The sequence below is a fragment of the Genypterus blacodes genome, unplaced genomic scaffold (assembly GCF_046128005.1).
Source record: "Genypterus blacodes isolate CSIRO-AG114 ecotype Tasmania unplaced genomic scaffold, CSIRO-AGI_Gbla_v1 ptg000042l_1, whole genome shotgun sequence".
NCBI classification, from domain to species: domain Eukaryota; kingdom Metazoa; phylum Chordata; class Actinopteri; order Ophidiiformes; family Ophidiidae; genus Genypterus; species Genypterus blacodes.
Genome location: NW_027466855.1, coordinates 179009 through 242500, shown reverse-complemented (window position 1 = coordinate 242500; position 63492 = coordinate 179009). Strand labels below are relative to the sequence as shown.

The following is a 63492-nucleotide window of genomic DNA, read 5'->3' as shown; positions in this document are numbered from 1 at the left end:
CAGAAGGCCACATTGACTCTGACACAACGGAGAAATGGAACTTACCTCCAGATCTGTAACTGATGGATCCTATTCACGTCTGTGTCGCTAAGAAATAAAACATAAATAAAGAGATTTGATAGGAAAAACACAAATGAGATGTTTTGATTGACGCGTGATGAAAGCGAACCAGCAGAGTTTGGCTGAGGGAGTGTGTTTGTTTGTCGTAGCGGCTCCTCAGCCTCAGTGTGTGACAGTGATCAGCTGTTCCGGCCGTGAGGAGGAGCAGCGGGATTATGCTTTGTGCCTTAACCATTGTGTCCGGTGAGAGTGACCAAGAATTCAATCAGCCACAAAAGACATCTGATATTGCGAACACCCCAGATATAGATCCCATCCGCCGAGGCCTTGGCCGCATAGTTGCCATTAGTGGAAATGTTGCATTTGTGATACACGCTGGCTCGTCGCCATGGGAAATATCGAACAACTGTTGAATTTAGACAACATCCTGTGGAGAAGAGAAAAACGGGAGCTACAAAGATGAGATGGGTTCTATTTGTGGATGACCAGTGCCTCGAAAATAGCGAGAGCGTTAGGTTTCAATATAAGCCCCCCACTCTGAGCTGGAGCTTTCTGTGAATGAGGCCCGGGTTCCGATCACACCCAACCCCAGGGCTGATTTTAGAACACAGGTGTTGACCTTAGTGGAGCGCCTTGTGCTTGCGGCAGAGGAAAATGAACCCTCTGAGCTTGGCCCGTTTGCCTCTACAGCTGGAGGTGAGGGTCTGTACGGGCGAGCGAGCGAGGCGAGCGCCCTGCGGCCCACACAGATGCTCCCCAACAGTCATATATGGATCTGACAGTATGCATCGGGAAAGAATGTGATCGCTGCTTTCAGACTGATACAGATTCAGATTCCTGTTCTCTTCCCTCTGCTGCTGCTGTGTGATGAAGTGTCATGGTGGTCACCTTGAAGAATTTATTGCTTGTTTTTATTGAGCCATAAGAACACTAGTGGTTCATTCACTCTGCTCATATATCAGCCACCGCCGCCGCCGCACTTTATCCAGAGAGGTTTACAATCAAAAGACTCCACAATAGATTAACAAGCGGACACACTGAGTCATTTCCTCCCATAATGCAGCATCGGGTCATCGTGTCGTCGCATGAAGTCGACTTGAAAATGCCTTTAGACTGCCTGGTGAAAGTCAAACTAAATGCTTTAAGACACAATGCATCAGGCTCAGAGTCCTACATGAGCTGAAACTCAACCTTGTCTTCAGCTGTGACTCCCGAATCCGTCGCTGTGCCCCAAACCAATAAAACAAACCTGCTGCAGTTGCTTCCTCGTGCCCATCTTGCCCTCTCCTTCTCTCTCTTTTTTTTTTCCAAAAGGGAGCCATTGAGGTTTGGTGTAAAACAGAGGGGTTGGGGGGGCCGGGGTTGGGGGGTTGGGGGGGCGAACAGAGGAACGGCAGGGGTGTAGGGTGTCTCGAGCCCAGTGTGAACAGCTGAGAGGTGTGATTTCACAGGCTGGCTCCCCCCTGTCAGGGCCCTGATTGGGCCGGACAGGAGGCGCAGGAGAGGCCCGGGGCTTCTAAAGGACACCAACAGGTGGGAGGCCGCTTTGGAGGGGGGCGCTCCCGGCGGGATAGAAAAGGCCGATCTGCAAGGCCTGTAGTGGGCACAATCCACCGGCGACATGCGGAGGAGGAAGGTTGGATGGCAGCAGAGGGGAAGAGCAGGGGAGAAGCTGAGGAATGGCTCTCAGGAAGTGGAGGGATAGTGTGAGGAGTTTGGCTGCAAGGGGTGAGAAGAAGGCGAAGGTGACCAGGAGGAAGGTCAATGTGTGACTTTAGTCTGTGATGGCAGAGCAGAAAGGGATTTGGTTGAGTTTTCTCTAAATCTAAATTTTTAGAACTTCTTCTTCTGTAGAAAGATTATTTTATTTGGTCAAACTGACACATGTGACCTAGAAACTCTCTCAGTCTTGTAGTTTCTCTCCTCTTAGATCAGCTTGTGTGATTGGCAGCAGTGTGTGAGTGTAATCAGGTGTCAGACCAGTTGTTAGATGTTTACTCTGAGACTAAATGACCTGCGACGCCTCCGCCAGGTTAGAGGAAGCTGAGGCTTCGGTGAAGGAGCCGAGGGTGAGATGTAGTCAGAGTGTAGAGGGAGTAGAGAGGAAGAGTCACAGAGCTGCAGAGGACGTCTGAACCCTGAAGTGTGTGTGAGCGACGAGAGGATACCAGGATCAGGCTTCATGAAAGGTGGGTACGGAATATTTGCAAAATTCGGTTTCTAATGTTGCTTTTCCACACTGTGTTTGGGATCAGAATGACTTTAATGTTTAGGGAACAACAGGGACGGCAGCAAAATGGCAGCAATCACACGACCACATTGGAACGATCCATCCAAGGCCTCTGGTCTCTGGTCTCTGGTCTCTGGTCTCTGGTCTCTGGTCTCTTGTCTCTGGTCTCTGGTCTCTGGTCTCTGGTCTCTGGTCACAGTTAACCATTGTTAAGCCGGCTGGTTCCCGCCGCTCTGCATGTGCGTCTATGAAAGGACGCTTTGTGCCGCAGCAGCAGCAGCAGCAGTGGATCCAGTTGTTGCCCCTTGTGAAGACATGCTTCCTTATATCCCCATATTATACACCACTTATGGAATGTAAGGAAGTGTGTGGTTTCAAGGGGACTTGAACGCCACATTGGGAAAGAAGAAGAAGAAGAAGAGGAAGAAGAAGAAGCTTTTTATTCATTATGTCGCCACAGATTGATTGTGACATTTGGCTTGTCTGTGTTATGTGTGTATGGAGAAGGAAGAAGGGGGGAGGGGGGGTTGCTCGGGATCACAGGGTTCATAGGTTTATGTGTGTGTGTGTGTGTGTGTTGGGGGGGCCATAAGACAACAGGTGAAGGCCCTGTTGCTCTTACACTCTCCTTCAGCACAGCCACATGTACTCTTAGTGTTCCTCTCGGGGCCACTGATCGGGTCTCAGGGACTTCTTGAACAAATTCCTGCCCTTCCCCAACCCGCTGACAGTCCAGAGGGATTGACAGACCACAGCTGTCACCCATTATAGCAACCGCAGAGGGGAGGGAGGGCAGGAGGGAGGGGAGGAGGGAGATGTGGATCCGTCACTCAGACTGAAAGGTTTTAGAAGGAAATGGGGCGAAGTCGGCGGCTGTCACTGTTTCCAAATCTCCTAATAGGCGTTATCATCTGCTTGGCAGCACCGGGACTCATGTGTCTGAGCTGGACCTGTCTATTGTTTCCTCTCATCATTTGTCATTGTCTCTGTCTTAGCAGTTCTCCATCACTGATCTTCTCTTTCTCTCCCTGTGTTGCATTAGGTAAGGATGAAGAGGATTTGATGGCCTGACTGCTGCAGATGACGTCCACGTCCTGGCGTCTTCTATCCTCTCTTTTCTTTCTCGTCTCCCTTTCCCTATTTCCTGTACGTCTAACTTCCTCTTGCCCTCCTACCTGCTCCTCTCCTCTCCCTTCCTCTCCTCTCCTCTCCTCTCCTCTCCTCTCCTCCTCCGTCTCTTGCTCTCCGTCTTGCAGCTGAAGCTACGCACCTTGCTGTGGCTGGTCAAACGGAACCAAGTCAGGTGTTTCTGTGAGGTTTGGTCCCCTTCAACCAGCTACTGCGTCGTGAATTCAGTCAGCAGACACCAGCGTGGAATGAAAGACACAGCTGTGGTGTGACGCTGCAAGCTTTTCAGGCGGTAGTCCAGTGATTACAAAGTCACTCGCTCTTTATGTGATCTATTCTTCCTTTTCTTTCATGGCCTCATATGTCTTGTTTGCAGTGTGTATGTTTGAAAATTTAATAAAGGTTTAATGACAGTGGACAGAAGTGATTTTATGTTCATCTGACTGCAACATTCCTTCAAAATGGCTTTACATTAATGGTTGAGATAAATGAATATGCTTTGGATTTGGCGTAATGACTCAAACATTTACTAGCTTCTAATTATTAAAAAAAAATAGTTTCATATCTGCAATGAGAAGTTATGGTACAACTTTTTCACAATATTAAAAGTTTCTGAGTCTGAGTTTGGGGTTTTCAAGAGCTGTAAGCCATAATCATCAAAATTAGAACAATTAAAGGCTTGAAATATTTCACTTTGTGTGTAATGAATCTATAATATATGAGAGTTTACCTTTTTTAATTGAATTACTGAAATAAATGAACTTTTTCATGACATTCTAATTCATAGAGCTGCACCTGTAAAAACTGCAAAATAGTCTGCATCATTTTCTTTCTTTATACTGGTGGCATTACAATACAATTTTAAGCCTACACATTAATTACACATTGGTTTTAAGTGTGAAAGGATTCAGTGCTATAAATATCAGCCAGCATACATGAACGATGTCATCATGAATGCTTATAGAGCAAGACTGTCAACTGCCTGCCTGTAACTGTAAAGGTCCTATGTTTGATCCCTGTGTTACATTATTATTATTATTATTATTATTATTATTATTATTATTATTACACTGAAGGCAGGAGTGAAACCACATGAACGTAGAAACCATCAAATTGAACAAGAATCTAGTAAAAATACAACTAAGTAAAACAGTGGAAATTGTCCCTCTCAAAGTCCTTTAGAAGAGATTTACATTTACACCAGGGGAGACAAATCTCTCAGTACGAATGCAAAGTGTAAATATCCTGCGACTGAACTCTATTTTGGGAAAATATAGACACAATGATAAGAACGAATTAAACCTAAATTCAACCTGACAGACAAAACAAACAGTAATGAGTTGCTGCTTTACAATTGATTATAAATCGAATGAACAAAAATAATGAAAAAAATAAATAATGTTTAAACAAACATGATATCAGAAAATCAAGTTGGAATGTTGGAGATGCAGTACCATGTTTCTCCACAGGGTGACAGCGTGTGTGCAGTAATTCCTGTAGCGGGCTGAAGAAAGTAGCAGTGTCCTCCAGACCAGTTGGTGGCGGTAATGCACCAATACGTTGTTTGCCAACCGCCAATCAACACCACGAAGTAGTAGAAGTAGCAGCGTAAACATGGAGGACAGTGCAGAGACAGGTGAGCTTGAGAAGACCGAAAACTGATTTCACAAACATCGTTCTCTTGGTTTTCATAACGTTGCTGTCGGTCGGCGCAGAACCTGCCGCTCTTATAAATCTCGCGTTTTTCGTGTTAGCCTGGCCTTCTAGCTTAGGTAATTTCCGTCTGCTAATGCTATTGCTAAGTTTAGCATCGCATGCAAGTCAGTCGTGATACTCGAACTCAGCTGGTATTACGTCATCCTTTGGTGTAAGTTTATATTCAATAAATGAACGTATACATTAACCCGTACTGTGCCATTTATACGTTTGGCGTGAATGTGACTTAAACGTGACGGCTGTTTGAGTCGCTTCATTAGCATGATGCAATCCAGAGCATCTCGTGTGGTGACAGAGCAGCATCACTCACACGGACAGAGCGTCGCCACTGCCTGGTATCATAACGGGATGATGATGTAATGCTTTGATCGTTTATTGATTACAGATGGAGCTGTCAAGAAAGGAGACATTGAGCGCGCAAAGGTTGGTGTGTGTGTGTGTGTGTGTGTGTTACTCATGTGTGTGTGTTTGACTGTTGTGTATATTTCCTCCTGGTCCGAGTATAAGGAGTGTATTGACATCATCGTGTGTGTGTGTTTGCAGAGCGAAGGCAAAGAGCTGAGCAAAGAGGAGAAGCAGCGGCTGAGGAAGGAGAAGAAGCAGCAGAAGAAGATCAAAGAGAAGAAGGAGGACCAAGCTGTGAAGGAGGAGAGTGAGAAAGAGAAGAAGAAGAAGAAGAAGAATGACAGCTCGGCTCCGCCCCCAGCACAGAGAGGTCTGATAACGCAATAACAGACCAGAACCCTCCTGTGGATCTGTCTCTGTCATTAACCTCTCCTCCTCTCTCTCTCCCTGTCTCTCTCTCTCTCTCTTTCTGTCTCTCTCTGGTCCAGCTCCATCACCAGTGCCTGCGCCCGCTCCTCCAGCTCCCGTGCCGGTGGCGTCCGAAGCGCCCGCACAGCCAGAGAAAGCCTCCAGGTCTAAATCGGAGCTGAAAGCCGAGAGGAGAGCCCGGCAGGACACTGACCGAACCTCCAAACAGGGCAAGAAGGCCGACGGGGGCCAGCAGGCGGCCGCGTCCAAACCCAAAGCTCCGCCGGGCGACCTGCAGCCAGGTACTGAGTCAGCACAACACAACACCTGAACACAACACACACTGTATATACGGCAGGACTCTGGTTAAACTCTCCTTTCTCTGTGTGTGTGTGTGTGTGTGTGTGTGTGTGTGTGTGTAGTGGTGAAGAGGCTGCCCGAGCACGTTCAGGTGGACGACCCAGATGTCTTAAAGAAGCTGGCCAAGAAGTTGGAACGACAGCAGGTTTGTTCCTCCACAACATAAACAAAGCATGAGGACGCTGTGGCTCAACGTCTTAATGATGAGGTCATCTCTGGTGTTCTGGGTGTTTGTGCGGTCCCGGTTGTGTCACATGACCTCCAGTAACCCCTGCTTCCTGCTTGTGCTTGTTGGTGACGTTTCTTTCAGACTCTTGAGTTCAAAGCTGCTAAAGAGGTAGAAGCTGCTGCTCGCTCACGTTGGTGCCGTGTTGTGTTTAGTTTACTAACGTGTCAGACTGCCGTGTGTGTGAGGAGTTGTTGTCGTTTGCTGTGCAGGCTCTTGACCGTTGTCTAGCTTCATCCTTCCACTCTCCTAAAGTCTCCAGATCTAAAATATGAGCTTTGTGTTTGACCTGACTGTGTTCCATTCCAGATTCCGCTCCGGTCGGAGTACGGAAACAAAGTCAGTCTGTTCTCTCACCTGCACCAGTACAGCCGCAAAGCCCCTCTGACGCAGCAGCTCAGGTACAACACACTCTACAACTCACTGTGATACATCGGTACATCGCCAAGACGTTCCTCATTGACCTAGGTGTGTGTGTGTGTGTGTGACAGCATTCCCTCCTTGGTCATCCACCCGGCTGTGGTGCGGCTCGGCCTGCAGTACTCTCAGGGCATCGTGGCCGGATCCAACGCTCGCTCTGTGGCCCTGCTGCACACCTTCAAACAGGTGCGCCCCCCTCACAGCCGCACAGGAACGCCACCGACTGTGTGTCCAGCACGGAACAACCACAAGTGTGAGTTTGATTTAAGCGTAAGACCTTAGAAATCGTTTGTTTGTTCTCAGGTAATAAGAGACTACGCGACGCCGCCCAACGAGGAGCTCTCCAGAGACCTGGTCAACAAGCTGAAGCCGTACATCAGGTACAAACACGCTTTACACTGAATCATGCCTCAGGTAGAACGGTGAGATGTTTGCTTATTTATTTATCTTTTGGTTTCTGGTCTCTTCTTCTTGCAGTTTCTTAAACCAGTGTCGCCCCCTGTCAGCCAGCATGGGCAACGCAATCAAATACATCAAGAAGGAAATCTCCAATATTCCCAATCAGTGCAAGGAAGAGGAGGTAATTTACACGCTGGTGTTGTTGGCAGGAGTGGTCACGCGTGTGTTTCAATAGAAACACATTTAGTTCATGGCGTCTTTCACTTTGCTCAGGCGAAAAGCAAACTGCTGAAAGGCATCGACTGCTACATCAACGAGAAGATCGTGCTCGCCGCCAAAGCCATCGCCAAGTCCTCCATAGAGAAGATCAGCGACGGTGATGTCATCTTAATCTATGGATGGTGAGATGCTTCAATGGGATACGTTTGAGTGTGTGTGTGTGTTTGTTTATGCAGTGTGGAGTGGATTCTCTAAGCGTTGATACATTGTTGATCATTTTATCTTCTCTCTCTCTCGCTCATCCAACCTCACCCGCTCTCGCTTCCGTCTTCCCAGCTCGTCTTTGGTCAACCACATCCTCTGCGAGGCCTTCGAGAAGGACAGGAAGTTCCGTGTGATCGTGGTGGACAGCAGGCCCCGGCTGGAGGGCAGAGAGGCCCTGAGGCGTCTGGTCCAGAGAGGCATCAGCTGCACCTACGTCCTCATCTCAGCCGTCTCCTACGTCCTCCCAGAGGTGACACACACATACAAACATCACACACAGGATTCAGCAGTCTGGGTTTTGTTGGAATCCTTGCCAGCATGATATTAATAAGGACTCTGGACCCTCGTAGGTTTCCAAGGTGTTCCTGGGCGCTCACGCTCTGCTGGCCAACGGTTACGTCATGTCTCGCGTGGGGACGTCCCAAATCGCTCTGGTGGCCAAAGCCTTCAACGTCCCTGTGCTGGTCTGCTGCGAGACCTACAAGTTCTGTGAGAGGGTGCAGACGGACTCCTTTGTGTCCAACGAACTAGGTGAGGGAAGAACACAGCAGCAAACAAGCACCATCCTCAAAATCCTACCAACAAGAACTTCATCTTTTATTATTATCTTTCCAGATGACCCCGATGACCTCATTGTGACCCGGAACAGGAAGACGGAGCTGGAGCACTGGCAGGAGGAGCCGTCGCTCGGCCTGCTCAACCTGGTGTACGACGTCACGCCGCCCGACTTTGTGGATCTAGTGATCACGGACCTGGGCATGATCCCGTGCACCTCGGTCCCCGTGGTGCTGCGGGTCAAAAACGTGGACCAGTGAACAATCTCCCGCCCACGTCTGGTTACCGTGCACACCAGCTTGCACATAACACATATCGTGCTTTTAGCATGCAATAAATATATATATAGCTGAAATGTGTTCTAAACCGCCTCCGTGTGTTTGTGTGTGTGTGTTCTGTAGGGTCACTGGGTCAGGTCAGGGCTGTCGGACGAAGCTGACGTCTTTAAACTTAAACTCAAACTCCAAGCACCGTTGGCAACAAAGTCTCAACATGGACAAAAACAATACAACAATGTGTGTTGGCTGAAAACAGATTGTGTTTATTCATTGTTGTAACTTCAATGAAGATCAAACCGTATTTTAAGACAAATTTAAACATAAATGCAGGTAAAGGGTTCATACTTGTTGCCGCTGTGTGTATTAAAACATTGAGAGCATATATATGATACGTGTCCATAGATCAGTGCGTTATACTCATGCACATCAGCTTGGTTGAGCTTTAATTGGCCTGTAGCTTACAATCAGATTGGACAATACAGATGTGCATTTGTAAGTTCGAAGGCAGAAATCAAACAGTTATTCTCCTTGGAAGGACATTGCAGTTATCTAACAGTAATAGTGGTTTCCAAATTATATTGTATGTAACTTGAACTAGATGGAGTGTAATTCAAACTATGGTAAACCAGGCAGCAGCAAATGGCATCTACGTAAAAAATTTAAAGTAATTTCCCTGAATAAGAACTGAAAATACAGCCACCGACATGAAAACACACCTGAAGTAGAATCTCAACACATCATCATAATTCATATTGCAAGTGATTTTAGTCAGGATTCACATGCAATTAATTATTGAATCATGAATTATTATTATTGCTTTAAATTTAGTCAAAAATGCTTCATAACATGTCAGTCCAGTGTTTAGGTAAAGTCACAGTAACAGTGTTAACATAAGAACATCTCGGGAGTTTGAGTATATCAATCTGATACCTTGAATTATTTGATTTAAAAAAATAATTTCTGCTAGTGAACTATTGCTAATTGGGAACAGCACATGCTTCCAATTAATTAAAAAAATCTAAATCTATAACATTTGTGCAATTTCGCTGTGATAAATTCTTTTTTTTTTTTAAAGTCAGCTTTAGACATTTCTCTTAACACATAGCTGCCCCCCTGATCAGGTCCCACGGAGCTGCGTCAGACTTTGTGTCGGCGTTTTCCCTTTAAGTCAGTCTGTTCAGGCTCAATAGCATCACTGCAGGGTGGGAGGGTGCAGCTCAGAGCCTGGAGGTCAACAGGTCAGCATGTCTGCCTCACCCTGAAATGACTTTGCGTCTCTGGGTGAACCAGAGCAGGATGGAAATCAGGACTGTGGCTCCCCAAAGAGGCCCGAACACCTGGAGAGCTGGAAACTCTCCCTGTTATCAACAATTACAAATGCATTAAGATGTTAATAAGTTGAAGGGAAAATGACTGTAAGACCACGTGCAGGCTGGGGCTGTACTGACCTGTCTGAGACACTTGTATCCATGGTACTTATCAAGGCAGCTGCAAGCGAAGAGGCCGGGGCCATAAGGAGCACACAGGGAGTTCTCTGGGCAGCTGAAGGCTGTGGAGCGTCAATAGTTGTGAGACGAGCTAATCTAACGTATTAAAGGTCATTTCATGTAGATTTTAGGGAACCTCAGAAGGGAACTTACACAGCTGTCCAGTCTGGTTGCACATATTCTTCTGCCCTCTGCAAAGAAGATTTCCCCCCTTGACCTCTACACTTTCCCAAGAGCTGTTGCCCCCTGGACAAACCATGTCTGGAGGCAAAATACTGAAGAGGCACACAATTTGTTAGTGAATTATTACAGAGAAATAATACAAAACTGCAAACTCAAGTTTTCGCTAAGAGGTACTTACATGAAATTCAAGTCAATGAATCCCAAAAATACTGAGTCGCTCATGTTGACAATTTCATTGAGTGAGAGGTCTCTGCAAGACAAAATCAGGCTTTGATGAATGACTAACTAAATAGCAGCATACACTGTGAAATAAAATAAAGTAGTACAAATGCTAAATATTGATTAAAGGGCAGAAAGAGTGAATATGTCACTCTTGATAAATAAACGTGATGAAGACATTACAAAGACCTAAATGTCTTAGATCTGTAATCCCTTTGACCTGATTTAGCAAACAATCAACAATCACGTCAAGCTGGTTCTCATGACCAATCAGAGCCAGTATATGCTGATGAGCACTGTTCTCATTCTTTTGTTGTTCAGTCACTGAGGAAACAGGAAATCAGGAGTTCACAGTTACACCGTGTACTACCTTCTACTGTATGTGTGTGAAAGTGTAACTTTATTTACATACATTATTAATGCTGTCGAAGCGTCTGATAGACCATCCACCTGAGATAATGAACATCTGGAAAGATCCAACCTGACAAAAACAAAACAGAAAAACAATGTTCATAGTGGTGAGATCAATGGGCCTTTAATACCTACTGACCGCCAGCAGGGGTCACTGGAACCTTTTTTTACTGTGCTCCAACCACCCATAATACTACGATTGCTATCTAAAGCTAAGCTAAGCAAGCATTTGTGTAATGTTGCATAAGTGAATTGAGACAATATCGCTTTGCAGTCAGACTGGACTGTCTGGACTTTGCTGGGCTGCTCATAAACAAACAGATAATCTTAATAATTCCGACAGACAATGGAGGCAGCAGTGATTACCCTATGATGTGTTCATGGTCGCTCGTGTTGTCGTATCTCCAGCAGCAGCGTCCGTCTATCCGACCGGCGGATACGTTGCACAACTGTCCCACCGCGGTCCCGGGTTGCAGGACAGTCCCGTTACAGCGGTTACATAGCTTCGATCAAAGAAAACAAATAAAATATAATAACACAAAACGCAGCTTGAGGTGGAAGATGCTCCCAAGTTTTTTTGGTGACGCCATCAACAACACGTTCACCAAACAAAACACGCTGTTAATCCATGATTAATTGGTCGTTTTTATCCGTTCTATAGATTGAAGACATTATTTAACCATGTAAGAATCTTACCTGGAATTCACTCAGCTGGTAAGTCGGATAAAAACATAAAAAAATTGTTAAAATAACCACAGCAGGTTTCAGCCTACAGCACCCAGCTTTCATTTTCATCGACTGAAGTCATATGATCATACTGCCTGAAACCGACATGTGACGCTGTTTCCGTGTCGCCTCTCTCCTTTGCGCATCACTGGTCTCAGTCGACTCATTCAATAGCATAATAACATAATATGTCACAGAAAAAACACCTTGCGGTTGACTCGCAGCTTCGATTCGTGTTTTGGTTTACGTGTAAAATATGTCGTTGACGTAAACAAGTCGCCAAAAAGGCTTTGAACGCAGTCAGCGCAGTCCCCAAAACATCAATCTTGCGCCGAATTTACGCATAGTCTCAATTTGTCTTTATGGGTGTACAAATTCTTGTGATTTTAATCGTTTTCTGCAAATAAACATACCAGCCCTTGATAGTTTTACTGGTAAAGAATTGAACTGGGTTCTATTGGTGTAGTTTATTGTATAAACTGGTTTGGTCACGTCTGTAATTTCAAGTTAACAAAACTCTCCTACAGCAAAAACCTGCTGAGCAGTCGAACTATTAAAAATCCGCACACACATTGTTACAAAACCCACAGAACATAATAGTTTATGTAAAAACAACTTCTTTAAACATTGTTGACAAGTATTTTTCTGATCGTTCGGATTTTATGAATTTTGACTGCGCTCGCTGTCATTCCGGCATGCACCATTCTGAGAGGTGGGGGGTGGTGTTCGGTAAAAGTTCGGGATTAAAAACACAAAAAATGTGATATTGCTTTTTGCCCTTTTGTGATTCATACATTGCCAGGGAATGTATTTTTATATTTACTTTTATAAGTGACATTGCGCCAGGGTACCAATTATTTTAAACAGCAAATATATGAACACCCCCGTCTGAAAAGGAAATAGTTCGATCTGAGCGATTGTTGCAATGCCTCTTGATGGGCCACTAGATACATGTTGAGCTCCCAATGGCCACATCGCTGTGTGATATCAGCTTTTCTTCGGTCCATTCCACATTTCATGTACGTTTTCCTCGGTCGGCGCGAAGATTGTTTTATTCGGCAAATGTCGGACTCAACTGACCAAACAGAACCGCTACAAATGTAACTGCCCCCCTTCATATTTCGGTGTCTATCGGGTTTACGACGCTGGGGGTTCGCACGGACCAACTGCACCTTTTAGCCCGCAACTTGGTGTGTTCACGCGGATGAACACAAGTACCTGCGTGGGTCGAAGCTCCATTTCTGCACGCAGCGGCTCTATTCTGCCAGGAATTATCTCTAAAATTGGGTGAGAGAAGACATTTTTTCGCCAGCAGTGAAGGTGTAATTTACTTAACACTTTGCAACATGGCTGCTGCGGGGACGGCAGCGAGAAAAGTTTAACACTGACGTGGGAGAAGTTTGGTGCCAATGCTAGTCGGTACATGAGTTGTTGGCTAAATCTTAAAGTCGTCGGCGGTCTGTCTCAGGCCGGCATCGCCTTCCCCGTACACAAATTGGTGGTGCAAGCCGTGAGAGCCTCCTCCTCCTCCTCTTCTGTGGGCTCCGCAATCACTGCAGTGGACTTTGGTGGGAGATCGTGGCGTCTTCCCCCGTGTTTCATTTAAAGGACTTCTCGTGTGGCAGCAGTCTTCATCTAAAATGCATTTCTCCATCCCAGAAACAGAGGTTCGTTCTGGAGAAAACGGATCCACCTATGTGGTGAGTATGTCGGTTTGTTTTGGTTGGAGACTTTGTTTGACCTGGTGTGAATGCAGATGTTTACCTCTCACATAAGGCTACAAACACACAATCATTTTTTCACTATTGCTCGATCATTTCCTCAGCTAATTTAAGGTTTAATAATCTGAAACAAGGGCAGATTTCCCTCCTCGTGGTCCACAAGTGACACAACATCAAACAATGATCTGTACTTGGTCTTAAGTCCATTTTATTGAGTCTAGGAAGGTGAATTGTTAAAGCAAATCAAATGTGGAGAAGTTGAGTTCCATGTATTTACTCTGTATATTCTACTGATGGTGACACATTTGCACATAGTGTGTTAGAAGTTGACACCATATAAGTGTGTGTAACAGTCAAAGGCACCTGAGGAAAGTGCTGCTCCGCTCTGATTCCTCACCTCAGGCACTACAAAGTCCCTTTTGTGTTTCAGGCTTTGACTCAGCACTTCAATCCTCTCTGAGATGTGAGCTTTAAATGTGAGACACCACTGTCCCACTTTCTCTGTCTCAGGGCAAATATAGATCTGCTTAAAACCACCCACACACTCACTCATCACACATACATATATGTCAACATTTATATATATTAGTCCCAAATGGAGGAGCGTCTTTTAGAGCAACAACCAGGGGATTTGAAGCTGAGTCATCTTAGCAGGCTTCAGTAGTTTGCTGGCACTTTGAGAGGAGTTGGTGTGTTTGGAGACTCAGAGTATGATTCACAGAGGTTGTTCAAGGACAAGCATCGGCACGGGACATGGAACATTTGCAGCCTTCATGCATGTTCAACAGTTTCCTCAGTGAACAGCATTGAGGTTACGTCATGAGCGTGCATGGCAGCAGAAGTGGCGTCCGCCGCGTTTCTCTTTTTGCGTGCAGCTGAATGATTTCCACAACAGTATGGGTGTGAATGTGTGTGAACAGTTATTATACCAAGGCCCATTCATGACGACAACTCAGTATGTTGCTAGGGAACAGTTTGGATTCAAGCCTACCATGAGTATGAGCGAATACTACAAGAGTAAATCAGTGTGGATACTAATGGAATATGAATGTCTGAGAGTTTAAAAAGGCTATCAAAGCTAACATAACCTGCGATGACAGAATGCACCTTTATTACTCTTTGTGCTCCGAGCAGAAGAAGAAGAAGAAGAGGGCTCGAGCGTTCAGCGTCCCAGCTGCTCAAAGAAAAGCAAGATGAACCTTTAAATATCAGCGCGGCGGCTCTGTGCTTAGCTGTGGTGAAGCAGTTTAACCAAATACACTCAAGTTGATCCAAAAATAGTTTGTCTACTTCATCGTAGGTTCCCCAAAGCGTTTGTTTCCGTGCTTGTTGAGAAGTCGGTGTGGAGCGAGGTTTCCGTGTCTTTAATCTCCTGGACGGGCCCGACCGTGTGCCGGACGTCTTTTCACCTCTCCGGTCCCGTGACTGTCAGTGCGACCTTCCTGTAAGCAGCCCACAGGAAGGCTCGTGCCTGGTCATAATGCTGAGAGACGGCCTGTGTACCTTGGAACCAGTCAGCTGCAGATTGTGCAGCGTTTGCACAGGGCTCTTTAGAAAAACAAGAGCCGCAGTTAAAATGTATATATATATAAATGTGTTGTGTTATTCCTGTCCAAACACAAACAAAGCTTAATTTTGAGCTCCTGTTTCTGTTGGCTATCAGCCGTCCTGTGTCTCCCTTCCCCGGCTCATGTGGCTGCTGCAGTAGGTGTTTGTTTGCGTGTGTGTGTGTGACTTTGGTGCTCCTGTAATGGATGGTGGCATATTTACTTTGGGTGAGGAAACAGGTCGGGGCTTGATACATAAATTCAGATATGAACAAGCTCAGTTTAAGTCTGAGTATTGCACAGCAGCTCCAATCTGGCAGAGGAGCAGGATCGACCCAGAAAACCTTCAAATCTAAATTCCTGTGTTTGTTGTTAACCTTATCTGTCTCATGTTATGAGTGTTACATGAGGAACAGCAGTAGTGCTTATATGAGAAGATAACCTGGATTGCCCCCGGTTACAGTTGACCAAGATGATAGTGTTGTTTTATGGCTGAAGCTTTCTGCAAACTCATTCTTCCTTCCTGTCTGCATTCTGCTGACATACACATTTTTCACTTCATGTTCCGGCCTTCTTTCAGACTCTTTGGCCTTCCTCTTACTTTCTAAAGTTCTGGTTTGTATATAGAAGTTTTGTTTTGTGTTAGTTTGGTCAGTAATGCGGTGCGGACGCTCGTCGACGATCAATAATCGCTGAGGCTGACAGGGCAGAGCGCTGTGCCTTGACTCTCCAACAGGAAGCTCCTCTAACCGGCGTCTGGGCTGCTCAGAGCTTCACGTCTGCACACCACCTGGTGGAAGCTGATGGTGCTCTTTCTCTGTAACTGTCTGTGACACTATAGTACGATTTGATCACAAAAGCGCGTGGTTGGCAGGAGAGCTGAGGCCATTCCAGAATCTTTCCAGTTGTAATAAATAGTCGAGCCGTGTGTGTGTGTGTGTGTGTGTGTGTGTGTGTGTGTGTGTGTGTGTGTGTGTGTGTGTGTGTGTGTGTGTGTGTGTGTGTGTGTGTGTGTGTGTGTGTGTGTGTGTGTGTGTGTGTGTGTGTGTGTGTGTGTGTGTGTGTGTGTGTGTGTGTGTGTGTGTGTGTGTGTGTGTGTGTGTGTGTGTGTTCTTCCGAAATAGACAGAAGCAACTTAATGTGTTTTAAATCAAAACACCAAACTTTGAATACTTTAGACACTAAATGCAGCGCTGTGGATAAACGAGTGTGTCAGCAAGACAGAGTTTAGAGCCCAGCCTGAAACATCCCCGCTTCAGCCTGCGTATTTGTTCTGTCAGCTCCAAACGGCTTTCAAAGGAGAGGAACCGGCCGCCGTGGAATTTGCGAAAACAATCGAGGGTTTGCAAGATGAAGAATGAAAAAAATCCACAAGCGTGACCTTTGGGGTGTGGGTGTGTGTGTGTTTGTGTGTGTGTGTGTGTGTGTGTGGGTGTGGGTGTGGGTGTTTGTGTGTGTGTGTGTGTGTGTGTGTGTGTGTGTGTGTGTGTGTGTGTGTGTGTGTGTGTGTGTGTGTGTGTGTGTGTGTGTGTGTGTGTGTGTGTGTGTGTGTGTGTGTGTGTGTGTGTGTGTGTGTGTGTGTGTGTGTGTATGAGAGAGAGTGAGCGAGCTCCTGGTTCAGTCGGCCATTGTTTACCTCTATCTCTACACTGAACTCCTAACCTCATTTTTGGGAAATGAAACTACAAAACCCTGCTGTTACTTTCTGCTGATGCATAGAAGAGGACTGGATGTTTGTTTGTTTGTCTCATGCAGTGTTTAGCTCCCATCGCCCACCTGGACTTTCCCTCTTTTGAATCGTCTCTCCCCAAGCATTCCTCCTTTCTTCCCTGAGAGTCTCTCCGCAGCTTTCCCGGCCGGGTCAGGAAGCGTCTGGGCCTTTGAGACATTGTTTGTGATCCGTATAAATAAACTGGACTGGACTGTGTACCGCCGGATGTTGACTGTAAAAGAGGTGAGTGATGGAGTGAATAGATGCCTAACAACGTCGCTCTTCTTCTTCTTCTTCTCTCCCACAGTCCTACAACATCCACGTCAACGGCGTCCTGCACTGTCGGGTCCGCTACAGCCAACTCCTCGGCCTCCACGAGCAGGTAAGACAAACCTTCACCCGCCGCCACCTTTCTCTCAACGCCGCGACCCCCCCCTCCCTGCCCCCCGGCCTCCATCCGAAAGCGGTTTGAGGCCTGGGGAGTCGGCGACATGGAAGGAATGCGCTTTGGCTTTACTCTCGCTTCACCTGCTGGGGAAAAAGGAACTTAGGCTCAGAAAGTAATGTTGTTGGAAAGTCTTGAGTAACTCCATCTGAAGCGTTTCTCAGCCTCTGACACCGACTCAGACACAGACGCTTCACCGATCCCAGAGGGGACGTCACATGTCTGGGCGCTCGCATAGGAAGAGATGAAAGATACGCAAACAAAATAAGGTTAGGAGAGGAGAAGGAATGAAGCAGCGGGTCGTCATGACATCACAGGCCTGCGTCTGTGTGAAGGGCGTCTATGATAAAGGTGAGGCTCAATGAATTTATTGAGCCTCACCTGTATGCCTGACTCGTATGAAATGCTGTGAAGGTGAGTGTGTGTGTGTGTGTGTGTGTGTGTGTGAGTGTGTGTGTCCGTCGTCCTGCAGTGACACATTAATAAATCAGGAAGGAAAGGGCAGGTTTTGATCTCCCCTTCCTCAAGAGTCTGCCTCATCCAGTTTGTCTGTTCTCCGTTGCTTGGCAACAGGGAGTGGAGGAGACGAACTGGGATCTTTCAGCATCACCCACCCCCCCCCCCAGCACAGGCTCCCTGCGGCGTGACCCGGAAACGGCGGGAAGTCGCTTCACGCGGTCGTCGGCGTGGAAATTTGGAATTGCTAACGGCTTCTGGGTCGTCGGGGTCGGAGAGATTCATCACTGCGGCGAAGTTTGTCAAAGTCGTGTGGAGGAGGCGCGGCGTGAGCTTGTGTGTGTGTGTGTGTGTGTGTGTGCAGCACGTGGCTCAGCGTCTGTGTTTGTGTGTCGTGTGGATTCAGTCTGAAGCGTAGACAATTCCACTCTGCTAGTGGTAAGAAAAGGATTTCAGCGGGGAACAAATGAGTCAAGAAAGCTGGAAGACAAAGTAAACTTGGAATGAGGAGACGTTCTGCCTTCCAGATGTGTGTGTGTCTGTGTGTGTGTCTGTGTGTGTGTGTGTGTGTTGCACGGAAACTCCGCTAGCTAACGGTCTTAAAATAAACCTGTGATTCATCTTAAAAGGGCATGAATACACCTCTCAGAAAAATGAATCCGCCGCTCTGTGGGGAAGTTAATGGCTTTAATTATGTGAGGCCCTTTGTGCTGCCTCACAGGTGCTCAGACTGGAAATGGAACGCAGCCATTTCGCTCTCAAATGGCTCCGACGTCACTCTCCAAAGTGACACGTTATGGATTTGTGCCTCTAATGTGTTTGCCTTCCCTGCAGATAAAGAAAGAATATGGCAGCAACGTGGTGCCGGCCTTTCCCCCGAAGAAGATCTTCACCCTGACGCCCGCCGAGGTGGAGCAGAGACGAGAGCAGCTGGAGAAATACATGCAGGCCGGTGAGTGAGTGACAGGCGGCTCTCATCCCACCTCAGCTCCTTTTACCGACAGACAAATAGAATTTCTGCCTCGTCTGAACTGTTTCCGGTCCCACGTTTACGTTTTGTTGCTAAGTCTCATTTTAAGGTGGACTGTAAAAGAACAACACTCGTCTTTGTAAAGCTGTGCAATGTAACTGAAGCCCAAACTGAAACGTTCGGCTCTCCACAACAATCAGAAGAATGAGCTGGCTGCACGTCTGCGGGGAGTAGAGACACACACACACACACACACACACACACACACACACACACGGTAACAAAGCCAAACATTCCGAGACTGGAGTGACTTTATGAATGTGAAGTAAATACATTTTTATTCGCCTTTTTGGGGATTTTTTTCTTTTTAAAAGCAAAGAGAAGAAAATAAAATCATAACATTGAGTGATATGTAGTCACACACACACACACACACATGCTGAGGGAAGAAAGGGTCAACCCTTGCCAGTTTAGATGACATCACTGTTTGCTAGATGACATCATTCTCCATCCAGCATTATTATTCATCGCAAACATGAATCAATCACTCAGAGCGTTGTCTTCTGTAACTCTTGCGTCATGTTTATGGTTCATATCTAATTTGTGTGGCTTTAGCCGTTAAGCGTTTTACCCAACTTTACCCAGCAGGTCAAAGGTCAACTTCTGTGGCTCACACACACACACACACACACACACACACAGGAGATGAATAGAGTAGAGTTGGCAGTGAGGCAGAGGAGTTTAATCCTCTGCAGCTCTGGCAGTTACAGCAGAACAAGGACGCGTTGTTGGAGCGCGTATTTGCTCGTAGTATGGAAGCACACACACTCACACACACACACACACAGGCTGTTCTTGGCTGAGCGTTTGCTGGGTTACATCAGAGCTTTTACATAGTTATGGAAAATGAAATGCCACAAACACAATCTGCTCTGACGCAGACGCTTCACATCAAACGCTCACATTTTATCAAAGGGGTGAGACTAAGAGGACACACACACACACACACACACACACACACACACACACACACACACACACACACTTTGACCACATGGAAGGTCAACACACGGCTGATTAGATAAAATGAAACAAAAAGTCCGATGAGGCAACATTTGTTCCGTCTCGTTCTTGTTGTTCTTTTCCCTAACGACTCTCTGGTGTCTGAGCTGAGTCACAGTTTTACTGGTAGCTCCATATCTGGACACGTTGATTGTTGACTGACATGAATAATTGTGTCCCTGCTTGTCTCCCTCCAAGTGTTTTACATCACTAATGTGCTGAGATGTGAGTGATTGTGTAACCGTGTTGCTTGTTGTTGTTTGCAGTGCGTCAGGATCCTCTGCTGGGAGCCAGCGAGATGTTCAACAGCTTCCTGAGGAAAGCTCAACAGGTCTGTCTGTGCTTTCCCTCCTCTCCCTCCCGCAGGCCGCCCTCTGTTGCGTCACCGCGGGGCAGCACGCGGCTGTGAGGGCGCAGGGCGTGCTCCTGCTCCTCCAGACCAAATGCCTCACGCCCGTCGTCCCCGGGTCGGCTTGTAATTACGGTTGGCAGCGCGGTAACGTGCGGAGCGGAGCTGGCTCTGCTCCCGCCGTCCCGAGCTCATCCAAGGGCTCCGTCATCTTCTGTGAGGGCTAATTGGGTCGATTCGTGCGCGCTGAGCTACGGGAAAGGAGCATGTCGGGTGTCAGAATGTGAGGAAGGTGACACTCTGCCAGAATTCCCGGTTTACATCGTGTTTGATTTATATGACGTGTGGTGAGAAGCAGGCATGTGATTCATTCAGCTGTGATGAATCCAGAAAATGAGAAATTGTGTTCCATTGTAAGCAAGTGGATGCTGGCGTTGGATCACATGTGCTCCGGTGCTTCATTGTTGCCGAGGCCCTTTTGAAAGCGGCGGTGTCGGCGGTTTACACAAACCAGGTAGCTCCATCATCGCTCACGCTCTGACCCGCGTTGCCAGGAGCCATGTGGCTCTAATAACCTTCACCAGCACATTCGTCAGACCGGCCGCTTATGTCACAGCCGTTCCCCGCCTGCCTCTGCCGCTCTCTGGCGTAGGAGCCTCTCTCCCCTCCCTCCCTCCCCTCCCCCGCCGCCCTGTGCGCCTGCGAGGACAGCTGGTTCTGAATAGGAGATGAGTTGCCGCCCTGTGCTGTCGTCTTATCTGCACCTTCAGTCACGGCGGCGTGCCAGGGGACCCCAGGGCGAGGGAGCGGAGAGATAAGAGTGCAGTTTGCCTTTGCGGCTGCGGTGACGGGCTGCCCGGGGACACACGGAGCTGCTGTGTGCCAATTTACAAATTCCTATCAGACATTCAGGCGGTATTATTTCCAGTTTGGTGGAAGGAAAATGAAATAATCATGGATTCTGGCGTTATAGTTTGTTTTCCTTACTTGTTATTCAGGGCTTTGGTTGGTTCTCGTCTCATTGTTTGCCTTCCTCAGTAAGAGCATCATCACAGGAGGAGGAATGAACGACGCTGCTCCATTTAATATCAAGTAAATGGATGAGATTATAGCAGGAGAGAGGAAGGATTCATGCTAATAAGATGTCTGCAGCAATTCTGTGACATCATTTTCTCCTCTCCTCAACGTTAAGGATTCAGATTTCAATGTGGCCTCCTGCCGGGTCAAAGGTCAAACTGCTTCATCTGGGTTATGACCTTCTGTGAGGAGAAGTTGAATCTAATCTGCTATTCAAGACACGTCGAGAATCAAACCAGAGAGTGCTCGTTCACTCTTAACTCCATTGTTCTGCGGTTAAGGCAGCACTCATTAATCTCTTCCTCCCTCTGACTCCTCTTCCCCACAGGAGACGCAGCAGATTCCCACAGAAGAGGTCGCGTTGGATGTCTGCCTCTCCAACGGCCAGAAGGTGACGGTCAACATCCTGACCTCGGACCAGACGGAGGACGTCCTGGAGGTGAGCTCCAGGTTTACTCCACACCTGACTTTACTACCTGATCCTCCTACACAGCAGCTGTTTCCACTCATCTGGAGCGGTGTGTGACAGTGCTGGCAGCGTGTGACACACCCAATACGTGTGTGTGTGTGTGTAACCAACACACAGACTTCATCACAGAAACCCAGATTACATCTTGTTTACACAAAAGGTGAGGCACGCTGCTGCAGTCAGCCCAGAACTGAAGAACACTCGACTTTATCTCCGGCCTCTCTGCCACTCTGGGCGTTAAGTGAGTCAAGCCCGAGTGCTTTGAGCCGACGCCTCTTAATCACCGACACCCAGAGTCTCTCCTCACACCCAGAGTCTCTCCTCACACCCAGAGTCTCTCCTCACACCCAGAGTCTCTCCTCACACCCAGAGTCTCTCCTCACACCAGCTTGTTGCGGCGTGCGTCTCCGCCCGTCCGTCAGCAGCCTCAGGGCCTCAGATATCGGGTGAAAGAAGGGATTTGTTTTCATTCCGTGCCGAGAAATGAATCCCGTCTCCTTTTCTTGCAGGCTGTCGCGACGAAGCTGGACCTCCCAGACGAGCTGGTTGGTTACTTCAGCCTCTTCCTCGTCCGCGAGAGCCCGGATGGCGGTTTAACATGTAAGTGCCAGACTCTTTTTCATGAGCTATCACCAGAATCAGAAGAGGAGAGAAAGCGATGGAATCAATTCTGGTTTATAAGATGATGAGTTATTGGTAATGTCATGAAGCTGTATCGGGAATCTGCAGCTGCATTCATGTGTCAACGCGTATTTAAGGCTTTTTCCATGACAAATAAAGAGTTCAGACGCTCTTACACATCGGTAAGAGCGTCTGAACTCGGCCTCACAGTTTCAGTCTCCGGTGACGCAGACGTAAATCTTTCCAGCGGAGGAGACGCTTCACTTTTCCATTCTGATCCCATCACATCCTCCCTCCGTCCCTGAAGCTTCTCCTTTCTCGTCCACCTGCCAAACACTCCTCCTCCTCCTCCTCCTCCTCCTCCTCCTCCGCGCCTCGTGCCAGAGCGAACAAAAAGCTGCCAGTTTGAACTTCAGTCTCAACCTGGAGGCGTCTGTGAATACGGCAGGCGTTCTCATATTTATGGGTAAAATGTTAAGTATGACTCACCTGCTGAAATCATCCAGGCAGGGCTCCGACCCAAAGACCTGCAGTGGGATTCTGGACATGAAAGGAGACTCTGAAGAGTTTGAGTGTGAGCTGTAATAAACGCAAAGATCTGCTGCCCACAAGAAGCTCAGTGTGGTTTGAAAGAAGGAAGAACTCCCGTCTTCTTATCTGGAGTGAGTTTCTTCCCCCGATCTCATGGGTTTGACTTTTTAATCACTCGGCTCGGAGCGTTTCCTCTGCGGGTGATTTACAACATCAAAGCCACGCGGCCGCTCTCCCCTCCGCTCCCCGGCCTCCCGGCCCATAAAGGAGTAAACACTTTTTAATTTTGCAAAGCTAATGCCAAACTAACACGCTGTTTAGTAATTCCATTTGTAGCGTGTAGCGTCTTTATCGATGCGGACAATCTGGCAGCGGCAGCGGTGCGGTCTGATCCACGTCTCCTACGGGAACGTGCCGCTTGGAAACAGCTGCCGATTGTTGACACACACACACACACACACACACACACACACACACACACGGGCCACCATCACATTTGAATACTGGCACAGGCAGTTCTTGTGCCCTGCTGGGACCGGGTCCAGACGGAGGCCTTCAGTCCCTCACTGTTTGTTGTCGCCGCCATTACACAGATATCCTCCAGATTAATGAGTAGCTGCACTCATTCCACATCCTCTCTCTCCCTCTGTCTCTCTCTCTCTCTCTCCCCTCTCAGTTGTGAGGAAGCTGCAGGAGTTCGAGCTGCCCTACGTCTCCATTACCAGCCTGCGGAGCTCCGAGTTCCACATCCTCCTCCGTAAAAGGTACGGGGCCGCCTGCTGGAACGCTCACACTCACACACACCGCTTCATCATCTGCATACGGCTTTCCTCCACATTTATGAATCACCGTGGAGGCTTTATGTGTCGCCAATGCGTTTCTAACCCCTCTGCTTCCTCGTGCGTCCGTTCTTTCGTCACCTCGCCTCCCGCAGACCGGGGGCACACAGGATGTTTGCTCTCTCTTCGCCCGGAGGGAAGTCTGAGCCCTCCTGACCTAGTTTCAGCGCCGAGCCGCGAGGAGAACGAATGTAAAACTAACAAATTGAGGGCCGGCGGGGAAACACAGCCTGCAGGATGGGGTCGTAATGAATCAAAAGAAAAACCTGCCTGTGCTAAATATGGAGGAGATTCAGCACCGCACAGTGAAAAGACTTTATTTACAAAATGTTGTAGAAATCTGATCTTTGTTTATCTCCAAATGGGAATATGAAAGATCTGACCTCAGCAAGAATTCCCTCTATACACACACATCTGTTACATCCTACAGAATGTGCATCGGCGCTAACACACGCTTCTCACACACACACACACACAAAGCACCAGAACGCCACTATGCAGAAACTCGTATGTTGTTTTGCTCTTTTAGTGTTTTAGCAAAAATACCGCAGTGTGAAAGGAAAGTGCTGCGAGTCTCTGCCACACACACACACACACACACACACACACACACACACACACACACACACACACACACACACACACACACACACACACACACACACACACACACACACACACACACACACACTCTTGCACAACCTCGTTCTGCGGCGTCCCTGCGTTCTGTATTCTCCACACAATTAAAGTGTGTGTTGTTTTGTCCCTGGTTCATTTTCTGGGCCGGGGGCCAGCAGATGTCAGCTGCCCGCAGTTAATAAAACCGTATAAACCCTCAGCCGTCACATTCCAGGAGAGGCTGGATCCAGAGTGTGGAACGCAGCCAGGACGCTCGCCTGTGTGTGTGTGTGTGTGTGTGTGTTCAGAGATCCTGGATGAGGCTTTGATTGATTTTGTGCGGTGGCAGTGAGGACAGTAAGACGATGATTGGAGATGAAGATGGAGAGTGACTGTTTTGCTTTCTTCTCCTGCAGCTACTGGGACATGGCGTACGACGGTGATGTCATGGAAAACAGAGTGGGCCTGAATCTGCTGTACGCCCAGGTGAGAGGTCAACAACAGCACCAGAACCAGAGAACATCGGCTCACTTAGTTTCTGTCTCTGTGTTGTTTTTCCCCCCAGAAGTCCGAATCCAAACCATATTTGTTGCCATCTTGCATCTGTTTGTGCCGTATTGAGCTCACATCTTCATCCCGCAGCTGCCAAACACTTTTATCCGTCCCCGAGGTCCCTCTGCTATCCCTTAATGAGATCAGCCTGTTTTTGACTTTGGATCCAGAACCTCTTAGCTTTCCCTCCGTCATCCTGCTTTAAGCCAGTTTCTCTCACTGCGGCGAGTGTGATCAGCATCTTTGGGACTGTAAGATTGATTCAAATCTGTGTGTGTAGCAGAGGAGAGATGTGCAGGCGTGTTTACAGATCTGTGTGAGGAAATGCTGACCCGGCGTGTTTGCCTGAAGCTCTGAATGTGAATTATTCCACCACTTCTCTCATACAGGAGGGAAAAACATCTTGATTCAAGTTAAATTCTTCTTCTCCTTCTCCTTGTGCAGACGGTGTCAGACATCGAGCGAGGCTGGATCCTGGTGAACAAAGACCAGCACAGGCAGCTGAAGTCCCTGCAGGAGAAAGGCTCCAAGAAAGAGGTGAGCAAGGCGCTTGCAGGTCGCCACGGTAACGCCTCCACAGTCACGATGGAGTCGCTCACCTGAATGTCCTCGCTCCCCAGTTCATCCATCTAGGTCAGACGCTGAAATATTACGGCTACATCAAGTTTGACGCCTGCGTGACGGACTTCCCAGAGAAGGGCTGCCACGTCATCGTCAGCGCCGGGAACAACGAGCTCAACTTCCACGTCAAGCTGCCCAACGAGCAGATGAAGGAGGGCAGCTTCAAGGTCACACGCATGAGGTGCTGGCGGGTCACCTCGTCTGTAAGTGGGAAGCTGTGTGTGTGTGTGTGTGTGTGAGAGAGAGAGAGAGAGAGTGAGAGACGCTCACCTTCAGGAGTACACGTGTTCTGATTGTCTGTCTCATCGCCAAATGTCTCCCGTCCTGCCAAGTATTGGTTTTCACTCCCGCCGCTCGCTGGACTTGCTGACGCCCGTACATCCATCTTTATCCGTCCAGCTACACGGAGAACGAGCCGCATCGACCCACGCCACCTCACACTCACAGCAGAGTTTGATTTGGTTTGTTAGCCGGTAATCGTCTCTATGAGGGGAGGAGCCAATCTGAGGTCGGCCCCGACGCTGCCTGATCTTTATAAAAGCTCCATACTGTTATGGAACATAAACTTTATATATGGATGATCTGGTGGGAATAGAAAGCGAAGCGGGCACAGGTGCTATTTTGGCTTTTGACTCCAGCTGTGAAAACAAGGCCGGCCCTGATCACAGAGCTCCGTCTCTGTTTGTCTGAACCCTCGGCCCAGGGAACAAAATGACAACTTGGATGAAAAAGATAACAAATGGAACGCCCCCCCCCCCCCCCCCCCCTCCCATCCACCACTCAATTTAAATCCTCATATTCCCATTTGTCTTGCTGAAGGCTGAGCTGTGTGGAATCTGCATATTTTCCTCTGCACACATTCATCACGACTGCAGATAATCCAGTTTGCAGAGGGGGAACATTCACAGACGCCAGGCTTCATATGACAGAGGAGCGGCTCACAGTTGTGTGGCCTTATTGTCCCGGCGCTGCAGCCATTAAGCGCATACCGCTGCATTTTGATGATTCTCTTAAAGTTCACCCCGGCCCGGAGTCGCATCGAAAATTAAAATGCGTCTCTGCGCGTGGGACTACAAAGCGGGGGGCTGATTCATCCCGGAGCTCCCACTCACAAAGTCCAAATCATTTTAACGAGGCTTTTCCTCTCTAACATGTCATTTGGTGCAGGACTGCAGTTCCTCCTCACAGCTGAAGCTCAAGTCGCTCCTTGTTAAGAGGCTTTGCTCTCTGCGGGGGCGCCGGGACAAGGCAGCTGGAACACTGTGTGTGTGTGTGTGTGTGTGTGTGTGTGTGTGTGTGTGTGTGTGTGTGTGTGTGTGTGTGTGTGTGTGTGTGTGTGTGTGTGTGTGTGTGTGTGTGTGTGTGTGTGTGTGTGTGTGTGTGTGTGTGTGTGTGTGTGTGTGTGTGTGTGTGTGTGTGTCTGTTTCTGTTTCTGTTTCTGTAAGCTTTTACATTCCATCCATCAAAAGTTAGTTCAGTCTTAATGAAGGTCTGTAGATTGAAGCTGCGGATTATAAAAGCCCATGATGACGCTGCTGCGGCTCACAGCAGTAGGGAGCCTTGATGATGGCGCTGATGATGATGATGGCGGCGGCGCTGATGATGATGATGATGGTGGTGGTTCCTGGCAGGCAGCAGACCATAATAACCCTCATCATTCCCTCGTCTCTCTCACCGCAGCAGGTACCGATCGCCAACGGTACGACGACCAACCCCTGCAGCTCGTCCAAATGCGAGGTGAAGCTGGAGCTGGCCTTCGAGTACCTGATGAGCAAAGACCGCCTGCAGTGGGTCACCATCACCAGCCCACAGGTGAGAGGTCGCCCGCAACCCGCCCGCCGGGTCCATCAGCAGCTCCGGCGCCGCTCTGAATGGATCTCTGAGGCTCCAGCACATTTTGTTCCTCTCACGCTCGAGCTGTGCCAGTGTGTGTTGGCAGTGTGTAGATATTTATGATGAAGAGGATTAAGAAGGAGAACAGAACGTGGTTGAATTGATCACATGATACTGGATGTTATTTCAGGCCATCATGATGAGCATCTGCCTCCAGGCCATGGTGGACGAGCTCATGGTGAAGAAGTCAGGAGGAAGCATCAAGAAGGTTTGTGTTTCAGTTTGAAATGTGTTTTTAAAATAAAGATGTTTACTTACGCTTCATACACAAGATAACAGACAGGATTTCCTCCTCCCTCCTTCCTGCTGCCTCCACACACACACACACAGATGTTAAGGAAAAGATACAACGGCTCCATCCACAGGCCCGACAGTCAGCAAGCTGTGAAATCTCCCCCTCTACTGGTGAGACACGGGACAGCAGCAGGTCACCGCTTTGTTCTTGCTTTTGGATTTACTGAGCGATTTGTTTTGACTCTTGATGTTTGTGTGACCGCAGGATTCCCCAGACCCGACCCGTGAACAAATCGTCAAACTGTCAGTGAGTACATGTTTTGGAATGGATTTGTGATTGTGATGTAATCTACAGAGTGAGGTCATCGTCCCATCACAGGCCCGGCTCCTTGTTTAAATGTTTACACCGCTCCGTTTCCTGTTTCCTCTTCAGACCAAGCTGAGCTCCGTGTCTCTCAGAGGGATCAGCGCCTCCAACCTGGCAAACGATGTCAGCGGGAACGACGTCCACGGCAACTACGCGTTCGAGGGAATCGGGGACGACGACCTGTAACCCTGCCACCGCCCCCCCCCCCCCAAACCCCCACTTCTCCCTTCACCCCTCCCCCTTTCGCTCCATTCCACCGTCGACAATTTGGAAGACAAAGATTTACACGCTGAGCCGAGCCGAGCGGAACAAAGTCGAGCGTTTCTGCGAGACTGTAGCGTCTCCCGGAGAAATCGCTGCCTTAAGCTCTCGTTGAATCTTTGACGGCGTCTTTAACTACGAAAGCTTGATTCGTTGTTGTTTTTTTCTCCATTTTACTTAGTCATCACATTCCATTCTTATTCATGCTGACATCTTCCTATAACTTCCCTTATTGTGGTTCAGTCACAAGAAGCGTGAAGTCCTCGAGGTACAAAGTAAAGTAATATATTGGTGAAACAGCATGAAGAGAAACAGCTCCATCTCGGCTTCGTCCCCGGGCGCTCACGTGTTTCCCTACGAGCACAGAGCCAAATATTCCGTACGACCTGGCACTAGTGACAACACAACACAGCTGGACATGGAAACGGAGGGGAATGTGTTGATCCCAGCTGAGGCTAACACACAGCAGCTGCTTACACACACACACACACACACACACACACGTGGATGATATACATTTGGCTTGGCTGTAAACCAAAACATCACCTCCTTTAGTTGTGCCGTCACACGAGCGCGTCATCATGCAGTCGTAGTAGAAAGCGTAGTAATAGTTCACGGCAGCTGGACTCGCTGTTTAGTCTCGGGGCCATTCTTTCTCGGTAGCTTCTTCGGTTCTGAATCAGCGGTGGGCAGCGATCCAGCCATTCATCTTCTGAGGTCCGTTCACGCCTTGGGCCAAGTGACTCAGTGTGTGTGTGTGTGTGTGTGTGTGGGTTTGTGTGATTTAGAAGCGTGGTGCCAGAGCGGTGCCTCATGTGACCTGCAACTCCATCTGGGAAAGTTGTATTCCTGTCTAAATCTAAACAAAACCCGTACTCAATTTGTTTCCTTGCCTGACAAAAGGCGTGAACGACCTTCAGAGGACCGTTGCTCGTTGCCCGTTGCCCACCACCGAGTCACGGCTGAGTGAGAAGCAGTTTGGACCCGTGCTAGACACCCAGATGATAGAGAAGCTCCACAGACGCTCAGTGTGCCGTGTTATTTATGTGCCAAGTCGGTAACTAGTTGAGGCTCGGTGCCGCCCGATGCTACCAGCAGCACTTTCAGGCTTTCATGTTCTGTTTCAGGCGTCAGTCGCTCATGCTGCCTCCAGAACTCGTCTGATGCCTTAGCTTTTACTTTTTCTGACCGCTGGCGTGAAAGTGGAAGCGAGACGCGGTCGGTGTCGGCCCGGCGTCGTTAGGATCTGGCAGAGCTTCACCGATTGGTTGATTTGGCCGAGCTGCTTGCACTTGCTGAACCCATAATTTTTGCACAGTATTTCAGGTGGAGATGGATGTTTGGCGGTTTGATCGGAGCGTGACGTAAACATTGCGTGGAGAATTCCAAGAAGAGCCTGTGTAGGTCCATCTTTGATTTTCTTTCCTTTTTTTTGTTAACCAATATTTTTTAAGGTTTCTCATAAATGCCAAATTATAGTTTACTAAAGCATTTTGCACAAAATATACATAAAAAAATGTCACTTTTATATGATGTACATGCAAAAGTATTCTGAACATTTACTAATATCTTTATCATCTATAGTTTATTGTAATCAAATAGATCAAATGTAACCTAAGCTGTATAGAACAAAAAGTGGAAATGGACTAACATTTATCATTGTTTACAGAATGTTTAGGGGACTTGTATTTCAAATGTAAAGTGTTTACAAATTCCACATCTGATTTTTACATTGATTGTCTTCTTCCTCTCGTCTGGGGTGAGCGATGACGTCGCGTCGCTTTGGGGCTTGGGCCGGCCGGTTGTTGTGTTTTTGTTTCAATCATCTCAGAGGATTTAGTGGAATTAGGTGTTTGAGTGGAAGTGGCTGAGCGATCGCAGTTGCTGGTTTAGAAGTGCATCTGGTTCCCTTTTTGCTGTTGGCACCAGTTTATGTCTCAAAGCTGAATCTGTGTTTTGACGCTGGTAAGTGTAAATCCACGCCGACCCCTGACCCCTGACCCCCCCACAGCTTTACTCAGAGGTAGCCACAACTGTAAACACAATGTTCTCAACAGTCACACATCTTGATCTTTCACTGTCTTTGGTGGCTTATAGTAGATTTGGACGTCGCCTCACACACACACACACGCGTCACCTTTAAGGTCAATTTAGTTTTTTTTTTTCTTTTGAATTTTCACCTTATTTCTGTCGATTAGATGAAGCTGCGAAATTCTGCCATCAGCAAATGTGTAGGTGCCAAATTACGCTTTAGGTGCGTTTGAATTTGTGTAAAATGTGTCAAATTTTCATAAAGATTGCATCGACTCGATTCATTCCACGAGCTTTTTGATTTGAGAGCGGTGAAGTCGGCGACATCGCTCTGTTCTGTCTGTCAAGATGCTAAATTAAAGGAAAATTGGATGAAGTTCTGCTGTGTGTGTGTGTGTGTGTGTGTGTGTGTGAAAAATTGGAAACCAGTCTGTCTGACATTCAATGAAATGAATTTCTTAGTGTTTATTTCAAAATCCTCTCTTAAGGCATTTATGAGACCACTGCATAAAGACAAAATGGACACTTGTGGGACCTCGGTACTAATCGATGGGTTTCAACGCTCCATTGTGTCATGGCAACCTGAAAAATCTCACTTGCATATAATTAGTATTTCACACAATTTCAACTCAATCGCTGTTGTTTTTTTTTCTTTTTTCTTCTCTAAACGTGAGCCGACGCATCAAACATTCAAAAACTGAAAGACGTCTATATATTAATGAAGGATGAAGATCTAGTATTGTATTACGCCCACATTTAGACATTCACATGCTTACTAATGTCTTTAAAAAAATACAAGGATGGGCTAAATGTTCACAGTCGATAAACATCATCTAAACTAACATGAACATAAACATATAGTTCCCCTCTAAACAATGCTTAGCAAATGGATCAAAGGCTCAAATTTAAGTTCTTCTCCACCGCGAACGATTACAAAAACCTCTCCTCTCCACATATTCAGTTATAATTTGAATCGGTGTTGAATTACAAGAAGTAAACAAAGCGCCAATTGTTAATTTGTCACCCGGTCACATTCTGATTGTGCTTCTGTTCTTTAAACCGTGAAACCCATAGCAACAGAACACCGAATAATATAATTTGATGCTTCTTCATGCGTTATTGTTTGGCACATACGTACATTAATTAGTCCCAATCTTTCGGTCTTCCACTTGATCTTTCTATTCCTGAGGGTTTGGGGGAGAGATGAACGATAACAACGCCAGGTATGTGAGATTACTGAATTAAGGTCGACAGCTCGTCTAACAGTACAGCTGATCAAATCATAGAAGCCTTTTCTTTTTAATAAACGCAGCGCTGTGCTATAGTTTAGTTACACACACACACACGAGTGAAGGCATGACGGGCAGAGCAGCACATCTTCATCCTAAAGCTACATCAGGTAGTTTTTAAGGAAAGAAACGTCCGACTCGGCAAAGTTCACATCTTTACTTTTATACGCAAACGATGAGTTCTTCTTCTTCTTCTTCTTCTGCAGCTGAGACACACAGAGGCGTTCAGTCTGAGTGCCCGTTAAAGTCCTAACCCCATTGATATCTTTATTCTTGGCACACAATAAAAGGCTTTGCTTCAATCTCTTGACACTTGTGACATTTAAAACCTTTTTTTAATTGTAACGATTAAAAACTCTATAAAACTACACGGTGGTAGCTTTGAACAATTCAGGCAAACGTGTGCAGGAGTTCCATTGTTTTTAAATCATATTTGGTAAGAGAAGCAGAAAAGGGTGGCGGCTCCGGCGGGAGGAGGGGGAGTGTGTGTGTGTGTGTTCTGGTGATCTTAGTGTTGCGTAACTTACAGAGTGAGACGGTGAGGAGACTTACAAAGTGAGCTCGTTTGTTCTTTGACACTGGACATGGACACGGTAACAAACAAGGAGAGAAGCTGTGAATGGATCCTTCCTCCTTCCTCCTCCTCCTCCTCCTCCTCCTCCTCCCTCCGTCTAAAGGCATCAAACATTCTCACACCTTATCTTACATGGTTGTGCAGGATTCTACAAACAGACGAGTAGCAGCCTCTGAAGACACCAACACACACTAAGACAATATAAAGGCTCTGAAGACCAAAGACAAGTTGCTGGTAGCTTAGATTTGCTGAGTAATATTTTATACAATCTCAAGTTCGTAGCAGGAGTGTGGAGTTTGCCCTCTAGCGAGTCATGTACTGCATCCCCACATCCTTCCTGTGAGTCTGACCTCCGCCGCCCCCTCTGACCCCGTGCCCCTTCTCTACCTCCTCCTCCTCGTCGTTGCTGGACATGGGGACCTTGACCCAGCCGTCCGTGGCCAGGCCGTGCTTCTTCTGGTGCCTCTTGTAGTTGTCCCAGTGGCCGGTGGTGTAGCCGCACTCCTGGCACTTGTACGGCTTCTCCCCCGTGTGCCGCAGCATGTGGCGCTTCAGGTTCATGCTCTGGTTGCAGCTGTAGCTGCACACGGCGCACTGGAAGGGCTTGGCCCCCGAGTGCACCCGCTGGTGGCGCTTCAGGTTGGCCAGGTTCCCGCAGGCGTAGTCGCACAAATGGCACTTGTAAGGTTTCTCGCCCGTGTGCACTCGGTGGTGCCGCTTGAGGTTGTCGAAGTGTGCGGAGGCGTAGTCGCACTGTGGGCACTTGTACGGTTTCTCACCGCTGTGAGTCTTCATGTGGCGTGCCAAGTGGTTGGGGTAGTGAGTGAGGAAGGGACAGGCGGCGCAGGTGTACACCTTGTCGCTGCGCTCGCCCGGGCTGTTGGGCGAGGATGAGTCTTTAGTCAGCATTTCCAGGGTGCACTTGGCGCAGATCTGGGCCGAGGTGCCGTCCTCGTCCTCCAGCACGATGCCGCACAGCCGGCAGGTATACGGGAACAGTGAGGGGGGCAGGGCGCTCTCTGCCACGCCCCCTCTGGCCCCCCTGCTGCTACTGCTGCCCGTGGGCTCCAGCAGACTGGAGGGTTGATGGCCCGGAGCCGGGTTTGAACTTGGAAGAGGGGGAGGCGGCGCCCCCTTTAGGCTGTCAAAGGCTGGCAGGTAGTCGCTGTTCTGGGCTCCTAGACTCAGGTTGGACGACGGCCGGGCCTCAGTAGCTTCATCAAAAACACCAGAGGGAGGTCATTAGGTCATCATTAGGTCATCATTAGGTCATCATGTCCACAAACTCACCCAGTTAACAATAACAGCTGCATGATCCATTTACAATAAAGCATCACCATAGCAACAGCAGCATTGAAGCGTTCTGAAGAGTTAAAGCGTACGTACCCTTGGCTGAAGCCCCCGGCCCCTCGTCTTCAGAGGACCTCTGCCCGCTCACGTGCCTCTTGAAGCTGCCGTGGCCGGTGATGGGTCGCGGCGACTCGTGTCCGGCTCCGGCCGAGGGCACGTGCATGCGCTGGTGCCTCTTGAGGTTGCCGAGGGAACTGCAGGCGAAGGTGCAGATGTCGCACTTGTAGGGTTTCTCCCCGGTGTGGATGCGCAGGTGCCTCTGCAGGTTGACCAGCTGGGCCGAGGCGTAGGTGCACAGCGGGCAGTTGAAGGGTTTCTCCCCGTTGTGCGTCTTCATGTGACGCTTCACGTGGTTGGCGTAGCGGGAAGAGAAGCCGCAGAGGTGGCATGAGTGCAGCTTGGGCGACTTGTCATCGTCCGTCAGTAATTTGTCGCTCATCTCGTCGCTGTCGATCTGAGAGTGAGAGTGAGAGCCGGGGCGAATCCCGCCGATGCTCCCGAACGCTGAGCAGAAGTCTGTGCTCTTGGCCTCCCTGGAGGCTTTGCAGCACCTAAGGCAGTATGGACCCACTAAGTCTATGCCGGGTCCCAGGGGGTCGTCACGGAGCTGTCCGCAGCCCCTGCAGGACAGGTAGGCGGGGAAAGCGGGCTCAGACTGGGCGGCTCTGCCCTCGTCGTCCCTCCCGTTGTCGGTTGTGCTGCGCGAGTTCTCGGCTTCGCTTTCCATGCTGAGTTGGCTGTAGGCAGGACTCTGCTCTCCGCCCAGAGGATACACAGAGAAACCAATCTCAGCTGCTACTTCTGCACCGGGAAGAGAAACACACACATTTGGTTTGGTCACGCCGAGGTTTGTGTGCAGCTCTGTCTCTGTCTCTCTCTGTCTCTGTCTCTGTCTCTCTCTCTGTCTCTGTCTCTCTCTCTCTCTCTGTCTCTGTCTCTGTCTCTGTCTCTCTCTCTGTATGTCTCTGTCTCTCTCTCTGTATGTCTCTCTCTCTCTGTCTCTCTCTCTGTCTGGAATGAATTACTCTGACAAACTGGCAAAAACTAAACGATGTACAGATGTGCAGCACAAACGGACACACACACCGTGCGGCCGTCACACTCAGACTCTGAACCCGGTACGACCGCGACCCTCAAGCGAGTCTCTCAGCAACTCAACACCGTCTTGACAAATCGTGAAAACCTACAATAACGACACAGCTGTTGTCCCAGAATGCTCGGGGGCAGAGAAACCCTCTGGATGTGCCTGATACTCACTCGCAAGCGGAAGACAAAACAAACGTCCCCGGCGCAGAGAGAGAAAGCAGAGTCCCGGCGGCGGCTCCTCTCTTTGTCTGAGAGCGGGGGAGAGAGAGAGCAGACGGACGGAGAGCGACTCCCTTCACTGGCGCCGAGCGTGGATGTGAGCGAGGCAGGAGAGCGAGCTGCCCTTTATGCTGCCCCGTGGAAACCCCTCGCGGATGATTACCGACCCTAATGATAATGATGATGACTATAATGGTAAGGCTGCTGCAGCTGATGATGATGATAATGATGATGAGGGTGGAAGATGATGATGATGATGATGATGATGATGATGATGATGGGGGGAAACGATAATGGCAGTGGGGTAGTGGGAGCAGATGATGATGATGATGATGATGATGATGATGATGAATAAATGCCCTCTTGTAATGCTGTCCTTGATGGTAATGGCTCTATTTTTATGACCCTTATATAATAATGGTGTTTCAGCTCCTTTTTCTACTTTTCCATTTTTCAGATCACTTTCCCTGACAAAGAGGCATGCTGGGAAACATCATCTGCTGTGGAAACCTTCATCTCTCTTCCTGTCACGCAGAGGGAGACGGATGGACCCGCCAATCCGCTTCACGCACAGCGACGGGGTCTGCGTGTCTCCGCCACAGAATCAGATGTTTTGGAATAGAAACCTTAACTCTACAGACTTTACTCTACAGACACTTCCAAACAAAATACTCACGAGAGGAAGACGAGCGCAAAAGAAGACGCAAACCAAGGACAAGAAAGCACACCCCTGCCTTTTTAAAAGATGAGAAAAGTTTGGGTTTACAAACCTGAGAACTTCTCCAGGCTTAGAATCTTGCTGTCATGATCAGGATCACCAAACTCAAGGTCTTGTCCTAGAAGGAAGTCTGTGTCTAAGTTGAGGTTTCCAGGAGCTTCAAGGGCTACACCATCTTCAGAATCCACTACAGTCATAAAGAGGAACCAGTCAACAACCTTGGATGACTGATCACTTCTCCATAAGCTCAAAAAAAACAGTGTCACAAATCTGGGGGATGAGTTCAATCAAGCCTGAAGGAGAAATGGTGATTTGTTTTTAAAAAGTCAAGTTACAATGAAGGCAGCAGCCAGACACTGATGATGTCACCACAGTGTTAAAGTGGAAACACTCCAGTCTGGTTAGAAACACAATTTGACATCTGCTAGTCTTCTACATTGATGCATTTATGATGTAACAGTGAGTAATTGCTTGGTCAGACTGGTTGTATAGGGATTTAGCTTTTGATGAATAAACTATACAACCAACAATAACGTCCAAGTATCTGCAACTGGAATCATTGTGAGGCGGAAAACTATCTGGGGGAATATCTCATGATTTCAATACGGATCTTAGTTCTGACCCTTTTTTAAATCTAAGTTTAGAAACAGTTTGAATCTGTATGCAGCCCAAAACTCTCCGTTCCAGCGGGGAAATGTTATTGGGTTGCAAATGTGAGTGGAACCTCTGGAGGGTGAATAAATACATTCCTCCTCGACACTGACAGATATTTAAACATGGGACTAACTAACGGTTGCCAGATGGCGTCGTGTTGCCGCGGTTACGTTCTCTTCTCTCTTGCGTTGATTGAACGCTGCTGTCACTCTTCGGCAAACTATCAGAGGAACTCAAGGGCAACAAGCAGCTGCAGAGCTCTGAGAAGGGGAAAATCCTCCCGTAGTCTCATGCTGCCCTCTGGTGGCCATATCGCTGTATGACATATACCAGATGTGTAGCTCTGCTCGTCACGTGTCTATTTAATAGATGGCAACATTAGGGTTGACTTTGTGTCCTTTGTGATTCACACAAAGGACACAAAGAGCAGCTACGGTATGATTGTTACATGATAACACTTCGAGCTCTGATTCAGTAGCTGCCCTCGATCCCTTCAGCTATTCAACTTGTTATTCCTCCCTCCCTTCCTGTATTTTCTGCTGTACTGTTGTATTTCCTATGTTCCTTTATTTGAATTAGTTTCTTTTGGCAATTGCACCTTTATCTATAGGCTCTATAGCAGTTACAGAAATGTGGAATATTCCGTTTGGCACCATTAGGCACTTGTTCTGCCTGAAGTGTTTCGGTGAGAGCAGAATAAGGCTGCAGGCCAGGATTGGAACTGAACTTTCAGGCCACAATTCCCTGTGAAATGTCACAATATAAAGCCGAGCAATGTTTTCAGGAAGGCAGCTGGGCTCTAATTTGATTTTAAACAGATATAGAAGGTACCTACACTTGACTGGCTGTGGATTCTGCTGTTTTTTCCTTGGCATCTTCCAGTCAGCCTCTCTCTTGGTTGCAGTGTCTCCCTAAAGACCTCCAAAACCATCAGCTCATTCTCAGGCCTGTGGAGAGTTTGCTTCAGGATGTCTACAGATATAAAACACACAAACAACTGATTTGTACTGAGAGGAATCAACTTTAGCTTCAACGCAGACAGTGTGTTTATAAAGGACAATATTACAGCATTAGTACACTGCAGTTTTCTTCTGTTACGACCTTCAATTCCAATTATAATAAACAAATCACTGCATAAAACACAATGCAGTGAGAGTTCAGCTCGTTTAAAACACATTAAATCTGTAATAAAGCAGTATAGGTGCATAAGCTCATATAACTGGGTCATTACGACAGACAGCTAACACTATTAACCTAACGAACCGTTGCTTTCTATTGCTTTTATTCTATATTCTTCGTTAAAATGACATATATGCGCTGTAAAGTTGAGTTACAGGAGGATTTCGGTGAACTTAATCCTCTCCCAGCTGCTTTATGTTTAAATGGCGGTTTTGCTGGATGAACTCAGGCCGCCTTCGCGACTCTAAAGCTCGGCTAACACTGTAGCTCGGATATCTAAGCAGCGAAGTCCGCTAGGAATCTTGTCAACAAAATGAGAACAGTACTACAGAAACTAGACCGAAACAGACGGAGTGTATAGGTAATCCGAGCGCTTTATATAAACCGACATCATCCCATAGCGGTGAATAGTAATTACCGTCATTGGCTCGTTTTTCCGCGGCTAATGACGTTAACGTACTGTGCTAAATTAGCCGAGGAGCTAACGTCAACTTCACCTAGCTGTCAGGCTAACTTACCTAAAATACGAAAATATTCCTTTCGTTTGCGATGTTTATCGTCGGTGAACACGTCATTAGCTGTTTGGCGTATGCGGTCAAATGAGCAGCGTCTGGAGCTCCGCCATTTCTTCATCAGCAGCGGCGACAAAGAAAGGCAATTAATGGTGTTTTTCATAACTTAATTGATTTTCTGATTCCCATTGTATACATTCTCTTCCGTTCACTGGGCTGTTTCCGCTTCCGAAAACAATTTCCGTCACTGCAAGGCCGCGTTGTATCATGGGAGCTGTAGTTTTTTAGAGTAAAGTAGTCAGAACGATCGGGAATGAGTCAGCATCTGCCGAGGAGGTTCGATCATAACTGACGGAGCTATAAATGACGAGAAACTGACAGACTGGGGACAAAGTTAGCTTGAATGAATGATTAATAAAAGTGTGTAAATCTGTTTTTAATATTTGAAGGAAGGATTCATGTAAAACGTTAGTTATTTTGAATGAACTGTCCGAAAATAAGCAGACAAGCAGAAAAATTACAATTCAAAGCTAAAAGAATATACAGCAAAATAAACAAGATAATAGTGTAATTTAAAAACAAATCTGCTGTATTCATCCGTTTCTGCTTTGTCAAGTTAAAAAAGCATCCAGTTCATAAAAGTAAAAATCATTGTAATCATGGTGTTTGTCAGTATTAGTCAATGAGCCAGAGGAAAGGAGTGTGTTTCGCTCTCTGATTCTTATTTTCATGGCAAATACAAGTCAAATGTAAATGCTGACACCTAGTGTACACAATGTGTAATGGCAGGGTTTTACACCAGCCAGTTCAGATGAAATTTGACCCTTTAACTCTGTTTGGAGAGATTTGATTTGATTTGCACCAGGATCATACACTCCATTCCTGCACGGATTACAGCAAGTGAGGCCTGATAGAGACCAAAAACTAAAATTAACTTATTGCTAAATCCTGCTGAGGACCTGGAACCTACAGAAGACACACTTATGTTGGTTGAGGATTTTGTTTCATGTCATTTATATTTTGAATTTGACATTTTTCTCAGCCAACCATATGCAAGTTAACTAATTTGAATTGTCTAAAACATTCATATTTAAGATTTAGATATTTTTATAGTTAATACAAGAATGTTATTCCAAGTCTATACTAAAGACAAAGTGTATATAACACAACTTCTCACTTCTTAGAACTTTATTTTATCAATAACTAAAATAAAAAAGGGAGAGAGCACAGGAACCTTAAATAAGACAGTTTAACATTTGAGAACAATTCAGTTTTCAATTTTAGTTCAGCTTCAGTATTTCTCTCCTTCACCCTTAACTCCGCCCACACCCAGCTGCCACTCTCCATCTCTATGGCAACGTCCTCCGTGGCCCGATGAACTCCCCTCCTCCATCCCTCACAAAAACACCAGTGCAAATATCCACACATGTTGCCAAGCTGTAAATTAAACACACAACTTCACTTCAGAATTTTATTTGAAGAATGAACAAGAGAAAGTCACAGGAGCTAAAACTTAAGAGGTTTTAATTGTGTTAGAACATTAAACCATTTAATTTAAGTTCAGTTTCCAGCCTTCCTCCTCCCTGTGGCTCTAGCTTTAGTACTCCTCTCCCTCCTCCTCTCCCTCACCCTCAACTGAGTCCACACCCACCTCCTCATAATCCTTCTCTAAAGCTGCCATGTCCTCCCTGGCCTCAGAGAACTCTCCCTCCTCCATGCCCTCACCCACATACCAGTGCACAAATGCACGCTTGGCGTACATCAGATCAAACTTGTGGTCCAGCCGAGCCCAGGCCTCTGCGATGGCAGTGGTGTTGCTCAGCATGCACACGGCCCTCTGGACCTTGGCCAGATCTCCTCCTGGAACCACAGTGGGGGGCTGGTAGTTGATGCCCACCTTGAAACCAGTGGGGCACCAGTCCACAAACTGGATGGAGCGCTTGGTTTTGATGGTAGCGATGGCAGCGTTGACGTCTTTAGGCACCACATCACCACGGTACAACAGGCAGCAGGCCATGTATTTACCGTGGCGAGGGTCACACTTCACCATCTGATTGGCCGGCTCAAAGCAGGAGTTGGTGATTTCAGACACGGACAGCTGCTCGTGGTAAGCTTTCTCTGCAGAGATGACGGGAGCATAGGTGGCCAGAGGGAAGTGGATACGGGGGTAAGGGACCAAGTTGGTCTGGAACTCTGTCAGATCAACATTGAGGGCACCATCAAAGCGAAGGGAAGCAGTGATGGAGGACACAATCTGACTGATCAACCTGTTCAAGTTGGTGTAAGAGGGACGCTCGATGTCCAGGTTCCTGCGGCAGATGTCATAGATGGCCTCATTGTCCACCATGAAGGCACAGTCAGAGTGCTCTAGGGTGGTGTGGGTGGTCAGGATGGCGTTGTAGGGCTCCACCACAGCAGTGGACACCTGGGGAGCCGGGTAGATGGAGAACTCCAGCTTGGACTTCTTGCCGTAGTCTACAGACAGACGCTCCATCAGCAGTGAGGTGAAACCTGAGCCGGTGCCTCCGCCAAAGCTGTGGAAAACCAGGAAGCCCTGAAGGCCGGTGCACTGGTCGGCCTGGGGACAAGAGGGAGAGAGGGGTTAGGGTTCATTTAGAAAGGCACTTATATGAAGTCACAAGGGAGCAATTCCTCTTTGAATCACAAGAGACCCACCAGTTTGCGCATCCTGTCCAGCACCATGTCAATGATCTCTTTCCCGATGGTGTAGTGTCCACGAGCGTAGTTGTTGGCGGCATCTTCCTTTCCAGTGATCAGCTGCTCAGGGTGGAACAGCTGGCGGTAAGTCCCGGTGCGGACCTCGTCTGAGGAGGCACAGAGTTATGGTGAGTGGTGTGGTCAAAAGGCAAGCAGAGTATATTTAGATCCCATCAGTTCCCCCTCAGCTTACCGATGACAGAGGGCTCCAGGTCCACAAACACGGCCCTGGGGACGTGCTTTCCTGCTCCCGTCTCACTGAAGAAGGTGTTGTAGGAATCATCTCCTCCCCCGATGGTCTTGTCACTGGGCATCTGTCCGTCCGGCTGGATGCCATGTTCCAGACAGTAGAGTTCCCAGCAGGCGTTGCCGATCTGGACGCCGGCCTGACCGACATGGACTGAGATACACTCACGCTGAGGAGACAAAGGAGCTCATTAACATCTGAACACTCAGCACATCTACAGATAAACACTCTCTGGTCACATTATTAAGGCTCAGTTGGAATAATAGAGATGTTGATTCTTTCCCAACATGTATTTCTAGAATTCTTCTCTTGTGCACGGAGCTGTGGTTCCTACGGGCGTCGCCTCTGCGCGCTGTGCGTGAGCAGCGGGCAGTGCGCCGTCATCAGCAGAGAGACTGCGTTACCTGACGCACACACAGAAATGCCGCAGAGCTCGCAGGGAGCCTCAAGCAGCCATCATTCCTCCTGCTCACATCCTCCGTTCTCATTGTCCATTCAGCCGGCGCCCGCCATGTTACCATTCAAAGAGCCTCAACCTCGTCTCACACCACCAGCAAAGCGTTTATCCAAGCGTCCCTTACATGTACACGGATGATCTGCGTGTCTTAAATATTGGTGGCCATTTTAATTGCATCCTTACCAATTAATTCATCATATCTCCAATGTCGCCTCCCTTCTTATATTACTCGTTCGTTAAATAGCGTCGTTATGGTTACAATGAACACATTTAAATCATGTTATTTTTCCAAAATGTAAAATTTTCTTACCATTTTGTTAAATTAGGTCGGCACAAAGAGTTCTGTTCAGTGGAGGGGAAACTCACGAGCCGACTCGATTCAGTCGAAGTAAGAGACAAGATGCTGGGGGATGAACAGGGGTATTTATATAGGCTTCCTCTCACGCCATTGGTCAAGCTTCCCGTCAGTCAAACCTTCTCAGCGCTCTCTGGTTTCCTATTGGCTGAATGACCACGAGCCACCCACCGGAGCGCTCGCGACCTCCTTCGTCTATTGTGCTGCGGCACTGCGTCTCTCAGTGAGATGTTGAGGAACTCTGCATGCTAGCAGTTAGCAGCAGACACACCCTGTCTGCGCCTCAGCGGCTCTTCATCACTTCACACTGATGCTGCTGGAGAATAGAAGCTTGTAATGTGTCATTGTTTGTGAATGCAGGAGGCCCACAGTGCTACAAGCACAGTGACTTCATTTATTCGACAGGAATCAGCATCAAATGTGATTGATGCTTTTGTCTCTCAGAACAAATCAATGCAGCTTCTGTCGCTTTGTTACTGTTGGACAGAACAAATATCCCTTTACTGTTTCAGACACGAGTCCAGATCATATAGTCTTGTATTTATAAATCTATAAACACTAATAAAAAATAGAATTCTATGCAGATTATTTTATTTTTATTTTTAATAGCGAATCTACGTCAACAAACAGACGACACACACACACACACACACACACACACATAGCTCGAATGACAGTGATGAGACGGATTCTGTTATGCCATTTCTCATTATAATTTCTGGCACTTATAGTTTTTTCAGTCTGCATAATGAACATTCAGAATGCATTTGCTAACTTAATTTAAATTTAAGTGTTGCAACCCTCGAAATGGCATTTTGATTTGTCAAACTCATTGCTGTGTATCCATCCATTCACTGAGATTTGTAGTATTAGGTCATGCACCTCAACATTTCAGCATCTTTCAGTAGAGAATATCCAAGCCACCACATTCTACCAAACCCTCTGTTAAGCTGAGTGCCTGCGGTACAAGCCATTTATTCATCTTTGTGTAGCACCAAACAGATAATGTGCTTGGAGTTGAGGAAGGAATAAGCCTCACTAAGTAGGTTTATTGTGTTTCAGCTCCGGCGAATCAGCTGACCAGGTGTGGGGAGACTATAAAAGTATGCAGTGCTGTAGATCACGAGGACACACGTGTGCATGTGTAATATAGGTTGTGTACATATGGAACAAAATCCATATATTAAAGTTTATATCAGTTATTCAATGTCAACCTTTGTTGACGTTGAATAACTGACATGTTGATTCAATTTCAACATGAGATTTGAAACATCTATAGTTTTTTGGTGTCCCATATTTTACACACGCGAGGGTTAAAGCACACTGCACACACCTCTCATTACATCATACACTAATGTAATGAGAGGTGTACCTGATAGACTGGATAGTGCTGATGTGTTTGCTTTTGCTGAAATTAGCTTCCCCTCCTTTTGCTTTCTTTTACTTCTTAGCTTCTGAGACATAATGGGACAGGCGGAATTGTTTGCTGATATACTGGTCACCTCTGATGAACTCATCAATGTTGATGAACCCCTCCTTTCTGCTGTCATGGGCTGAGATGATTGTATTGAGCTGCTGGAGTTCAACTGGGGCTTTGAGTTCTTGTAACACTGAGATAAATCTCTGTGTGGGAACTGTGTCCATGTCCCTCCCAAAGGCATCTCGGAGATCTGACTCAAATTCGTGAGACCAGTCATGGAGGGTCAGGGCATAGAGTTCTGGGTTGAGGCTGTATCTGCATGATTTCCTCTCTTTCACCTGTAGCCTCTCTGCTTTTCTGAGCTCCTTGGCTGCTAGTTTGTGACCTTTGATAATATGACGAGGCAGCAAACCCTTGTTGTTCTTGAATTCAGGGTTACAACCTCAGGAAAGAGCACAAGTTCACAACAAATTCAAATATATACATATATTTATGGATGTGTTAGCAGCTGCTGTATATTCTACTTTAAATTCCCAAACTCTAACAATGAACGCTACTGCATTAAATCCTTTTTTTTTTTTTTTTTGGACATTACCTCTCCGTGCCAGGAACTTGCAGCAATTAGCGTCGCCGCTGTCTGCAGCGTAGTGAAGCGGTGTGTTGCCCCTCAGGCTGATCACACTCATATCTGCTGAGTATGCAGACAGAACCTTAAGAGCCTGGTTACCAAGAAACACCAGAGAGCAAATGATTACGCAATGCACTTAATATAAAATCCTATATAAGCATAAATGTGGAGTGTGGAAATGAGTCTTAGGTAATATAAGAAAATGTCAAATATATATAGACAAACAAGTGAATTTAAAGATTTCACAGATTTCATTGTTATTTCCATTAAGGTCCAAGGTACTGCACCTCAAAAACGCCTCCCATGGCAGCGTAGTGTACCGCACTGAGACGTTTCCTGTCCAGGGTGTTGGGGTTCCCTCCTTTCTTGAGAATGGCTCGGACCAGCTGCACAGAGCCTGACTTAGCTGCCTCCATCAATGCTGTAATGCCGGTTGTCTGCAGAGAGGAGAGGAGAGGAGAGGAGAGGAGAGGAGAGGAGAGGAGAGGAGAGGAGAGGAGAGGATCATCTGCAAATTGGCTTCTTTTACACAGAATAATCTAAAGTTAAGTAAGAGTGAACACAAAACATTGTCCCATGATGCTTTCTGGTTTAACCTGGTTGCTTGCGTTGGGGTCTGCCCCTTCCTCCAGCATGGAGAGGCACATGGGGAGGTTCTGATGGTTTTTTTCACACATAATCTGGAATACATGAGTTCCCTTCTTTGACACATTGTTGACATCTGCCTCATGCTGCAGCACCACCTCCAGGCATCGAAAGTGGCGCTTTGTGGTGTTTACACAGTAGAACAGCACACCTACAGACATGAGCAAATAATAGTAAAAAGGCAGAAACAGGGTGTACATAGTTCTATGTAATTTGTGAATATAATTTTGTATTTCAAGGCAGATAAGAGGAGAAAATGCTCATTAGTATGCTTGGATCCATTGCTCCTCCTATTCCATTACTACAGCAGCTATCATATCCACACCATACATACCATAAGTCTGCTAGTACTCACCCTTGCCCTCAGTGTCCTGGAGCCTCATGTTAGCCCGGCTCTGAGCCAGCAGTGTCACAAGCGCATGATTGCCCTTCTCTGCAGCCAACATGACCGGGGTGCGGCCTCTCTTGTCCTGCATATCGGGGTGAGCTCCTTCAGACAAAAGGAAACTGACCAGATCTGTGATGAAGCCACAAAGAGCAGAGGAACAATCAGTGGACATAGTAACATGCCAGCATCTCCATATTCACAGTCACTGTTTTGTACAGATAGGCTACCTTCCCACTATCTTGTTATATTATACAGACTGAGTCTAATCTGACAAAGTAAGAATCCAGCCTCTCACCCTGATTGTTAGCTGCCACAGCCAGATGAAGAGCCCCTAAGCCGTCTTTGGGCTCAGTGAGGTTGATGAGGTCTACCGTGCCGAGTTCTAACATCTTCTTTATCTGCTTTATATCTGCTTCATGGACAAACTGATGCAGGTGCTTGACCTGAAGGGTCTCTGAGCGATCCTCTGCTTCTTTGATACTCATTCTGTCATCCATATAAAAAGAAAAGAGACCAAAAGTTGTTTTTTTAAACTCAGGAAAAAAGTTGCATATGTCAGCTGTACTTGGTTCTGTAAAGCAGCTTCATTAATGTGTCTCCTCCCCACTTCCAAATGTTGTTACAGTTAATAAGTTTTAGTTTCTAAATACTTGTAAATTCGAGCTGCAATTAGAGCTTCTTTCAAAATCACAGCCACCTACACATATGAACAGGTGACATTAGCTGCAGCCACTCAGCGTTTTGTGTTTTTCATACCTTTTTATTATATCCTGATGAAAACTTCAATGCTTCTCAAGCTCTTGTTGTTTTCAAAATGTCTAATCCTCCTTTTAAATCCTATATTTGTTTCCCTAAAAGTATTTTCTCTATTTGAAGTGAGATTGCGTCATTGCCATTGCCTTGGCCCTGATATGACATCATGCTAATGTCTGTGGGAAAGCTCTCATCACCATGACATCTTGAACGTTCAGCAGGAGGGAGCTACCAGGTGGCTTTGGATCGGGAGGAAAGGTCCTTGGGTGATACTGGGGTCTGATCCACCCTGGCTGGGTCACCTGGGTGAGGGTGTATGATGTTGATGTTACTTTATAAGACCTACCTGTATGTGTGGTCTGTCACAGTGTTTGTTTCCCCCGCTGTGAGCTTGGTGTTTGCAGGATGATGTTCTGCGAGTCTTCCCCGGTGTTACAGTTGTCGTTTCTGCCACAGTTTCTGGTGTGATATCCTGAAAAGGAAACCAAGAGTATCTGATTTGCTTCATTTTAGCTAAGCATCTTGTATTAGAAATTGCTACAATAGTGAAGTCAAGTGAATATTCATGGGGTCTGAGATGAGGTTTGCCACTGCTTGATTTGCTGGCTTTCAAATCTGTAGGTGCTCGGCTTTCCTGAGCTCCTTGGCTGCTGCTTTGTGACCGGAATATTTGGCAATCTGACGTGGCAACAAACCATCGTGGTTCTTTACTTTGATGTTACACCCTGAGGAAAGAGCACAAGTTCAGAAAAAAGTCCAACACCTACACTTATTTGGGGAATTGTGAGTAGTTCTGCGTAATTTTCTTGGCTAAAGACTTGACCATAAATGCCAGTTTCATGTTGTTTTGGGATTCTTTTTGGACATTACCTCTCTGTGCCAGGAACTTGCAGCAGTTAGCATTGCCATTAGCTGCAGCATAGTGAAGCGGTGTGTTGCCCCTCAGGCTGATCACACCCATATCTGCTGAGTGTGTCGACAGAACCTGAAGCACCTGGCAACCATGAAACACCACACAGCAAATGATAACGCAATCCTGCAAAATGTAAAGTCCTATTTATCTTAAAAAATGTGGAGTGTGGAAGTAAAAAACTACAATTTTGTGCTATTCTAACACCACAGTTTACAAATGAGTCAACTTTTTAAGAGAGTAATAAGGTCCAAGCTACTGCACCTCAAAGAAGCCGCCTAGGGCAGCATAGTGTACTGCACTGATGCGTTTCCTGTCCAGGATGTTGGGGTTCCCTCCTTTCTTGAGAATGGCTATGACCAGCTGCAAAGAGCCTGACTTAGCTGCCTCCATCAATGCTGTAATGCCGGTTGTCTACAGAGAGGAGAGGTACAAATAGTTACAGATGGATAAAGTTACAAGATGTAACCAAACATTGTCCCATGATCCTCTCTGGTTTAACCTGATTGCTTGCGTTGGGGTCGGCCCCTCCCTCCAGCAGGGAGAGGCACATGGGGGGGTACTGATGGGCTTTTTCACACATCAACTGGAATACATGAGTTCCCTTCTTTGACACATTGTTGACATCTGCCTGGTGCGCCAGCGCCAACTCCAGGCAGCGGTATTGGCGTTTGGTGGGGTTTATACCGTAGAACAGCACACCTACAGACATTATGAGCAAATCATAGTAAAAAAAAGGATAGAAATAGGGAGTTGCTTAATTGTATGGGCAGGCTTGTAACTCTACAGCACTACTACTACTACCACTACCCTTACCTGGATAGTTAACAGAGAAGGGACGGTTGGATCCTCAAAGGGTAGCTATTCCATTACTACAACACCTATGTCAACACCATGTCAATAGCATACATAACAGCAAGTCTGCTCCTACTCACCCTTGCCCTCAGTGTCCTGGAGCCTCATATTGGCTTGGTTCTCGGCCAGCAGTGCCACCAACACGCGACAGCCCTTCTCTGCAGCCATCATGACCGGGGTGCGGCCTCTCTTGTCCTGGATGTCGGGGTGAGCTCCTTGGGACAAAAGGAAACTGACCAGATCTGTGATAAAGCCACAAAGAGCAGAAGAACAATCAGTGCATATAAGAACTCTGATTGCAGAGATTTCCTTACCAGCATCTCCATATTCACAGTCATGAATGGAGCCTCTCACCCTGATTGTTAGCTGCCACAGCCAGGTGAAGCGCTCCTGTGCCGTCCTTGGGCTCTGTGAGGTTGATGAGGTTTTCCACACCGAGTTCCAACGTCTTCTTTATCTGCTCTTTGTCTGCTTCCTGGACAAACTGACGCAGGTGTTTGACCTGAAGGACCTCTAAGCGTCCCTCTGCTTCTTTGAAACTCATTCTGTCATCCAGATAAAAAGAAAATACGGACAAGAAATAACTATAAGGGCGCTCATTAGACAGCAATGAATTATATTTCAGCTGTATTTGGTGCTCCATTAATGTGTCTTCTCCCCAGGTCAAATGTTGTTAAGGTTAATTAGTTTGAGTTTCCAAATACTACTAATAATAATAATAATTCGACCTGTAGATCTTCGTTCTAAATCACAGCCTTTACATTTAGCTGTAGTCACTCAGTGTTTTGTGTTGTTCATACCTTCTTATTATCTTGATGAAAACTTCAAAATTGATCAAACTCTTGTTATTTTGAACACGTCTGGACCGTGAGAAAAAATTCACTTGCCCTGTTTGTTTCCCCTAATTTGAAGTCAGATTGCATCTTTGGCATTGCTGCAGAGCAGATATGACATCATTTCATAGTTTGGTGGAAATGCTGTCATCACCATAACATTTTGAAAGGAAAGTCTGTTGTTGCTGGGGCGCAGACTGGAGTCTGATCCACCCAGGCTGGGTCACCTGAGCCAGGGTGCATGATGTCCCGAAACACCCAAGGTTACTTTTGCTGAATATTCTGGTTGAAAGGCAGCATGGAGTTACATGGACTTTATGAATGGAAAATATAATGTGGTACGAACGAGCCCAGAAGCGAAGCTGAACGTTGATGTAATACCTAATTTATTCCAGTAGGAGGCACTGGTAGACAAGTAGCCAGAAACCTACAGCCAGTTCGCCCTACAGCTAGACTTTGACTTATACGGACTTAATTGTCATTCATCTATACACATAGTGAACATTCGAACGGGATCGTTATTTGACAAATTAAATATTTTAACAAAAAAGAAAGAAGAAAAAAAAGCAAAGAATAATATCGATGTAAATATATACTGTACTAACATATATCTAAACATTTCTGTACAAAAGGATATTAAGGCTATTGAAGGTTTGTTTCCTCTTGTAAAACTCGTTGTGTGTGTTTATGTGTTAAAAAGACTGGGTCCCGCTGTATTACTCAGGCTGCACTACAGCGTCTATTCACAGGCGCGATCCCACTACTGAGCGGCACGGGGGCTTTGGCCTGCTCCGTTTCCGACCTTGGCCGGTGCACCCCTCCTTAGACGACCTGGTGGTCCCGGGCTCCCCTAGGAGCACCATATCGATACCGAACTTAGTGCGGACACCCGATCGGCATAGTCCGCTGCAGCTCAGAACTCCTGAGCTCAAACGCTTCGCCAGCCTCAGCCTCCCAGTAGCTTGGATTACAGGCGCGCGCCACCGCACCCGGCGAAAACTGTACATACTCATAGGCCTTTTAGCTTTGACAGAAGTGACGTCACGGCGAGGGGAAGCAGCGGCATCTGGCGGCGGAGAAGAAAACTACAGCTACAACTGCTAACATTCCAGTGTTGCATTCACAACCTGACATTTTTCAATGATTGTACCGCGGGCCGGGCGTGGCCCACTGTCTTACATCATCGTTGTATGAAACAGACGATTAATTTAAATATTTGAACATTTAGCACAAAGCATGTCCATTGCTTCCCTCTACGCATGCGCATTGTTTGTCTCTGCTCTGTGTTAATTCGAAATCATTTCCAGCTTGGAGCAGCCACACAGCTAACGGTGATCTACGTGAGTGGAAGAAACCAAGATCAGCACATTCACACACAAACATAAACCGTACCCCCATAGATAAACATTTATTTATATCATCATATATATAACTTCATATGTATTTTGTGTATTTAATATTTTTAGTATTTTGTTATAGTTAAATTAGAAATGTCCCCCTCGCCCTAAATCAGTCATGGGTTAACTCACAGAAGAGTTACTGCTAGTTTTATTTGGCTCAGCTTGGCTCTGGTCCAACGAGTTGCATGTGCACTTGACTTTTAATGAGCATTGAAATTGCAACTCCTGATTTGTACTGAAATGTCAATTATTTTCATCCATGTAGCTGGACAGTTTATAGCAGATCGGCTCATCTTCAGGCTGTTTGGATTTCACTTTTTCTCATTTGATTTTGGCAATACTCTGCCCCACAATCACTGAAAGGTAAACCTAATTTCCTTGCAGCCTGTAATGCCTCATGTCTCCATTGCAGGACGCTGTAGCAACCTCCCAAACTCCTGTGGCCTAATATGGCAACACATCCATCCATCAGCCCGATGAAGTACCAGGTTGAAATCCTGGTGGTTTTTACTACGCTGACCTGTAACCTTTCTGACCTGTTCCATAGGCTGTGTGCAGGTTCACTATACATCAAATAGAAGTCAAAAACAATTAATGAATCATGTGATCTTACTGGCTGTTTAAAAACTGCTTATCTGGGCCTTTAAGGCTGCATGAGTCCTACAGAGATGTTAACGATGACTTCACCCACATCATTTGAGTCACAACACCACTTTGATGGAAATAGGTTTTCAATTTTCACAAATGAGTTTTAAAAGCGAACCTTCTCTTCCCTTTCATTTTTTATGGCACCCCATTTGCATTCACCGTCATCTGAATTCATTTGTGGGATTTCTAAACAATTCTGTCAACTGAGGAAAACCAGTCTACAAACATCTCCAGCTGCTCCGACCAATCACAACAAAGTTTACCGACCCCGCGGGAAAGAAGACTTCTTCTCTACAGTTTCAGGTAATTGCCTCACAGTGACGGCTAAAGATGATGCGCCGGCCTTTCCATGTCCTCCAGCTCACTGGACTTCTGCTCCACCTCCTCCTCAATCCACTTCCATACCTGTCCAATCAATATACAGTCATGCTTCAGTCAGTTATGTAGTCATTATGTATCAAGACTATAGTTTGAAGAGGGTTCCTTAGTGAGGCGACCTTATAATAATACAAAGTCTTCAGGACACTTAATAGAAAACAGAAGAACAATACCCGCAATCACAGCAATTACAATCCATAGCTTACTTGCAAAAAATGAGGAATGCCTAAGGAGGAATAGAGGGATGACCCACATAGCCTGCAATGCACCATCGGTTAACCATAACATCCATATGGACACCATACGGAGTCTTATAAATCAAATATAACTGTCTTTATCGGCCTCAAGACGCTGAACCAGTCAAATTTATTTCGATCTCAGATGTTTCACATACGCATGAACTTCTTCTGTTGTACTCAACTTTTCTTGGCAGACACACACACACAGCCTGAAGCAGTGATGAATGATGTGAGGTACAATCTGCTCTGGTTTACAACAGGAAAATATACAATAAAACATTCTTGCATTTTTCATCTACATTACAACACAACAGGAGAAAATGTGCAAGCTTAACAGCAAATGATTCATATTATGTCTAAGAAAACTGCATCCAATGCTTCAGGATGTCACCATGATAGTTTCCTTCACACATGACAAAATGCATAATGTGTGTGTGTGTGTTTGTGCAGGCATTAAGTGTCTGATGACTTGTGTTTGTGTGTGTGTGTTTTGTCCCCAGAGTAAAAGGAGTGTGTAATGTGTTTTAAAGCACAAAGCACAACGCTGTAAAGCAGAATGATAAAAGGCTTAACAGACAGACGCCTCCCCACTGAGACAACGGCACTTATCTTCTCCCTCTGCTCCTCCAACAAGAGTGAACATGGGCCTTATGGGGGTAGAGAGAGAGAGAGAGAGTGTGTGTGTGTGTGTGTGTGTGTGTGTGTGTGTGTGTGTGTGTGTGTGTGTGTGTGTGTGTGTGTGTGTGTGTGTGTGCAAGATAGAGAGAGAGGGAGGGAACAAACCTACAAACACAAGACAATAAAACAGAAACAGAAAGGGACAGAAATACTATCAAGTACACCAAACTGTCAACTTGTCTCCCTCCACCTGTGTAAAAAATGACCTCACCCTTTGCCTGCTGTAACAAAGGTATATATCAAGTCGGCAATCCCTCCATTAGAAACAGATCCAGGTGGTAACCTACTGAACAAACAGAGTCGGGTCACCGTGAGCTGACCTTTGACTCCTCTGGCAAATGGGTTAAACATTCTCCCCAGGGATGGACAAGGGTTTGGTGTGGAGACTTAGAACGAGTTCAGAGGTTAGTGTCAATGCTCATTTAACAGAATTTAACCTTTAAAATAAAAAAAGAGGCTACTGTGCTTCATCTCTGCCAAATTAAGAAGGCAAATATGAAGACAAACACATATGCACACACACAAACACACAAACACACAACACATTCCTTTTTAATTGTTATTTATCTCTATAGAAATGTCACATTGCAAACAGTGGGTTAAAGATGTAGCAGTTGATTGTCATGGTGACCAATGGCGCCCCCTATATGACCTCTGAGGGCATTGTTAACGATTTTAAACTAAGCTGTGAACTGTCGAGATTCAAATCATCAGACTGAAGGGATTCTTGAATATTGGGCTCTAAGTACATTTCAATGTAATTCAATTCAAAAAGGTAAACTCATATATTAGACTTTTTAGATTCATTACTCACAAAGTGAAATATTTCAAACCTTTATTTGTTATAATGTTGATGATTCTGTCTTACAGCTCATGAAAACCCCAAACTCAGTCTCTCAGAAATGTTAATATAGTGATAAAGTTCCATCTAGTATCCTCACAGTGTCTCACTCTAATCAGCTCATTAACTCAAATCACCTGCTGAGGTTTCCTGAGCCTTTCCATTGTCTCTCAGTCTGGTTCAGTAGGAGACACAATCATGGGAAAGATACCAGATGATCTACTCCTGTCTTCCAACCGCTCCACTCCACAACAACATAAATCGCATAAATAGGGAAGAATCAGCAGAAAGAACAGCATAAATAATGAAAAAGAACAAAAGAAACAGAACAATTCTCTCTGTGGTGGTTATCCTGAAATGTTATTGTGCTCTCCAGTGGTTCAACATGCTGGGAATTGGGACCTGCAGCAGAATATAAGCTGTGCTGCTATCTTGGCTGTTTACTTTACGACCGCAAAAATTTATGACAAATTCCCCCATAATGTATTTTCAGCTATAATCATGTTTCCATCACTGACTTCTGTATGAAAAATACCTTACTTATGTGCCAAAATCAACTTACACCACTATTTCATTTCAGTTTTGCCATGTGGCTTCAATTAAACATGCTACTACTATAGCTGCAGTTAATGTGTCAACTCAATGACATCACTGTGCAAAAACACATCACATATCTTATCTTAATCCTGAATCTCTAACCTAACTTTTCTATATTTCAGTTATTAAATCTCATAATATAACATATTAACTATGGCTCCTGTGAGGAAAACCCTTTTATTTCCTGTTTTGTGATGAAGAAGTAGAACATAAACAGTAATTTCACACTAAATAGTTCATGCTTTATAACTTCAAATGTTCTCCCACATAAAGTCAGTGTAAGTAACATGAGGAATGGACATCATTTGACACCAACGATTAACTTTATAACCCATAACACAGCCCCTTTGAGGAACACGGGCTTCCCTAATTTTCCGAAAATGGGCGAATAAGAGTGAAGGGACCATTCTGCATTAGTTCAGGCCATTCATGGGGGCGAGCACAGATGCATGTTTGTGGAAAAGTGAATTATCCCTTCTGATCCTTGACCAGCGCACTTCCATAAACGGATGCCAGACCTTTCGCCGAGCCTTTGATCACCTGACGCCACGAGGCACCGCTGTGCATTTATCACTTCTTTAAAGGAGCCCTCAGTGATCTGATGCTCCACCGCATTCCTTGGGTATTCCATCATGTTTTGGTCAGGCTGGCAGCACAGAGAACCTCTGGCAAACAAGGGCCATCAACAAAAAAATCCTTCATCTCCAATGCAATGACTTCACTCATAACACTCACTTTAACCTGGGCGCACTGGAAACACACCTACAATGAGCTTTTATTCTTCTGTCCTTGGGGGATTTGCTATTTCCATTTCTAAATGTGATTTGGAAAATGGAGATTGATGTATTTTGGCTTGTATTACTTTATTTTACCAGCAGAAACTGAATCAGTCGGAGCTAAAATCTGTAGAAACTGGACAATTTCCTTTTTGTGTGAGTGAAGTTTAGTCACATTCAAGCTTTGTTTCAGCTTCATGACTGAATTTCAAGAGCAGAATGTGTACAAACAACTCCAAACTGAAATAACTTCAACACAGTCGTAAGCGTGACCCAACTTTGGCTTTTACAGTAAAATCTCCGGAGCGTGTTTCTTAACGTCTCAAGGTTTTACAGGTCCCGGCTGGTGTTTCCCCAACGGTCCCATTTAAATCCAGGACAGGAGGGAGGTCTCGTGGTTCAGCAGGGCCTGCTCTCTGGCTCCACTCGCTTCTCCTTTTAAATCACAGCAGCTGAACCTGCAGGGGGCAGAGGGGAACATAAAATAGCTCAGCTTTGACATGCATGAAAGACTGCGACTGCTGCTGAGTGCAGGAAAGCTGGTGGATGTAGGGGGGGTTGGGGGCAGAAGGGGATGAGTGATGGACAATACCTGGATCTAATCTTCACCCCTCCACCTCGAGTCACGTGCAGGGAGGCGAAGGCCAAACCTGTTGACTAATCCGCCTTTCAAACTGTGTCTCAATTGCAATTTAAGGGTTTCAGAGAATCCGTGCGCTATATTTAAGGTCTGTAAGGCGGACGCTATTGTTTCAGCTGGATAAGTTTGAAAGCTTTTCAAAACCGGCCGGACATTAATGTGTTTATGTCCATAGCAACGTTAGAACCCAAGAGGATTGTGTCGATCAGATATGATAAAAACAAAGCATTGTCCTGATCTGATAAACTCGCCTAGTTCTCCCCGGAGCTTTTTTTTTACTTAAGTATGGTTTCAATCACTTCCAAAAACATTCCACCACCACATCCCTCAAACTCACCTTGGCCTATCGTTTGCCTCCTTTCACCAGGCCGTTAAAAAGCTTCAGGATAAAAAGGCAATTCAATTAGGACAGGAACCACAAGTGTGTGTGTGTGTGTGTGTGTGTGTGTGTGTGTGTGTGTGTGTTGTAAAATGTGGGGGAGACCGATAAGCCAACGGACATGAAAGACCACTGACAGTTTTATATGGGCTAAGGCCAACTGGAAACAACTGCAAGACAAAGAGTGACTTGATGATGGTCTAACGGTCTAACCAACCAAAAAAAACATTTAAAAAGTACAAAACTAAGCTATCATACAATCCATTCATTGAATTTGAATGAATCTGTTATCATTGTCCTTTTCGTTCACCCACAAGTGGTGATTTCTTGGATTAACACCTTCATCTCTGCCTGATCTCCACTTCCCTGTAAACCTCCCTGATTGTCCACTAAAGACTGTTTCTAATTTAAACCTAAGCACTTAAATCCAAGCTTGACTAAACAATTAACTCTTAGGCTTCTCTTTGGGGTTTACAGTTTACAAGAGTTCCAATAAACCGAGCAGTTTGTAGCTAAACAACTGCATCCAGAGGGATAATAAGATGTAAGGTTTAGAATAAAGTTAGTATAAGTCTCTCCTCTTCTCCTGTGGTTTCTGAAGGGACTATTTGGACGCATTCAAAGTTAACCTTATCAATTCAAAGATACACGCGAACGACGTAGTAAAGCTAAAAACAAGGCTCCCTTTATTAGTCCCTTAAAAACAGATATTTCAGAGATTCAAGGTTTCACCTGACAGGGACCAATAACTACCAAGTGACCACTGCCCAGAACAGCAGTGCGGCTGTTTTTCAACCTGTCACCACGGCAGCTCAGAGGAAGTGTACAATGATTAAACTGCACTGTGGGGAGTTTGTTTCAAGCACTGTAGGGGTCTTTAAACTGGGGGGTGTGGAGGCCTGGGAGGGGAGGGTGTGAAATGTTGTGTTGGTGTATGTACGTCAGGGTGTGTGTTACAGTGTTTATTCTGTTTCTTTAGGTCAGGGGAAGCTTTGCTCACACTGCGGCTACTTGCAATGTGTGTGTGTGTGGGTGTAAATTAACTTTTCTGCCCTGCCATTTAGTCTCGGGGCTAAATGTACACGACAGCACGCACAAAGCTGCTGCTGACCTGCATCGCTGAGGGCCTCCAGCTTCTGATCCCAGAGCAGCAGGACTCCTCCGCTCAGCTCAGCAGGCAGAGAAGCTCAACCGGCACTCCTGTCAGAACGACCAATGGCCACCGAGGGCACATGTTAAGTTTGAACGGTGGTGGGTGTATTTTCAAACAAAGTCATATTAGACTAAAGACCAATATGTAGAATGACAAGAAGTACTCAGACTGCATCAATTTAGATTTTGTATCGTCATTGCTTCATTGCTCCTTATCCAGTCGACTCTTAAAGAACTGTTTCTAATGACAAAGTAATTAAATCCCTGTTGTTTTGGGATCTTTAGGTCGGCTACTCTAAGAATGAGCCACTTTCAGCCTTGACTGGGGTATGTCATCCAATCAGAGCCCCTCTAGCTGTTCTTTTCTTTAAATTGGCAGGAAATTGCTCATAACAGCAACATCGGAGAGCAGGTACTCACTTTCCATACATCAACCCAATCATCACATTGATCGTTCACATAGCAGAAATTGAAAGTAGATCCTTAACGTAAACATTTCAGTTCCCTACTGGTCAATCATCTTTTTTTCTCACCGAGGCCTCGAGGCAAAGAATAGTTTCTGTGCAGACTAATAGAAGCTCCATGAAGTCATTTATTATGACAGTGAAGGATTTCAGTTGACAGACAGCACAACAGTGTGAGAGTGGCAGCAGAAACTCATGTTGAACGTTCACATAGAGTTTCTTAATTTGCCCTCTCAGAGTTATGGACCACTGGAGATGCTGCACTGCAGTAAAATGCTCCACAGCTGTAAAAATGGAGACAGGCTATAAAGACAAACCGGAGACGTAAGGACAACAGCGAGAGAGGACGACATCGCCTGCATAACAGCACATTCCTCCAGGTACATACGTGTGTGTCTTATAGTTAGAAATACTTAGAATTCTTCCTCATATTGATGATTTTGAGTTATTGGGCCACAGCATGAGACTGAGATCAGAGGTCAAAGTTTACTCAACTTGATACCCAGCTACATGTCAAACTATCAATGTTTCTTGTATCTTCCATTGTAGGTTTGCCACCCGTGTGTCTCCAATGCAGGATTCTGCCTTCAAGTTACTGATCTAAGTTATTTTATATGTTTCTTAGGAGTGGTGCAGCAGCATTGGAGCAGCAGAGGACACTGTTCCACTCTACTCCACTCTATTCCAGCGTTGGACAGGCTGGGGCGGTGTAAACCAAAGACTCAAGGCACAGGAGCTGAACACGTCTCAATGCACTGCTGCTTATGAGTTAGAAATGAGTTCCAGAAGCAATAACGGGGTCGGGGGAAATGAAATTCCCCTGCAAACAATCTGGGTTTAGCTCATCAGCTGCTAATGGCAGGGCAAGGTCAAGTAAACCAGGTAGCTGGATTCTGTCAATCATTCTCTCCCTGCTGTGAGAGGGCAGGGCTACTGGTGCATTAACACGGGTTCTGAGAGCGATGCTGCATATTCACACACACACACACACACTTTACGGTAACCCACAGCAGCACACACAGCACATATTTGCTCCCTGGTTTGACTTTGGTAATAAATTGGTTAGACGCAGGATCAAACCGCTCCAGTGTTTAGACACTTAGGAACACACCGAACAGAACCAACACTCCCACACACACTCACACCCCCGCTCACAGAGCTCCGGTCTTATAACCCAGGCAGGCATTCATCAACCAGCTCCCATGCAGCTCCGAGTGAGAGGAGAGATTCCCAAAGTACAGTGTGGAAGCAGAAAGAAAGAATAAGCTCACGTCAAAGGAATGCTTTACCATAACATTTGAACGAGTCGCTGATTCAGTGAGAATATACAATATATCACACATGGCAGAGGGAAGCATATAAGGCAGGGTTGTGTACTTTGAGGGGCAGTCGCTAGAGCTAAGCTGAAGTGCGTGGCAACATCACAACACACAACAACACCGTTACAAATAAACACTTACTTACAATCAATAAGCTACATGTTGGTGAAATGTACCAACTGGGTTCAGTCCAGAAAGTTGCGGCTGCTTTCATTTGATCGCTATCAGATCAGATCTGGCAGCTGTGTAGTATTTGGGAGGTGGTGATGTAATGTCATGGCATAAGAACACTCCAGTCCAGGGTCTTTTCTCCGAGATAAAAGGAGATCTCATTCACAGAGAGCGCAGTGAGGCCTGTCTATCAGCAGGTTCGCTCCTGGGGTCAAGGTGGCGGCTCTTTCCTCACAGCTGCCTCTCACCGACATTCCTGGCACGGACAGAACCACTCATGCACAGGAGCGAGAGGAGGAGGTGGAGGGTTAGAGAGTGGACTGCACATACGAGATGGAAGGGACTGATGTAAAGCAGCGCCAGGCCCTAATCTGATGTATAAGTGCCTTCAAACTCCTGCGAGCTTCAGGAGTGGGAGTGAAAACCCTCCCGTGTTTCTGCCAGGCGTCGACAGAAAGTCTCACACACTACAGTATTCACCACTGTACCGGCTCCTATTCTAGCTGCGGGACGTTTGATAACAGCGCTCACTTCTTCTCTTTTCTCAAACGGTTCTCGGGTGTGTTGAGGGCGACTGTTCATTCAATGCTTTTCATGTTTTCTTTGCCGTGAAATCTCAGTTGTGTGTTTCCCTCCATCCTGTTGGCCGGTGCTCTCTGTATGCTGTCACCGGCGTGGGCGTGAACCTATGAATGCTGGGCTTTGTACCCCGGATCGGTGCGGGCTCTGATCACCTACAGTCTCACTCATTTAGGCGGAGGCGAGGAAGGGAGAACTGGTGTATTAATAGCCATCGTAGAAACACATCTTAGAGGGAATTAAGAACTCATTTTCTGAACCTCTGCAGTGTCGTTAAAATGGATTCTGTTTGAGGCCAATAATCGACTTTAGCTACTGATCGGTAGCGTGCGTATTCAGGTGGCTGTATCTGTTTCCTCCTCCCGGGTCAGTTTGGACTCCCCACATGCATAAACCAGATCAATACACGTCAGCGGGGACAAAGGGGCCCTTTGACAAAACAAAAATTCCCAAGTAGCGGGAATCTAAAGTGAAACAGAGTGTTTGGTTTGGATGGGATTTCAGTGTGGAGCTGCCGCCTTCTGCCGAGTTCTCATTTGAACCTGACGGGGCGGCGCTACACGGTGGTTTATTGGATGGCCTACTCCTATAAACACGCACACACACACACACACACACACACACACACACACACACACACCAACACATTTCAATATATTTCTAACTCTTTTTCCCCTATTTCTCTCGCTCCTTCTCCCTCTCTCCCTCACACACACACACACACACATACACAAAGGAGTGCTTTCTTCGCCCGAGTCCTTTTGCTTTCCTAACTCTCGCGCTCATTAAACCTGCTGCTCCGGGCTCGCCGGTACACAAGGGAATCAGTTGAACAGTCGAGTCGGGGCAAAACATCCCGACGCAGCCAACCTTGGGTTTGGCCCCAGGGGACGTTAAATTCTTACTTTCCTCCTCAGGGAATTTGGAAGCAAGTTCGTGGATTTTTAACTCCTTTCAAATCTTCGTTTTGAAACTTTAAGGTGGAATTTTAGTAAAATCTCCTCGTTCTTTTATTACGGTGACATTTCTAACTCTAAGATGTCACTCTGCCAGGTTTTAAATCAAGTCTAGTCATGTTGATTTGTGTCGCCGTATATCACACACACACTGCCCCAAAGGGCTCACAGCAAATAGGAAAAACTCCAGGTGTGCAACAAGAAACATGAAACAGATGGGAATGGAAACTAATTACAGAGGGAGAGAGGAGAATATTCCAGATTTTTCCTTGAAATGTTCTATCTGACACAAGATTTTGGAATATCAGCGTGATTCCAAGTAAACCGTTATGCAAAACAGAAGCAAGAGTAGTAGAACGTTCCAGAATTACGATCTATTAGTGGTGCTAATAACTCAAAACAGAAAAAGCTCTTTTCACTTGCAAACCTCCGTGACTCCGTCGGCCCTGACCTCATGTAGAATGAAAGAGAGAAATGATTTGTATGCTGCATGTGTGTTGGTGTGATAATGGGCCGGGGGCTGCTGTGGCTGGCGTGGTGCTGCACTCACAGCTGCATCTAATTGTCAACTAAGCAGGAATCTATTAAAAACGGACGAGCGAGCCAGGAAGCTGGTAAGATGATCTCCAGTGGAGTGTTGAGCTAGAAGTGCCGAGTGTTAAATATTTAGCTTTTGTCAAGTCCAGTTAGTGTAAATGACAAACTGGCGTGCATCCTTTCCCTGTTTGTGTGTGTGTGTGTGTGTGTGTGTGTGCCCACGCATACCTGTGGCTCCAACAACATCAATCATTTATGCTTCAGTGGCACACAAACAAGCGACCCCATAGACAACAACCTCAAACTCAAGCTTGTCCGCAGCAGCAGCGCTCTCACTCTGCCGCATGGCGTCCCCTGCAGCAGCTGCTGTCTGGATGCACTTCAGCTTGTTTTCCCATGAGCGCTAACCTCAGAGGGAAACTCTGTCCCCCTGAAAGAGCACCTAAATGGTCAAAATAACTACAGACCATAAAGACAAACTTGCCCTCAAACGTGAGCAGGCGTTGATTTTCCCATGGGAGAGCACAACATCGATAAAACAGACGCCGCAAAGATGCGTGCAGCTTCTACTACGTGCAGATGGGAAACATTAACCAGCAAGTGGAAGGCTCATAAATACAGGAATTGTGTAAATGTGTTGTTTTTATTTGCAGCCGTGTTTTGAACATGTGTGTGTGTGCAGCGTCTCGGGCAGGACGGCGCTGAGAGTTGGACTCCTGATTTAGGTTCGGGGTTAAACCTTTGCAGATGGGTGCTCGGCCTGCGTTATACCGTCCATCTGTCTCTTTGTTTCTCTCATGCAAAACCTCCTCCCCGTCTCACTCTCGTGCCCCAGACAGTGTGTGAAAACACTTTTAATGGTGTATTTACAGTGCACACTGAAATTAAACAACTGTAGTAAAAGTTATTTAACAATATAAAGGCAATGTTGCTGAAGTGAAGCGGGCGGTAGACGGGCTGTGCTAACCTCTTTTATTGGAATTTGAGTGTCTCTCTGCAGGACGCTGAGTTAATGCAGGATGTGCATAACTCTAGAGGGTCTCTGCTGTCACATGTGCGTGTGTGTGTGTGTGTGGGTGATTGTGTGTGTGTGTAATGGGTAAAGACCCCTGTGCTTAAACCGTTGTGGTTCCTAATTCATTCTACCTCACATCCCCATAAACATCCTGCTGAAACTCCCTCGTGGTTTGTTTATGAGCTCTCGAAGCGAAGGCCACACAGGAGGTCGCCGTTATCTCGCCTGATGACAGGGGATTCACGCCCTGAAAAAAGAGGCGTCATAAGATGTACATGGCAGCTATTAAGTCTATAGAATAATTAAGGAAAGACAGGTAGACACTGCACAAAGTCTAAACCCTGATTTTAGCCTGATTTGGTTTCACCCAACTGATTTCAGAAGGGCGCCAACGTTCAGAGTGAGCAACAGCATCGGGTTGAATCCCGCCGACTGAGGAATGAATGAGCATGTGCGAGACAGAGCCAGGAGGAGACGTCTTCATCCTCACAACGCCACCACCATCACCACTGATATAACTACAGCAGGATTTCTTAGACAAACATCCGTGGCGATAAGGGCCGAGGGGTAATCACTATAATGACGGAGAAATCGTTTCCCCTCCACCCCGGCCGGCATCTTTCGCTTCCCCTGCCGCTGGGACTGAAGTTTCAACATCGCCGAATAGATAGAAAGGGCCTCGACCCCGGGACGGAGTCTTTATTGCTTTATTGACGACATTATCTATGGAGAGAAAACAAGGGCGTGTGAAGTTTTGATTCCGAGCTACTCTGTAAAAATAGAGACGGCTCGACCTTCAATTTCTATCAGACTCATTTGACCATTAAGTGCTGGAAGTGCTGGAACGTTATCAGCCGAGAGAGAAAGACGTATGAGTAGTTATTGCTGCTTTTGTTGTTTTCTTTTTCATGGTAGTAATCTGATTTTGTAGGAAAACTCACAGCTAAGTGCTACCAGAGCCCGACTGACCTCCACTGTGACTTCAGCAGGATTAAACAAATGAAGCGCAGCATTAATCACTTTAATAGCGCAGTAATAACTCGATCGCCGCCCGAGGCCCCTCAGCACCAGGTTATGGATTATTGCAGCGGGAATATAAGTCACGCTTCAATTCGACCCCCCCGTCTCGGCGTCATAAAGTATAATCCATTTCCTGGCATAACACAGACAAATCAGCCAAGTCTGCACAGTTTTACTTTCTCCTAATGGAGGTTAATGAACGTGTGTGTGCTGCTGGGGAGGTGCTGCTATCAGAGCTGTGAGATTCAATATATTTACATGAACTTTACTGGAATGTGAGTGGGAGAGCTTTATTGGTAACACACTGACTTATGCTGTTTGTTTCAGCCCAAAAAAAACAAGCAGATTCTGGACTAAGAATAGTAACGCTGAGGATTCACAATGACATCATCGACTCAACAGTTTGTTTTTAAGTAAAGTTTAAGTAAAGTTTTCTGTAAAGCAAAATCCCTTCATATGTCCTCGTGTAAGATGATGTGGGATAACATGAGCGTGCTGTGTGTACATATGTTGAACCTCAGTTTGCTTAGGAAGACACACACACACACATGCCTGCAACGTAATGTATAGAAGTAGTCCTTCTTGTAAGCGCAGAGGCCTCAGATCCTACAGCGAAAAGGCCGAAATACATCAAATCAATCAGTCAAATAGGTATGGAGCTTTACTGAAGCCTGACAGAAGTGCCTTCCACAAACACCAGCGCCCAGCACCCACCAACCATCAACCACCACCCACCCACCAACCCCCAAGTCTTTTCTGTGCAGCGGAGCGAAACACAACAGCAGAGGCATTTTAAAGGTTCCTCCAAAGTGCGAAATAACAACTGGGGGTCTCCCGTTATAGTCAAAGCAAACAAAACACTCTGACCTGCACAAATGTGAAATGCAGGCCAACCCGCCAAGAATGTCAACATGGCAGCCACAAAGCGTCAGAAACATGCACCAGCCAAAGAGACAAACACACACACACAAAAAGTTGAGATAAAGACAGCGGAGGAAGTAGTGGGAGTATATAGAAAAGGAGCCGGGCACAATAGGAACAATAGGATAGAAATGAAAAGAATAGCTTCTGTCTGTATGCTCAGAGATAAACAACTCTGATCGTGTGTGTGTGTGTGTGTGTGTGTAGAGGAACGCCGTCCTCATCAACACGTGCTGTATGTTGCTGCAACAAAAACAGCCATGTTGTTTGTTTTGTTTGTCTATAAATGTCCTAATCCAGCCTATTTATAATGGCAGGGAACCAGTGTCCCGTCTCCCCCTCCCACAATCCCTCAGGAGGAATGTTAATCTTCCAACAAGGGGTTTTGGTCAAGAGTCCAGCGGCCCGAGCGACAGCACACAGCTGACGGGGTCCATCCGCGTACGGCCCAGAATACGGCCAAGTCGGCTTCTCCAGAAACACAGAAAACGACCATATTAGGTTGGGTATTAAACTGTGTAGCAATTCTGGCGCTTGTTGCAGGAGGCGTTTCTCTCATCTCATCCGCAGCTTCCGTCTTCCTGTCAAAGAGAAGACAGCTTCATCAACCGCGTATGAATGGAAGCCGGATTGCTGTCCTCCCTGTAGGCATCTGAGGCATGTTAAGCACGTACACTATCAGAGAAAATACAGAGAGGAGCAAGACAACACAAGCCTTCCTGGAAATCTCTCATACTTAACTGTCATACAGAGCCTGATTCCTATTTTGTGTTGATTTAATAATACGACTGCAATCATTGCAGAAATATTCCCGGGTCGGCTTTAAAGGTTTTTGTGTTGGCGTGACCGCTGGGTTGAGTAAGATTGAACGTGCGGGGTTTTGTTTGAAATGTGCAGCAGATAAGCTGGCGACACCTGTGGCTTAAAGACAAATAGTGCAGAAGAATTCCTGAATAATTTCCACATCAGATTCTGGGAATGTT

At 46.4% G+C, this 63492-nt stretch overlaps 5 protein-coding genes and 1 pseudogene across 8 annotated transcripts; 2 read left to right on the top strand and 4 right to left on the bottom strand.

Moving 5' to 3' along the window:
• The first annotated feature begins 4972 nt into the window (after window positions 1-4972).
• Window positions 4973-8689, top strand: eif2b4 (eukaryotic translation initiation factor 2B, subunit 4 delta). The gene is made up of 13 exons (XM_076148723.1): window positions 4973-5054; window positions 5520-5557; window positions 5678-5849; window positions 5968-6189; window positions 6310-6392; window positions 6783-6874; window positions 6965-7079; window positions 7197-7273; window positions 7371-7473; window positions 7566-7693; window positions 7848-8025; window positions 8126-8306; window positions 8391-8689. Exons 1-13 carry the CDS (start codon window positions 5033-5035, stop codon window positions 8588-8590), a joined length of 1611 nt encoding a protein of 536 aa, XP_076004838.1. The 5' UTR covers window positions 4973-5032; the 3' UTR covers window positions 8591-8689.
• A 157-nt stretch (window positions 8690-8846) lies between these two features.
• On the bottom strand, window positions 8847-11897 carry atraid (all-trans retinoic acid-induced differentiation factor). Its single transcript, XM_076148724.1, has 7 exons — window positions 11605-11897; window positions 11275-11411; window positions 10910-10978; window positions 10457-10528; window positions 10249-10370; window positions 10057-10157; window positions 8847-9966 (listed from the first exon to the last, which is right to left on the bottom strand). Exons 1-7 carry the CDS (start codon window positions 11701-11703, stop codon window positions 9862-9864), a joined length of 705 nt encoding a protein of 234 aa, XP_076004839.1. The 5' UTR covers window positions 11704-11897; the 3' UTR covers window positions 8847-9861.
• Window positions 11898-12577: 680 nt separating this feature from the next.
• Window positions 12578-30289, top strand: snx17 (sorting nexin 17). The gene is made up of 15 exons (XM_076148756.1): window positions 12578-13334; window positions 16921-16995; window positions 18349-18466; window positions 19813-19877; window positions 21301-21411; window positions 21951-22041; window positions 23270-23357; window positions 24467-24536; window positions 25047-25139; window positions 25223-25426; window positions 26904-27035; window positions 27247-27324; window positions 27447-27521; window positions 27616-27657; window positions 27784-30289. Exons 1-15 carry the CDS (start codon window positions 13275-13277, stop codon window positions 27901-27903), a joined length of 1422 nt encoding a protein of 473 aa, XP_076004871.1. The 5' UTR covers window positions 12578-13274; the 3' UTR covers window positions 27904-30289.
• A 164-nt stretch (window positions 30290-30453) lies between these two features.
• Window positions 30454-37809, bottom strand: znf513a (zinc finger protein 513a). 4 transcript variants are annotated; one of them, XM_076148752.1, is made up of 5 exons: window positions 37597-37809; window positions 36735-36871; window positions 35298-35432; window positions 33259-34023; window positions 30454-33086 (listed from the first exon to the last, which is right to left on the bottom strand). In XM_076148752.1, the coding sequence occupies exons 2-5, from the start codon at window positions 36772-36774 to the stop codon at window positions 32176-32178; spliced, it is 1851 nt and encodes a 616-aa protein (XP_076004867.1). In that variant the 5' UTR covers window positions 36775-36871; window positions 37597-37809; the 3' UTR covers window positions 30454-32175. The 4 variants fall into 4 exon arrangements, with proteins under 4 accessions (XP_076004867.1, XP_076004868.1, XP_076004869.1 ...); XM_076148753.1 differs by lacking the exon at window positions 37597-37809 and having other exon boundaries at window positions 35298-35538; window positions 36735-36868; XM_076148754.1 differs by lacking the exons at window positions 35298-35432; window positions 37597-37809 and having other exon boundaries at window positions 36735-36868.
• Window positions 37810-38914: 1105 nt separating this feature from the next.
• Window positions 38915-41401, bottom strand: LOC142999283 (tubulin alpha chain-like). Its single transcript, XM_076148757.1, has 4 exons — window positions 41323-41401; window positions 40502-40724; window positions 40267-40415; window positions 38915-40168 (listed from the first exon to the last, which is right to left on the bottom strand). The coding sequence occupies exons 1-4, from the start codon at window positions 41323-41325 to the stop codon at window positions 39188-39190; spliced, it is 1356 nt and encodes a 451-aa protein (XP_076004872.1). The 5' UTR covers window positions 41326-41401; the 3' UTR covers window positions 38915-39187.
• A 1024-nt stretch (window positions 41402-42425) lies between these two features.
• LOC142999257 (ankyrin repeat and EF-hand domain-containing protein 1-like) lies at window positions 42426-47510 on the bottom strand (annotated as a pseudogene).
• Between the last annotated feature and the right edge of the window lie 15982 nt (window positions 47511-63492).

Excerpts from the sequence above, each read along its gene's own strand:
- znf513a (XM_076148752.1), bottom strand. The coding sequence starts at position 36,774 with ATGCCAAGGAAAAAACAGCAGAATCCACAGCCAGTCAAGT. Across the intron at positions 34,024-35,297 it reads AAGCCTGGAGAAGTTCTCAG|AAGTAGCAGCTGAGATTGGT; the intron begins GTTTGTAAACCC and ends TTCCCGGTGCAG. Across the intron at positions 33,087-33,258 it reads GCCGGGGGCTTCAGCCAAGG|CTACTGAGGCCCGGCCGTCG; the intron begins GTACGTACGCTT and ends TTTTTGATGAAG.
- snx17 (XM_076148756.1), top strand. The coding sequence starts at position 13,275 with ATGCATTTCTCCATCCCAGAAACAGAGGTTCGTTCTGGAGAAAACGGA. Across the intron at positions 16,996-18,348 it reads TCCTCGGCCTCCACGAGCAG|ATAAAGAAAGAATATGGCAG; the intron begins GTAAGACAAACC and ends CCTTCCCTGCAG. Across the intron at positions 27,658-27,783 it reads AACAAATCGTCAAACTGTCA|ACCAAGCTGAGCTCCGTGTC; the intron begins GTGAGTACATGT and ends TTTCCTCTTCAG.
- atraid (XM_076148724.1), bottom strand. The coding sequence starts at position 11,703 with ATGAAAATGAAAGCTGGGTGCTGTAGGCTGAAACCTGCTGTGGTTATT. Across the intron at positions 10,529-10,909 it reads GCTTCGACAGCATTAATAAT|AGACCTCTCACTCAATGAAA; the intron begins GTATGTAAATAA and ends TTTGTCTTGCAG. Across the intron at positions 9,967-10,056 it reads GATACAAGTGTCTCAGACAG|GGAGAGTTTCCAGCTCTCCA; the intron begins GTCAGTACAGCC and ends TGTTGATAACAG.
- eif2b4 (XM_076148723.1), top strand. The coding sequence starts at position 5,033 with ATGGAGGACAGTGCAGAGACAG. Across the intron at positions 5,558-5,677 it reads GAGACATTGAGCGCGCAAAG|AGCGAAGGCAAAGAGCTGAG; the intron begins GTTGGTGTGTGT and ends GTGTGTTTGCAG. Across the intron at positions 5,850-5,967 it reads TCCGCCCCCAGCACAGAGAG|CTCCATCACCAGTGCCTGCG; the intron begins GTCTGATAACGC and ends TCTCTGGTCCAG.
- LOC142999283 (XM_076148757.1), bottom strand. Across the intron at positions 40,416-40,501 it reads CCTGGAGCCCTCTGTCATCG|ACGAGGTCCGCACCGGGACT; the intron begins GTAAGCTGAGGG and ends GTGCCTCCTCAG. Across the intron at positions 40,169-40,266 it reads TGGACAGGATGCGCAAACTG|GCCGACCAGTGCACCGGCCT; the intron begins GTGGGTCTCTTG and ends TCTTGTCCCCAG.